The sequence below is a fragment of the Erythrolamprus reginae genome, chromosome 2, assembly GCF_031021105.1.
Source record: "Erythrolamprus reginae isolate rEryReg1 chromosome 2, rEryReg1.hap1, whole genome shotgun sequence".
NCBI lineage: Eukaryota > Metazoa > Chordata > Lepidosauria > Squamata > Dipsadidae > Erythrolamprus > Erythrolamprus reginae.
In genome coordinates this window covers 227,208,522-227,280,610 of record NC_091951.1, presented here as the reverse complement: position 1 = coordinate 227,280,610, position 72,089 = coordinate 227,208,522, and the positions used below count along the sequence as shown (strand labels likewise).

Sequence of the window (72,089 nt, the reverse complement as noted above, 5' to 3'; positions counted from 1 at the left end):
CCAGATTGGGAAGATACAATTTAAGATTTTTAACAGAATGGTTTCCAACTGTTTTGCCGTGCTCTATGGTATGAGTCTCCCGAAAATTCAAGGGTACAAATTTTAGACACACCCACACTTGAAAGTTCAAAAACAATGTTCTTTATCACAAAAATTCAAAAGAAACAAAGCACCCTTTTTGTATTGCAAAGAGCACTCGTCCCAAAATAACCTGGTAGTCTGTACAATCCCCTTAATCAGTCCTTAAGTACTTAGCTAGCAGCTGTGAAGGAACGTCACAGCCCTCCTTCTCTCACAAAGTGAGACCCCCACACTTTGCTCTGCTTTGGTTTCAAAGTTGTGAAAAATCAACAAACAAAGTCTGGAAACAGCAAGGCACGGTCCTGAAGAAACAATGATCAGATAATCTTCCACAACGGCCAAGCCAGCACGCTGCTATTTATATCAGCAGTTCTAATTGCTGGAGCCCCACCCAAACACAGGTGGCCTCTCTTATCTCCTGTAATATTTCTTCAATTGGTCTCTTCGATGCATAATTCTGAGTATGTGTGGGTCTAACACTTCCTCATCCGAATCGACCGAAGATAATAGAGATTGGCTTCCTGGGCTGTGTGCCAAGCCCCCCTCTTCCAAGTCACCCCCACCTTCCTCTTCGTCCGAGGAAACTGCACTACCTGACTCTGTCGGCAATAAAACAGGCCTATGACATGTTGATGTTTCCCCTGCATCCACCTCCACATTCCTTGGGGCAGGAGCTGAGCCAGAGCCAACCACAACACCAACTAAGCAAAAATTATATTTGAAGAATGGCCAAGGCAGCAGCTCTGTAGTTTCAGCCATGATGGAATAGCCCTGCTTCTTTTTTGGCAATTTGAAAGAATTCAGACTGGCACAGGCTGGAAAAATCACATGGTTTTGGATCAAAGATGGATTCCCATTCCTGCTGCTACAGCCTACCGGTGCACTGTGTGCACAGCTTCTGTTCTGCAGGCATGCGCGGGCATGCATCCCAGTGTGGTTTCGCTTCTGCGCATGAGCAGGAAGCAAAATCTTAACGAGGGGATGTGGGCACGTGCATGCAATTTCAGCAGTTTATTTGCTTCCGCGCATGCACAGAAGCCAAAAAATCTAAAATCTCACGTGCACATCCCCTTGTGAGTTTTTATTTCCTGCGCATGCACAGAAGCAAAAACATGGTGGGATACTTACACACACACACAGGAGAACAGAAGCTGCATGCACAGCGCAACGTTCACTACCAGTGTGCCATCCTCATCCATACCGGTAGCAGCCCAATACTGTTTTGGATACTTCCCTATCCAAACCCACCCACCCAACCCCCCCAAAAAAACACAGGAAAACAAATGTTGGAAGATTTCCCAAGTCATGAAATTTCAGCACTGGCTGTGAATTGGGCAGCTGTTACTCCATGCAGGTTTGAATGAATCCAACTGGGAATGGCTATGCTGGTTTTTCTATGGGACCAAAGAAGCTGTAAACATAAATAGCTCAAACAACAGCTTTACCACTTGATGTGAATTGTCAAACCAAAATATACAGAGTTCTGAATCTCCATTTTGCAGATGCCCCACCCCTCAAAGGAGATGTCTCATCCATTCATCTTTCTTGTGTATTTATTGAGTTTCTCAGGTCAGCGTCCCAATTAACATCCTAAAAATAAATCAGAATCCAAACCTTGGTCTTCTTCCAAGTTCCAATTTATTAACAGAGCCATGTTGCATACGAACTGTGGTCAACCCGATACTAACTTTTATTTATTTATTCATTCATTCATTCATTCATTCATTCATTCATTCGATTTTTATGCCACCCTTCTCCTTAGATTCAGGGCGACTTACAACATGTTAGCAATAGCACTTTTTAACAGAGCTAGGCTATTGCCCCCACAATCCGGGTCCTCATTTTACGCACCTCAGAAGGATGGAAGGCTGAGTCAACCTTGAGCCGGTGATAAGATTTGAACCGCTGACCTTCAGATCTACAAGTCAGCTTCAGTGGCCTGCAGTACAGCACTCTACCTCTGCGCCACCCCGGCTCTTCTAGTTCTAGTTTCTAGTTTCCTCTAGTTCTCCACCAAAGTGAAGGTCCATTCCTTGTCCCCACACCCCCAAGTTCATCACATGAACCACCCAGGTTCTCTCAACATCCACGATAATTAATAATTTAATTTATTATTAATAATAATAATAATAATAATAATAATAATAATAATAATAATTTATTAGATTTGTATGCCGCCCCTCTCCGAGGATTCCTCCCATACACTCCTGGCTGGTGCTGAACAAAAGATGACCTTGAATCTCTGGAAGGAATTTTTGTGGCTAGTGGTTTTCCTTCTCATGCAATCACCTTCCCCCAATTCCCACAGTACTATTCTACTTGTGGCAGGCCAAAGTCTCCAACTCAAAACGATGGCTTCGGCCTGAAAGATAATTTCTGTCAGCTGTAACTTGTTTCCCTAATTTTATTCTGAAGCTTTATTCCAACAATGTAAATTTGCTGACTCTTAGACTAATTTTGGTGCCAAGTATTTCACCCCAGTACTGCTCCCTTTTAACCCCCCCCCCCCAGTTGCAGAATATCCTCACTTTCCACATGCATAGCCTTTGCTCAGGGCTAATAGCAGCCAATCTTACTTCGATTCACTTAATTTTACTTAATTTTACTTTAAAACATAAAACGTATCAAGAAAGACTTAATGAACTCAATCTGTATAGTCTGGAGGACAGAAGGAAAAGGGGGGACATGATCGAAACATTTAAATATGTTAAAGGGTTAAATAAGGTCCAGGAAGGAAGTGTTTTTAATAGGAAAGTGAACACAAGAACAAGGGGACACAATCTGAAGTTAGTTGGGGGAAAGATCAAAAGCAACATGAGAAAATATTATTTTACTGAAAGAGTAGTAGATCCTTGGAACAAACTTCCAGCAGATGTGGTAGATAAATCCACACTAACTGAATTTAAACATGCCTGGGATAAACATATATCCATCCTAAGATAAAATACAGAAAAGAGCATAAGGGCAGACTAGATGGACCATGAGGTCTTTTTCTGCCATCAGACTTCTATGTTTCTATGATTCTTTAACCTCTTCTGCTTTCTAGATTTTTTTTTTATTGTTCATGCAATTCCTTCAACATTCTTTCCAATTTGTCAATGTCCCTTTTGAACTGAAGCATGGAACCGGGTTATGTTCAGTTGCACAATGAAGCGTTTATTAAACATAGTGTTGTGAATTTGGCTGCTTGATCCCTGTTTAATGGATGCTCAGGGCCCTTAACAAAAGAATTTTAATGCTTGTTTAATGACTCTGGATGGTCCCATGATGAACCGTTCACCTGCTGGGTAGAATCACAGATGTGCGCTCTGCAGGGTACCTATGAAAGAAACAGCAGTGGTGAAGCTTTGAAAAAATAGGTGGAGAAATGTTGTAGGAAAAAGAGGGGAAATAAGAAAATATAAATCCTAGTTGGATTAAAATAAAATTGCTAGTGTGAAAATTTTGGAATTGTGTGCCTGGGAAAATAAGAAATATGTTAGAATATTAAGCATTTCGCCTAGAGTGATTGAGCTTCTATAAATATTATGATAAACCATATTATGGCTTGGTTTGTTTAATCTTAATGTGTTCTGTGCGTCAACCATTATAGTGCAGAGCTGGTTTTCTATTGGTTCAGATTGATTCTATAGAACAATAGTAACTTAGTGGTCAGGGTCGCTGGAACCGGCAGAGACTCAAGCCTGCCACACCCCTGAGCTGGTTCTCTTGGCACCATAGGTGGTGCCGTCTTGGTTTTTGCTTCTCCGCATGCACAGGGGTGTTTTTTTGTACTGTGGATGTGTGTGTTTGTGCAGCACGTGAGCGAGCCAGCAGTAAAGCAAAATGGAACCCACCCCTGGCTTAGTGTGGCTAGAACATTTTTATGACATAGTATTAGAACATTGTATTTTAGTGTTTATACTTTCATCAAGGATCAGAAACCATGTCTCTATTTTACTTTAAGATTAGTCGGTTGTCTTACAGAACTTGCAAGTTGTTTACCCAGGGAAGTGAGATAAGGTGGACATCCCAGGGACAGATAAGGTGCACATTCCAAGGATTCTCTTTACATAATTATTGTCAGAAAACTTAAGGGAACCTGGCAAGGAAGGAAATTACTTATATGGAATGATGTGAAGGGGGAAATGAATTACTTAATAGGGAGTGTTTTTGTACAGGAGTGGTTCATTATAATATATATAAACAATGCTGGATAGAGAGGACCTAACAGCTTAAGATTAAAATTTTGTGGATTTGGGGAAGAAACCACAAAGTCTAGTAGTGAATTCCAGGCATTGACCACTCTGTTGCTGAAGTTGTATGCAGAAAATACGACTTTTGTGCAGTCAAGTTTGCAGTGGTTTACATTAAGTTTGTATCTATTGTGTGCTTGTGTATTGTTGTGATTGAAGCTGAAGTAGTCATTGACAGGCAGTTGATTTTATGAATTACATTTAGATCTGTTTGAAGATGATGTAGTTCTAAGTTGTCTAAGCCCAAGATTTCAAGTCTGGTGGCATAAGGTATTCTGTTGCTCGCAGAGGAGTGGAAGATTCTTCTTGTGAAATAGTTTTGGACTCTCTCAATTGTATTAATGTCCAAAATACAGGGTGTGTTCCAGACAGGTGAGCTGTATTTGAGAATTGGTCTAGCGAATGTTTTGTATGCTCTAGTTAGCAGTGTAATATTGCCAGAGAAGAAGCTATGCAAGATTAAATGGACAACTCTTATTGCATTTTTGGCAATGTTGTTACAATGGGCTCTGGCACTTAAGTCATTAGATATGAGTACTCCAAGGTCCTTAAGAGAGTGAGGGTCGTCTACAAGGTTGTGTCCTCCAAGTTTGTATTTTGTATTCTGATTCTTTTTGCCAATGTGTAAGACAGAGCATTTATTGATTGAGATTTGAAGTTGCCAGTTATCAGACCATTATGATACATGGTCTAATTCTTTTTGAAGGGTAGAAGTGTTGTCGGTGGTGTTGAATAGCAAAGAGAATGCAGTTACTTATAATATGATCACTAAGGTCATTTATGCAAAGAATGAATATTGATGGTCATAGAACGCTGCCTTGAGAGACAAGAACTCAATTATCCAATCATGAAGGGGACCAGAGATGCCATAAGATTTTAGTTTTCAAAGTAGTTTGCCATGTACTACTGAATCAAAGGCTTTACAAAAGTCTATGTAAATGGCATCTATTGATTTACCTTGATCGAGTGGTGAAATTCATGTGTTTTTGCAGCGTAGGAGTTGCAGGTTAGTGGATATTTTTTTTCTGAAACCAAATTGTTTGTTAGAGAGTAGGTTGTTGGTTTCTAGGTGAAGGGTGATGGATTGATTCATGATTGATTCCATGTCTTTGCAGGTGCCACAACATAAATTTCATAAATATAAATTACATAAATTGTAATTTTCAATGTTACTCAGGCCGTAAGCAAAGTTTTCTGAGATTGGTGTCATTTCTGCTAATAGAGTTTATAGTATGGATGAATTTATGTTTGATGCATTCATCCTTGCAAACTACGCTACAGAGTTGGGGGGCCAACGAACTGTCTCTATACTTGAACTCGGGACCATCTCTAGAAACTTCAAAGATGTTTTCGGGGTAGATTTTTGGTTCTATAATTTTGCGATCAGGTTCATCGATGACATGCAGCCCAAATAAGATAATGTTATTACGTTTCTGTTCACGGTCAAGGGTGTCTTTGATGAGTAAGGATATATTGTTTGGATGGTTGGTAGATGTATGTAGTTGTGCATATGATTGAGGTAGTGACTATTGTATTGGAATATGATTTTGAACAATTGCATTTTCATTAATCTGTGCTGTAATTCTTCTTGGGTGAAGAATAAAGAGCTTAATTCATGCATCTACCTGTTTCCTTAATCCCAGACCAGAAATGAATTTGGTAAGTAATAAAATATCCCAGCAGTGTCATGCGCAGGTTCTACAGTGGTGTTCAAAACATAGTTTACAAATCAAGACAGAGAGTTGTGTGTGAATGCAGCAATGTTGCTTATCTTATGATAGACTCTTTTAAAATGTAGAGAGGGAGGAAGAATGAGGTAGAATATAGGAAATCATGTCCCTGCCCTCTCTGGCTAGTAACTGGACAAAAGCCTCTCCATTATCATAGATTCCAAGTCAGCTTTCAAAGGAATTAAAAAGCTTTATCATTCTAAAAACCTTTCTAATGTGTAGCATCCTCTTGTTCAGGATGCTAATGACTTATGGATGAGCTACCCATTACAAAGTCTTTTATGGTAGATACACTTTAAAAATAGTAGGATCTGAAAGCCACTAGCTGTAGCTACCCAATATCATGTTTTGCTTCCAATCTGATACTTTGGTGTAATCATTTAATGCAATTTTTATTCCAAAAGATCAAATGGGGCCTGAAATTAGTTTTATTTGGGTATCTGCAATTTCAGTAACTATAGAATACTGTACAAACATTAACAGTCATTAAAAAGCTCTGGCCACAGCAAGAAACGGTTAAGTAATTTCCATCATAAAATTGGGCAGAAAAAGAGACCATCAATCCCTCTTAGAAAAGAGAACAAATCAATTGTAATTTCTTTTGACTCAAGCAACTCTTTTTCCGGAGACAAATTCCCTCCAGACCACAATGTTGACTCTTCTGCAATGGATTGGATATTGTAGCTGTTGTTGGGAACTTTTGCTTTGTTTATGATGGCGTCTATTTAAATCTTCCACTGCTTTTTATTGTGTTCTTCAGAGCCTTGCTAGATTTTGTGGCATATCCTCATTTTAGCCATCGTCCATCCACTGCAGGATGAAGGCCTTTCCCACGCATTTCCAACCAATTTGATTGTCAGCTTTCTTTTTGCCAGCTGGGCCTGCAAAACTTAGTGATGTCATCGATCAATCTTATTTTATGCCTGTTTCGTGGATGCTTTTTATCAATGGCATTCTATGACCCTGGTTCGCCTCCCATCAATTCTTCTTTTTCGTGACCAGCCCATTTCCATTAAATTATTTTACTCTCTTGATAGTATTTGTTTCTTCTCTAATCCATATGCAAGTCTTCTTACACTGCTCAAAAGATAAAGGGAACACTTTATAATATAACTCCAAGTAAATCAAACTTCCGTGTAGTCAAACTGTCCACTTAGGAAGCAGCGCTGATTGACAATCAATTTCACATGCTGTTGTGGACATTCAACTTTGTACAGAACAAAGTATTCAATGAGAATATTTCATTCATTCAGATCTAGGATGTGTTGTTTGTTCCCTTTATTTTTTTGAGCAGTGTATATTGTCTTGTAATGTCAAGCATGTATCTTTCCATTCAGTGAAAGGCTACCAAAATGTTTACTACCACACTGTGGGCGTGGCTTATGCAGGACACCCTGCATTTTCTTTCAACATCTTTCAGTGTAAATTGGGTGCTCTGGGGTGGAGCTCCATTTTCGCTACTCCACTGCATCCTTCCCCCTCCATCTGGGCAGCAGCCCACCCCTGTTTCCATTGCTCTTTGCACCACACTTAACTTTTGTATTGATTGTGAGTTAGTGTTCGTGTTTCACTGGCATATGTTAAATCAGGTAGCCCATACTGATCAAAAACATTTAGCTTCAGGCATAAGGGGAGGCTGTGCTTCAAAATTATACTTAATTTGACGAATGTCTGCCAATCACTTTTAATACACCATTCAATTTCTTTTATCGTATCTTATTCCATTGAGATCTGTTGGCCAAGATATATGTAGTACCTTGTTTTTCTTGTAGTTTTTCTTCAGATATATTTTTTTTCTTTCTTTGGTGAATTCATTAAAAATAGCCTGGCTCCTTTTCAGGTTTATTTTTAAGCAAAAATAGTTTTCCTGTGTTGTGCAGCTTTTGTAGCTCTTCTGAGTTTTGTAAGAAGCGAACATCATCTGCAAATCTTAATTGATCTAAATAGGCACCATTGATTTTTATTCAATCTTTTGCCCAATTTATTTTGCAAAATACTTCTTCAAGGCAGGCTGAGAAAAAGATACATTATATTGTGTCAGCTTGTCATGCATCTCTTCAATGTTTCTTTCCACTTTAAGATCATTAAGGCAAATTGTTGCCATTTTTTTTTTAATATATTGAGTGTAGTAAGTTTATGTAAGCAGTGTCTAAGCCTTTGTTGAGCAATGCCTTAATTATTGCTTGCTGGAATGCTGAGTCAAACACTTTTTGGTAGTCAATGAAAGCCATGCACAGAAGTATGGTGTACTTGTGCCTTTCAATGACTTGCTGAACAAGCTGGATGTGATCCATTGTGCTGTAGCCACTGTCTCTTCCTTTGGCTATTTTATTTATTTATTTATTTATTTATTCATTCATTCATTCATTCATTCATTCATTCATTCATTCATTTATTTATTTATTTATTTGTCAAACAATTATAGGGTGATAATTTGTACATATTAAACATTAGATAAGTAATGATAAAAAGTAGACAATAGGACAGGGATGGTAGGCACAATGGTGCGCTTATGCACGCCCCTTACAGACCTCTTAGAAAGGGGGAGAGGTCGATTGTAGATAGTCTAAGGTTAAAGGTTTTGGGCTTAGGAGTAGAAACCACAGAATCAGGTAGTACATTCCAGCCGTTGATTACTCTGTTGCTGAAGTTATATTTTTTGCAGTCACGTTTGGAGCGGTTGACATTTAGTTTAAATCGATTTTCGTGCTCGTGTGTTGTTGCGGTTGAAGGTGAAGTAGTTGTTAACAGGTAGGACATTTTGGTATATGATTTTATGAACTATAATTAAGTCGGAACGGAGACAATGGAGTTGTAAGTTGTCTAAAGCAAGAATTTCAATTCTGGTGGGGTAAGGTATTTTGTTGTGAGAATTCTATGCATCATTTAATGTTTCCAATATTCTTTTTGCTATTATCTTGGTGAAAACCTTGTAGATGACTGAAAGAGGCTTATTGGCCGATAGTTCTTTAAATCATCTTGGGTCCCTTTCCTGTGCACAAGAATCACTTCAGCATTTTTCCATGCATCGCGGAGTTTTCTTCTCTGAGGCATTTTGAATATAGTTTTTCCAGTATCTTGTGCTAGTAAACTGTAATCACCACCAGCTTTCAAAATTTCGACTGTAACATAGTCATTTACTGGAGCTTTGTCTTTTTTTTAAAAAAATAATTTTTATTGAATTTTTTAAAATGTAAGACAGACAAAACTAACAACATTTAACATATATAGGAGCTACCATTGCTCCTTATTATAGAAGTCTTCCTAATACAGAAATAAAAAATATTCTATTTTAGATCAATACAGAAAAATAAACTTATTGATGAAATATCTGTTTGCATACAATACTAATATGCAAAGAAAAATAAACCTAAAATTTCAAACATTTTCTATTGATTATATAATTGTGATTAAGTAGTTAAACTTAATTAATAAAAATAATGTTATTCATTGAATTTCACTGTGAGTTGTATTCAAAAATATACATTTTACTGTTTCATGCTTTGTTTTATTATCTTCAATAAGCTTTTTTTTCAAATTCCACCATTTATACACTTTTCCCCAAATTTTATAAAATTCAGATTCCACTTGATTATTTAACCTTCTCGTCATCATATCCTTTGTCATTTTTAATTGATTTTATGGCACTTTATACTTCCTCCACTAGAATATCTGGCATTTTTTTCTTTTGTGGAGGTTGTTACTTTTGAGTGATCGTGATCTTTGTTTAGCTTTGAATAGAATTTTCAATTATTTCTAACATTTCCAGTCTTGTTCTACACAGGGAGCCATCTTCCTCTTTTAATGCAAAAACCTTCTTTCTTAGGTTTATACGCTTGCATTTTATTTACCGGTAATTGGACTTGTATGCCACCACTCTCCCTGGACTCGGGGCGTCTCACAACATATACCAAAATACATAACAATAGTTTGCCCAATTAATATACTAAAACAATTCTTAGATTTCTAATTTAAAAACATCCATTCACATTCATACAATAATCATGCTAACAACATCTTGTTGGACAGGGGAAGGTCTAATGTCCCCAGGCCTGACGGCAAAGATATGTTTTAGACTCTTTTGGAAGGCAAGGAGGGTGGGGGCAGTGCGAATCTCCAGGGGGAGCTGATTCCAGAGGGCAGGGCCCCCCACAGAGAAGGCTCTTCCCCTAGGTCCCGCCAGCCGACATTGTTTTGTCGATGGGACCCTAAGGAGACCAACTCTGTGGGACTTCAACGGTCACTGGGATTCGTGCGGCAGAAGGTGGGTTCGGAGATAGTCTGGTCCTATGCCATGTAGGGCTTTATAGGTCATAACCAAGACTTTGAATTGTGTCCGGAAACCGATCGACAGCCAATGCAATCCGCGGAGTGATGACGAGATATGGGCATGTCTTGGAAGGCCCATAACCGCTCGCGTGGCTGCATTTTGGATGATTTGAAGTTTCCAAACACTCTTCAAGGGTAGCCCCATGTAGAGAGCATTGCAGTAGTCGAATTTTGTTTTTGTTTTTTCAATTGGCTTTTTCACAAGCTTCACATTAAACTGATGTGTTTCTTCTTGGATATGTTTTCTTATGGTCTTGCAAAGTTCAGTGTTTTATTTTTATTTATTTATTTATTTTGTCCAATGCACAATACATATTGAAGAGGATAGACATGAGTTATTATATATAAAGAAAGGATATAAAAGTCCAATACACAATGAGGGTTTTAGTGGGTATATATCAATATACACATAGTAAAATACATGATGAAGGTTATAGAGGAGATACTCATAGTAAAATATATCTAAGAAATAATAGAAAAGAAGATATAGGAATAGAATATATCAATGAAAGAATAGAAGAAGAGATATAGGAATAGAGGAAAGGTATATAGGAGATATAGGAGAGCAATAGGACAGGGGACGGAAGGCACTCTAGTGCACTTGTACTCGCCCCTTACTGACCTCTTAGGAATCTTGATAGGTCAACCGTAGATAATCTAAGGGTAAAGTGTTGGGGGTTTGGGGATGACACTATGGAGTCCGGTAATGAGTTCCACGCTTCGACAACTCGGTTACTGAAGTCATATTTTTTACTGTCAAGTTTGGAGCGGTTAATATTAAGTTTAAATCTGTTGTGTGCTCTTGTGTTGTTGTGGTTGAAGCTGAAGTAGTCACCGACAGGCAGGACGTTGCAGCATATGCTCTTGTGGGTAATACTTAGATCTTGTTTAAGGCGTCTTAGTTCTAAACTTTCTAGGCCCAGGATTGAAAGTCTAGTCTCATAGGGTATTCTATTTCGAGTGGAGGAGTGAAGGGCTCTTCTGGTGAAGTATCTTTGGACATTTTCAAGGGTGTTAATGTCTGAGATGCGATATGGGTTCCAAACAGATGAGCTGTATTCGAGGATGGGTCTGGCAAAAGTTTTGTAAGCTCTGGTAAGTAGTGTGAGATTGCCAGAGCAGAAGCTACGTAGGATTAGGTTTACAACTCTTGAAGCCTTCTTGGCTATAATGTTGCAGTGGGCTTTGGCACTTAAATCTTTTGTTATTAGTATACCAAGGTCTTTAACCGAGTGGGGATTATCTGTGATAATTTGATTATTCAGTTCATATTTGGAGTTCAGGTTCTTCTTCCCAATGTGTAGGACAGAGCATTTGCTAGTTGAGATTTGGAGTTGCCATGTGTTAGACCACTCAGAAACAGTGTCAAGGTCTTTTTGGAGAGTAGTTGTGTTATCGGTGGTGTTGAAGAGTTTTACATCATCGGCAAAGAGGACACAGTTGCTTGTGATGTAATCGCAAAGGTCATTGATGTAGAGAATGAAGAGCGTTGGTCCCAGTACACTACCTTGGGGAACACCGCTTTTAACTGGGACGGGGGTGGATATGGTGCTTCCTATTTTGACCACTTGTTGTCTGTTTGATAGGAATGCTGTAATCCAGCTGTGGAGGGATCCTGAGATGCCATAGGATTTGAGTTTTAGGAGTAGTTTGTCATGGACCACTGAATCAAAGGCTTTGCAGAAGTCAATATAAATTGCATCTGTAGATTTCCCTTGATCTAGATGAGTTGTCCATATATTTTTGCAGTGGAGGAGCTGCAGGTTGCAGGATAGTTTTTTTCTGAAACCAAATTGTTTATTAGAGAGCAAATTATTAGTTTCTAAATGGAGAGTAATTGATTTGTTTATAATTGATTCCATGACTTTGCATGGGACGCAGCATAGTGAAATTGGTCTGTAGTTATCTACAAGAGAGGGGTCTCCTTTTTTGAAGATGGGGATGACCATTGCTTTCGACCATAGCTTAGGAAGTGTGCTGGTTCTGAAGGATTTTTCAAAAATTATGCTTAGTGGTTCAGCTATGGCAGAAGAGAGCTTTTTTAGAAAGTATGCACATAGACCATCTGGTCCAACTGATAGAGAAGGTTTAAGGTCACGTAATGCTTTTTCAACTTGGTCTTCAGTGAAGTCTACTTGGGTTAAATCATTGAGGGAGTTTGAGGTGCGATTGATGAAATTGGGGGATGAGCCATTGCTGTTAACAAAGACAGAGCCAAAGAAAGAGTTGAAGAGGTTGGCTTTGGATGAATCATCATGGTATTCTTTGTTGTTGGGTCCTTTGAGAGGTGGGATTGGTCTAGAGTCTTTGAGTTTATTGTTGACAAAGTTGTAGAAAGCTCTATTAGATTTGGTGCGTAGGAGGTTTTCCTCTTGTTTGCTGTAGTAGTTAAGGCATTCTGCTTTTATTTGATTGCAAATGCTTTTATATCGGCTTTTGAAGTTGGAAACTTGTCCTTTTTTGTTTTTCCTCCAGAGAGATTTTTTTCTTGTTTGTAATTTTCTTATTGAGATGGGGAGGTTATTTTTTTTGTTTATGGTACATGTTAGAGGTACATGAAGTCTGATGATAATTTTCATTTCGAGTAGGAATGTGTTGTAGAGGTCATCAGTAGTGTAGCGTTCAGAGAATAGAGTTTTCCAGTTTAATGTTGAGAGGTGGGCTTCAATGAGTTCGTAGTTCGCTTTTTTGAAATTGAATTTTGGTGTTGTATTATTTTGGTGGTTCATAGTGTGGCTTAAGTTGAGACTGAAGTTTATCATGCTGTTTATCATGCTGTTTATCATGTACATGAAGTTTATCATGTACTCCAGTTTATTATTTTTCATTAAATCAATAGTTTCATCAGAGAAAGTGTTCTTCCGTCAGTGCTATAGATGCAGCAAATTCAAAGAATTTGTTCATTTTGTTCTGTAATGTTCATTTTTTCCAAGTGTTACAATTTGATTTGATAGATTAATCTCGAAATCGTTGTTCTCATATGTGGCATATGAATGATAAGTGAATAAATAAATACATCCAAACTTTATTGTGGGTTTAGGACAGTGAAAAGCTACAAAAAATTTTACTAGCTTACTGTGGGGTGGCTTATTGTGTGCATGTGGCGTGATAGTCATGTGACTGGATAGGCGTGGCTTGCTGGCCATGTGACCATGTGGGAGTGGCTTTACAACCATGTGATTGGGGGTGGCTTAAAGGTCATGTGAGTGGGTATGAGTGGCTTACCGACCAAGGTACATTTTTAAATAGGTGCTTGGACTTTTTTTCAGTTGATTAAGTCACATTATTTGAATAGCCACAAAAAGGACAAATGATAGATAGCATTCTTTGTTGAGGAGCACAGTAACATTTTAAGGTTTTGTACTGAGCCCAAAAGATTCAGTATGATAACAGATTAGGCAAGTAGCTCAATTTTCTTTAATTGCTATAAAAGTTCAGTTCTGGATAATGATTAAAATGATTAAAGCATTTATGGGTTAAAACATGCTATTTAATTATTTCCTATTTTAAAAGTGATTAAGGATCATACTATGGTATTAGAGAAGGAAGGACAATAAAAAACTATTAGGTATTTATTAGTGCTGTAATAATAATAATAATAATAATAATAATAATAATAATAATAATAATAATAAACTTACTACCCCCACTGCGCACCCCCTGTAGAGGCAGCAGCTCATCACTGATTTAGGCGAGTATCAAATAAAATAACCATTATCTGCAGCAATAGACATCCAATTACAGTGATACCTTGTCTTACAAACTTAATTGGTTCCGGGACGAGGTTCTTAAGGTGAAAAGTTTGTAAGATGAAACAATGTTTCCCATAGGAATCAATGGAAAAGCGATTAATGCGTGCAAGCCCAAAATTCACCCCTTTTGCCAGGTGGGGTTTCCCATGGAGGGGAGCCTCAGGGGGAATCCCAGCAGCGCAAAAACAGGTGCTTCGCTGGCAACGGAAGTCCGGAGGCGGGGCATCCCAGTGGCAGCGGTGGGTTTGTAAGGTGAAAATAGTTTGTAAGAAGAGGCAAAAAAATCTTAAACCGTGGGTTTGTATCTCGAAAAGTTTGTAAGATGAGGTATCACTGTATTTTAATCCAGATATATCAAAGTTACTCACGCTTTTTCCTTAGAAGTCATCTTATTACCACTCACCTTTACAAATAGCACACAAAATTTGGCAACCAATAGGTGATTTTAGAGTTTCAACTTGCCAACAGTTAATTTGGTGTAGTGGTTATGGCATTAGGCTAGAAATCAGGAGATCTGTAAGATCTAATCCTACCTTAGGCATGAAGTCAGCGGAGTGATTTTGGGCCATTCATGTTTTCTTAGCCCTAGGAAAGATGCAATGGCAAAATACTCCTGAAAATCTCGCCAAGAAAACTGCAGGGATTTGTACAGGCAGTGGCCAGGAATCAACTGGAAGGCACACACAAGAAAGCTGTTCATTTAAATAAAATCCATTTGAATACCCAGGAAAAAAAGTTTCCTAACAGTGAGGGCTGACTGCTAAGCATTCCTTCTATGGAATAAAACAGAAAAGAGGTATGATCTTTTGAATGGACAATTTATTTATAGAGGAGAAGGCTTGCATCCCTAATTCAAATGAATCTTCCTGGTGACCTGTGATGGATTCCTGGGCGTCTGGCATTAGTGCTTATAAGTAGCACATAGCAATTTAATAACTTGCTCAATAGCTCCAGCATCATTTCCATCTGTTCCCATTACAATTGGACAGAGTCAAGTTGCTGGTTCAGAAAATCAAATTCTGATTGGCACATTGGCAGGGATCATGCCATCAGTTTTAGTTAACAGAATTTTTCTGCTTCATTGACTCTATTTGCAAAGTTATGTCCCTAAACAGGAAGCACAACCAACCCCTTTAATAATAAGCAGGATTTAATATCATCCTGGCATTGGGGTTGTCACGACTGGCATTAAAGCCAAATAGAGTAGTGATGAAAGTGTATTTGTGGCATCCCAAACAATGACAGATACTTGTTGCCCTTTATCTTCATTTTAGTTTATGTTTTAGTTTATTACGTTTAGGGCTGAAACAGACCTCCAATGTCTATATGACTCAATAAGATGATACTATATAGGAAATGGGTTGGTTAATGTTCTGTCGGGCTCTATGGTAGACTCCTCCCAAAAATTCACAGGTACAAATTTGAGACACACACATGTTTGAAAATTCAAAACAATGTTCTTTATAATGAAAATTCACTTAAACTAAGCCCTCTTTTGGTATAGCAAAGAGCACTCGTCTCCAAACAAACTGGTAATTTGTACAAGTCCCTTATCAGTTCTGTGATACTTAGCTTGCAGCTGTGAGGTAATTCACAGTCCTTCTTCTTTCACAAATGAAACACACTTTGCTCTGGTCTAGTTTCAAAGCAGGGAAAAATCAGCACACAAAAGGTCAAAGTCAGTAAAGCAGTCACGAAACACAACGATCAGATAATCCTCCACAATGGCCAAACCCACAGGCTGCTATTTATAGCAGCCTCACTAATTACCACAGCCCCACACAACCACAGGTGGCCTCATTTTCTTTGATAATAATCTCTCAGTTGTTGTTGCCCATGCATCGCTCTCCGCATGCGTCGCTGTATCATTAACTCTTGTTCTGAATCCAAGGAGGAGCTAGATAATTGATCTCCTTCTGAGCTATCTGCCACACTCTCCTCCTCCCTGTCACTCATGTCTTCTTGGTCAGAGGAGCCTTCATCAGCAGATTCCACCGGGGGCGGGGGGCAAAACAGGCCTGCAGCATGTGGATGTCTCCCCCACATCCACAGTCCTTGGGGCAGGAGCTGGGCCAGAGCTAACCACAACAGTTAATAATAGTCATGATTAATCTTTAGAATGTTGAGGAACATCATGTTTCTTCTACTATAGCTTCAATTCTATTTTTATTTTATTTTCTAATTAATGTAATTAAAATTATTTCTGATTGCTAACTTGAGTAATCAAATTTATGGCACTGCTTTTAATGTCCCTTTTGATTGTGGAGTGTGAAGGGTTTTCTTAAGTTCTGGTCAAGTATCTATTAATTGGGCAACCTGCTATGTTAAATCATAAATAAATTGATACATCAAATACAGTAGGCTTTGTTATAAAACTGATTGATAAGAACATGCAAATGAAAATGTTAAATATGAATTTCTGAAGGTTATTCCCCCCACCCTTAACCCTTTAAAACATATTTCTTGTTACAGAAATACAATATTTTCCTACTCTTGTGTATTTAATAGTAGTACCCATTAACTTCTATTTTTGTAAAAATAATTAGCTTACAAGATAATTCCAAAACGTCTGGGGAATTCCTGAAAGCTTGGCATTTTAACAAATCAGCCATCATTAAAGATAAACCACATTTACATACCATTCAGAAGAAACAATAAAAAAAAGCTAAGAAGGAAACAAAAAGACCAGAATATATCCGCCACAGCAGCCTATATGTAGATAAGCAGGGATTAACTCAAGACAAACATTCAAGCAGAAAACATACCCACGTCAAGGAATTATCAATGAGAAAACAACACCCCCACCAATACGGATAGGGCAAGCTAATGTGTATATAAACAGGGAGCAAACCCCACACTCGCTACCACTGATGATGTTACCTGGTCAGCCAGTGAAAATCTGCAAGCACACAACCATGCTCAAAGAGCACTCAGGGCTGCATAGTATTCCTTACACATGATATGTGTTGTGGTTAGCTCTGGCCCAGCTCCTGCCCCAAGGAATGTGCAGGTGGATGTGGGGGAGATATCCACATGCCGCAGGCCTGTTTTGCTCCCAATGGAATCTGCCGATGAAGCCTCCTCTGACCAAGGCAGCATGAGTGACAGGGAAGAGGGGAGTTTGGCAGACAGGCCAGGAGGCCACCTGTGGTTGGGTGGGACTCCAGTAATTAGGGCTGCTGCTATAAATAGCAGCGTGTGGGTTTGGTCGTTGTGAAAGAGTATCTGATTGCAGTTCTTCAGGAATCCTGGGTTGCTGGTTTCTGGATTTTGCTTATTGATTTTTCACGCCTTTGAAAACAAAGCAGAGCAACGTGTGTGTATGTGTGTGTGTGTGTGTGCGTGTGTGTCTCACTTCATTGGAAGAAGAAGGGGTTTGAAGTTTCTTCACAGCTGTTAGCTAAGTACTTAATGACTGCTTAAGGTTAATGGTACAGACTACCCGGTTGTTTTGGGACGAGTGCTCTTTGCAATACAAAAAGAATGCTAAGTTTATTTTGAATTTTGTGATAAAGAACATTGTTTTGAATTTTCAAACGTGTGTGTGTCTGAAATTTGTACCCTTGAATTTTTGGGAGGCTCCTACCAGAGAGCCCGGCAGAACAATATGGAACTTTGAAAATGATCTTCAGTATCATCATTTGTTTACATTGTCCTGTTCTATACAGTAGACTTAGATAGAATCTATATGGTTAGATTATCTCCAAAGATTAGCAGGCTAGAACCAATATACCCATACATAAATAAAGTTATTTCAGACACTCAAGGCTACCAACAGCCAAATGACTTATCTGGGTTTAATTCTGAGAACTTGCTATACAGAACAAGGGGGCACAATCTGAGGTTAGATGGGGGAAAGATCAGAAGCAATGTGAGAAAATATTATTTTGCTGAAAGAGTAGTAGATGCTTGGAACAAACTTCCAGCAGACGTAGTTGGTAAATCCACAGTAACTGAATTTAAACATGCCTTGGATATAAACATAGATCCATCCTAAGATAAAATACAGGAAATAGTATAAGGGCAGAGTAGATGGACCATGAGGTCTTTTTCTGCCGTCAATCTTCTATGTTTTTAAAATACAGTATAAGATCTTCTTGAAGACCACTGGCTGAGTTTCTCCAGATGATGCAATTTTAATTTTATCTCTTGCACGTGGCATTAGCAAATCATGATGCTGCATTTATGAGTTATTTAGAGTTTTAGTTTCGTGTTTCATAATACATTTCAATCTGATTGTATTAAATCAATAAAAGGTTTTTTGATACGATGCCAAACCCATTCTTGCTGCAGCTTCATTAATAGCATATTGAGTAAGAACAACGTTTTCCAACTTCTGAATACGCCAGCAAACATGTTTGCTCTGGAACAATTCTGAACAGGGCCAGCAGAGAACCATCACTGATAAAGAGTGAGAGATATGCCACACACCGAGAGAGCTCTCGTGAAATTGAGCCCCAGCTGCTTTACTGTAATTCCTATTTACAGAATTTTTGTTTTTTAAAAAAAACAGAGTGCAAAGATTATTAGAGAAAAGACCAATTTAAATGTGTCATCTTTCAGATGTGCTGCAAACTGACACTTTAAAGAGTTGTAATCTTATCACGTGTGGGGGCACCATATTCAGAAATTTTGGACTGGCTGGGCTGTCATGAGAAACCAGATTCACTCCTATTTCCTTCACATATATTTTCTTTATGGCACTGTTTTAGAACAATGCAGATATATCTCCCCTCTGAAGCAATCTTCAATAGGGAGTACAGTGTGGGCAGTAATGGGCAGCCAAAATTTTTACTGCCACACTGTGGGTGTGGCTTATTTTGTGGGCATGGCTTGATGGTCATGTGACTGGGCAGGAGTGGCTTGCCGGCCATGTGACCAGGTGGGAGTGGCTTGAATGGTCATCATTAAGTCCTCGACTTACAACTTCACCAGTGTCTCTCTTTGGGGTGACAATTTGCTTCGTGTTTCCCACGCTCTCTTTCCTGGGTCGCCCCCTGCTTCAGGCTGGGTAGCTAGGCGAATGGGTGCCGATCAGCTGTTGAGAAAATGGGCCACCTGCAACTCCTGCCGGTGCTGGTCTCCCTGCCGTTTTCCGAGGAGGAGCAGGAGCTCACATTAGAGAACCATCTTTCAGCTGTGGCGAGGGGGACGTTTGCCCAGGTTCACCTGGTGCACCAGTTGCGGCCCTATTTGGACCGGGAGTCACTGCTCACAGTCACTCATGCCCTCATCACCTCGAGGTTCGACTACTGTAATGCTCTCTACATGGGGCTACCTTTGAAAAGTGTTGGGAAACTCCAGATCGTGCAGAATGTAGCTGCAAGAGCTATCATGGGCTTCCCTAGGTTCGCCCATGTTACTCCAACACTCCGCAGTCTGCATTGGTTGCCGACCGGTTTCCGATCACAATTCAAAGTGTTGGTTATGACCTATAAAGCCCTTCATGGCATCGGACCAGAATATCTCCGGGACCGCCTTCTGCCGCACGAATCCCAGCGACTATTTACGTCCCACAGAGTTGGCCTTCTCCAGGTCCCGTCGACTAAACAATGTCGTTTGGCAGGACCCAGGGAAAGAGCCTTCTCTGTGGCGGCCCCGACCCTATGGAACCAACTCCCCCCAGATATCAGAGTTGCCCCCACCCTCCTTGCCTTTCGTAAGCTCTTAAAAACACACCTCTGTCGTCAGGCATGGGGGAATTGAAATATTCCCTTCCCCTAGGCTTATAAAATTTATGTATGGTATGACTGTATGTATGACTGATCTCTTAAATTAAGGTTTTTAGATTTTTTAATATTAGATTTGTTTACGTTGTCTTTTTACTGTTGTTAGCCACCTCGAGTCTGCGGAGAGGGGCGGCATACAAACAAACAAGCAAACAAACAAATAAACAAACAAACAAACAAACAAGAGGATGGGAGTGGGGGATAGTCAGCTGGAGCTGGGCACACAGCTTCATTTCTGCCGGTGGAACTGCGTTCCACCCCGTCCTGCCTACTGGCCACCCTTGTGTGTGTGGAATCCTGACCAAATCTTGCAGACGTTTTCTGTTTTGAAAAAGGTAATCAAAAGCATTCGAAACTTGCTCAATTTTGTTTACTTATTTCTGATTTTGTCAGCAATAGTTGGGAGTGAGCAAAAATATTTTATTGACTCACAAACATAATTGCCCCTACTGAACGATTGGTTTATTATTAAAAGGTTTGGGATTGCAAGATATCATGACCTGATCTTTGGAATAAGGCCATGGAGTGAATTAATGAAAAAATGACGGTAGGAAGTTGGATATATTTGATGCTATCTTTTATTCCCTGTGGATTCTGGAAAAAACAGCAATATAAAATTTGTGGCATAGATTGTATTTGAACAGTTGTAATCCAATACATTTAGAATGTAGCAGATTGTGGGGAAGGCGATTTTGTGGGCCCGACTCCCACATGATTTCAAAATTTTATTTATTTATTTATTTATTAGATTTGTATGCCGCCCCTCTCCACAGACTCGGGGTGGCTAACAACAGTAAAAAGACAATGTAAACAAATCTAATATTAAAAGTAATTTTAAAAAACCCAATTTAAAGAACCAATCATACATACATCCGCCTCGAGTCTGCGGAGAGGGGCGGCATACAAATTCAATAAATAATAATAAATAATACAAACATACCATGCATAAATTTTATAAGCCTAGGGGGAAGGGAATATCTCAATTCCCCCATGCCTGACGACAGAGGTGGGTTTTAAGAAGCTTACGAAAGGCAAGGAGGGTGGGGGCAACTCTGATATCCGGGGGGAGTTGGTTCCAGAGGGTCGGGGCCACCATAGAGAAGGCTCTTCCCCTGGGTCCCACCAAACAGCATTGTTTAGTCAACGGGACCCGGAGAAGGCCAACTCTGTGGGACCTAACTGGTCACTGGGATTCGTGCAGCAGAAGACGGTCCCGGAGATATTCTGGTCCGATTCCATGAAAGGCTTTATAGGTCATAACCAACACTTTGAATTGTGACTGGAAACCGATCGGCAACCAATGCAGACTGTGAAGTGTTGGTGTGACATGGACATATTTAGGAAAGCCCATGATAGCTCTCGCAGCTGCATTCTGCACGATCTGTAGTTTCCGAACATTCTGCAAAGGTAGCCCCATGTAGAGAGCATTACAGTAGTCGAGCCTCAAGGTGATGAGGGCATGAGTGACTGTGAGCAGTGACTCCCGGTCCAAATAGGGCCTCAACTGGTGCACCAGGTGGACCTGGGAAAATGCCCCCTTCGCCACAGTTGAAAGATGTTTCTCTAATGTGAGCTTCTCTTTAGCAAGTAATTGGTAGACTGACAAAGGAACTGTCTTTCAGAAAACCAATCCTTTAAAAATACCAGCTTTTTCTCTCTATATCCAGCCATCCTAGACCAGAGGTAATGCGATTACTAGGAATAAAAGCACAAACACTGAATATTTGGAATAAATCCCTGTTAGTGTCTTAGCACCATATTTAATTGTCGATGCATTACATTGTAATTGCAGGCCTATTTAGCAAATAGGTAGGCTTGCAAGTCAGAGCATAAAGGATATCTCAACCTGTTTTGCTGGAAGATTTGAAAAAGCAGGACTCTTCGGCTGTACACACTGTCTTCCAGAAGGTATTAACATTAGCTCTGCATTAGCTCTCTGGCAAGCTTTGGGATGGAAATGTTTTGAAAGAACTGGACTCTCTCCCTTTTTACTCAGCATCCTTAATGGGCTTGGAAAGTATCAGGTTGAGGCCATGGCTTGACTTGTGCAGGATGTATACTGTTTCAAACTTCACCTGCAGAAGCCCCTGAATCAATGGGTTTGTATCCGTGGTGAATTTGGAAAGATGCATAAACCCATGTCTGATTTCTTGCTCCTGGTGATATTCAGAATAGCATGGCTTAACCTGCCTTGCATACCTGAAACCCCAATTGGATACTAGAACAGAAGCAGGATAGGAAATGGCAGTAGGGACAACATTGTACTTTTATAATTTTCTTTTATTTTTACTTACTTACTTACTTACTTACTTACTTACTTACTTACTTACTTACTTACTTACTTACTTAGTCTAGTATGTATTTGTAATATACCATATTTTTGAGTATAAGATGTACTTTTTTCCTCCCTAAAAGAAGCTGATAAATTCGGTGCGTCTTATACTCTGAATATACTCCCCCACCCCAATCCTAACTTCCCAGCTCTTATCTTGCAGGTTCTTTCATTGTTTCTCTCTGCAAAGAATGTTTTGCAAGCCCCAAGTCTTAGCAGGATTTTTTTTCATTGCTCTAACTTGCTCTGAATAAGTTTCTTTCCAGGCCTAACAAGGTGCTAACGATGTTCTCAGCTCTTACTAGCTTGCAAGCTCTTTCATTGTTACTCTCTGCAAAGAGTGTTTTCCACGCCATAAGTCTTTGCAGGGTTTGTTTTTTTCATTGATCTAACTTGCTCCCAATGTTTCTTTCCAGGTGCTAATGATGTTCCCAGCTCTTACTGGCTTGCAAGCTCTTTCATTGTTAGTCTTTCCAAATAAGGTTTTTTTCAAAGCCCTAACCAGGGGATTAGCCGAAGCTGACCAGACTAAGGACGCTAGCCTGATGAATACAGTATCTGGTAAGCAGATTCTTTTCCCTGTTTTCCTCTCCAAAAACTAAGGTTTACTTATACTTCAGTGTGTCTTATACTCTGAAAAATATGGTACCTAGATTGTTTATATACAAAAGATGTGTACTGTACTGATAAGAGGGAACATTAAACAGGGACAGTAGACATGCTGGTGTGCTTAAGCATGCCCCTTACTGACCTCTTAGGAATCAGGTGAAGTCAACAGTGGACAGTGTAAGGGTAAAGTTTTGGGAGTTTGGTGGTGAAACCACAGAGTCAGTTAGTGAGTTCCAGGCATTAACTACTTTGTTGCTAAAGTATTTTCTACAATCAAGTTTTGGGCAGTTCACTTTGAATTTGTATCTATTGTGTGCTGGTATATTGTTGTGGTTCAAGCTGAAGTAGTGGTTGACAGGAAGAACGTAGCAGATAATTTTATGAGCTATGTTTAGGTCATGCCGAAAGCGACGTAGTTCTAAGCTTTCTAAGCCCAGGATTTCAAGTCTGGTTGTGTAAGATATACTGTTGCGAGTAGAGGAGTGGAGGACTCTTCTAGTAAAGTATCTCTGGACACTTTCTAATGTATTTATGTCCAATATGTGGTATGCAATATGTGATATGCGGTGTGAGTTCCATTTTCTGCCAGTTCAAGGATAGAAAGCATTTTAACTGAGCTTGGGACTCTCTGGATCTCTGAACTGCCTATTAATCTGTTTTTCATTGCCTTCCATGCGGTAGGTATTTGTAAGGTGAAACATAGAATTGTGTTGTTGTTTTTTTGTGTTGTGTTCTTTTTTGTGTTGTTTTTGAAACATAGAATTATGGCTGGATGCTTCATTGTTGCTCTTACAGACAACAAAGATTATTGCTCATTTCCACAAATATCTTCCATTCTTGGTGACACCCAATGGGAATATTTGTTGTAAGGATTCTGTATACAGTATTTCTTTCTTGGAGTGCTGAAGAAATATAATAAATTACCGTATATATGCACATCTCTGTTCAACAGTTCTATTATGCTCCTGGGCAGTGTGACTTTGTTTTCCTGGTAAAGTGTAATCAAACTGTATGGGGGGACATAGGGACATGCCACACTGTATTAAATATAGCAATTTGTAGTAGCACATACATCAACATTCATTCATTCATTCATTCATTCATTCATTCATTCGTTTATTTATTTATTTATTGGATTTGTATGCCGCCCCTCTCCGGAGACTTGGAGCGGCTTTTGCAACAATTTTGGCTGCTTCTGCAAGCTCAAATTAACACTGATGATTGCTTGCTTTGGATCAGCCACTGGCAGTAGTTTCTCTGCCAATTTGCCAAATTCATCATCACTCAAGGGTGTGGGATTTGTTAATTGGCAAACTGCTGCTGTTTACACTGATGAAAGATGCTGGAGATCGGATTTCTTTATATCCAGTTCTAACACATTTAATGTCTGAAAACAACTGGTGATGATGTCACCAAGTTTAGGTAATGAAACATCTGCAAAAACCACCACCACAAGTTCAAAGAGTACCAAGGACACCTCATTTCAACCCTTTTTGAATGTTCTCCTTTTCTGAACATCTCTCCCTCTTTCATCTATGCATATTCCCTTGCACGTCTATGATTCTGTATGTCTGCATTCACACATACTTTACCCAATTCATGCATCAAACAATTTGATCTCTTATTCACAAATGGTGAGTATATTAGTCTTTCCTGGATTGAAGGTACACTCACCCAGGTAACATTAGGTATTTTGCTGCTTTGAAGGTCTTCTTGTACTTTAAATTTAAATGTGCTTTAGGGAGTCGATCAAGCACAACCAGCATTGCTTAAGCAGGTTTCAGTGAGGTTGTGAGAATGGTGTCCTCTTCTGAAGGTCATGGCACTCTACTTACAGGTCGCCCGCAGAATCCCTTGTGGACTTCCTTGCAGGAAGTTGTCCCTTGACAATCTCATGGCTTTATTTTGCCTGGAGAAACTGTTAGCTTGGGCATCATGCTGGGCTGTGAGTTTTTGCCCCTGGATCATCCCTGCTGTTTTATGGAGGCATGTTAATCTGCCATATTTTCATGGCATTAATTTCTTTCTAAGATGTCAAATGCAACACACTGTTTCCTGCCATGAACCTGCTTGGGGGTGCCTGCAGTATACTAACTTGGGAATATTTTTTATTGCACACATTAAATTCTGCTGCTCTGACTTCTGATAACAAGAATGTAGCAAAAACAACCCTTTAAAAAGCAAAGTATATTTTTTTAGCTCATTCTTTCAGTTTAACATCATCCTTACTACGGCTATAAAAAGCTATAAGCCAGCACTCTTACCTATTTTTCACTATTCCAGCTGAGCCTTGTGCTTGCCAGGAGGCATTTAATTACACCACATCCATGATTTATTAGAAATTAACTTTCATCTCTCTTTTTTCATACACTGAACCTTTTATTTTTGCACTCTGAAACTGATTTGCCTCAGGAAATGTGACTGGGTTTATCAGGGGTTTATAAACTAGAAAACCTTTTATATTTTTTCCCAAACTGTTGCAGAGATATATTACTAATACATGACAAATGCTTGCAGGTCTGATTCACATTTAATAGAAAAAACACATTTTTGTTAAATGAATCACCCTGCATGGGATCCAGGTTTTATGCACTAGCTACAGTTTGTTGTGGCATCTGGGTGGATGGACACAGCAAGCATATAGTGAAAGGTCTGGAATACTAACGATAGTATGGAAGTCCGCATGTTCCCTATCCAACTTGTACATTTTAGCTGATGAAAAGTAATATACCAACATTTAGGTAAATTTTTGAATAAGAGAAGCAGTGTTTGTAAACGAATAATAATGCCCTTCCTGAATGCAGTATAATTATTGTGAAAGTTTAAGGAATGAATTAATTAGTCTTTTGCATCAACCTTTGCTAAAGATGGTATTAAAACAATTACTGGAGGAAACAGGATTACTGAAGAGAGAAAAGGATTAGTAAAGATAAATGACTAGGCAAGATCCATTGATTAATGTAGCTAAGGAAGGACTATGATTCAATCACTCACAACAGAAGTCTGATGAAAATTAAGAGCTTTATGGACCACATGGTATGGGATTTCTTCTATACCATCCGCCCCAAAGATTTTGTCATTGGAATAATTAAGGCTGACCTGATGGAAGACCTGAAATCCAGCATGCCCCCTTCCTTGCTTTGTTACCATAAGAAAGTACATAAATAACAAACACCCATAATGTTGAATTCTATAAATCCTCAACCATCAGGAGATAGAGCAGAATTAAACTTTTGTTGAGTTCCAAGGTTGGAATGGAGCATGTTCATCAATAATAGATAGGTAGGTAGGTGTTCTGCCGGGCTCTCTGGTAGAAGCATCCCGAAAATTCACAGGTACAAATTTCAGACACACACACGTTTGAAAATTCAAAACAATATCCTTTATCACAAAATTCAAAAGAAACAAAACACCCTTTTTGTATTGCAAAGAGCACTCTTCCCCAAAACAACCTTGTTGGCTGTACAAGTCCCTTAATCAGTCCTTAAGTACTTAGCTAGTAGCTGTGAAGAAATGTCACAGCCCTCCTTCTTCCCACGAAGTGAAATATACACACAATTTACTCTGCTTTGGTGTCAAAGGCATGAAAAATCCACAAAGTTCAGACACAGCGAGGCACGATCCTGAAGAACTGCGATCAGATAATCTTCCACAACAGCCAAACTAGCACGCTGCCATTTATAGCAGCAGTTCTAATTACTGGAGCCCCACCCAAACACAGGTGGCCTCTCTTATCTTCTGTAATATTTCCTCAATTGGTCTCTTCGATGCATAAGTTTGCGTGGGTCTAACACTTTGTCATCCGAATCGACTGAAGATAATGGTGATTGGCTTCCTGGGCTGTGTGCCAAGCCCCCTTCTTCCAAGTCACCCCCACCTTCTTCGTCCGAGGAAACTGCACTCCCTGACTCTGCCGGCAATAAAACAGGCCTAGGACATGTTGACGTTTCCCCTGCCTCCACCTCCACATTCCCTGCGGCAGGAGGTGGGCTAGAGCCAACCACAACAGTAGGTATGTAGATAGGTAGGCAGGCAGGTAGACTGACAGACTGATTTGCTGACTGACAGATAGACAGCGTTGTGGTTATTTTATTCAGGGCTTGATCAAGTTATCCTACTAAGAGGACAAAAAAAAAGTTGAATCTTCCCATTCCATGTGCAGCAGCCCTAGTGGGGGACCAATATCATCTCCTTCTAATATACAGAATTTTCTGCACATGCAGAAAGCCAGTTAATAAGATGCAGGTTAATTTACATTGGGCAGAATCCAGTAATAAGATCTTACTGTGTCCTGAATCTGCTATTAGAAAAGACAACCTCATTCTGACTAGCAACAGAAGCCTGTCCCAATTATACAAGTGTTGGTACTACTCTGTTACCAATGTTAATTATCTTTTTATAGAATGACAAATACTGTTATCTTGCCTGGTTAAAACATCCATTTTCAAAGAAGGCATTTGTTAATGTACTACCCTAACATTGTTTTTAAATTCCTCACTGAAATATGGAATATGGAAATATAAAAAGGCCTTAAACAAGCTGGAGCAATGATATCAGCAAGTATTGGGGGCTGAATTGGCAAAAGAAAGCTCACAACTGTATTAGTTCGAAACATGCAGAAGAGGTCTTCATCCTGCAGTAGATAGGCAATGGCTAAAACGATGATGATTTCAGAATAGTTTATTAGGTTTATTTTTTTCTTATGTAAGAATAACTTGTATCAATATCACAACTACCGTATATTAAAAGACCATTTATATGTAACATATATTGTAATTCATATTTTAAAATGTAATCCAATGCAATAGATCAGAGGTATCAAACCCTGTGATAAATTGCTAAACTGGATGTGGGCGTGGCCAGCACATGACACATCTGACCACGGGTGGGCAGCAGGCAGGACAGGGTGGAATGCAGTTCCACCAGCAGAAATGTAGCTGTGTGCCCACTCCAGTTGACCGGTGGCAGTTATTTCCGGGATTACCGGTCTTCGCTGGGCTCTCCTTTTCCCCCCTGCTGCTGTGTCTGCGTTCCTTGCTTTTTTCCTCTTTCCTCCTTCCTGGCCTTGGATGAGCTTCCCTCTCTCCTGCCTGGCTCCCCTCCAGCCTCCCAAAGCCAGGAAGGAGGAAAGAGGAAAAAAGCAAGGAACGCAGACACAGCAACAGCAGGGGGAAAAAAAGAAGAGCTGAGCTGAGCCACGCCAAAGTGGTCTGGGCTGCGGTCTTTTTCCCCTTGCAAAGCCCTCACTCCGCCCACAGATGAGATGAAAAGGCATAGTGTGGCAATAATAACCATGTAACTCTCCCTCGGCTATCTGATATTTTTAAATCCCCCCCATCTTATCCTCCTCCTCGGAAAGCGGCAAGGAAACCTGCACTGGCAGGAGTTGCAGGGGGCCCAATTCCTCCCCCCTCTTTTCTCAACAGTTGATCAGCACCCGTTCGCCTAGCTACCCAGCCTGACTGGGGGCGATCCAGGAAGGAGAGTGCAGGAAACGCGAAGCAAATTGTCACCCCAGCGAGCGACACTGGTGAGGTTGTAAGTTGAGGACTTAACAGTTCACTTGAACAATGATGACCGTTCAAGCCACTCCCACCTGGTCACATGGCCTGCAAGCCACTCCTACCCAGTCACATGACCATCAAGCTACACCCACAAAATAAGCCACACCCACAGTGTGGCAGTAAAAAAAATTGGCAGCCCATTACTGCATCTGACCTGCAATAGATCTAACCTAACCAACAGATCAATGGTGTGAATTAGTACAGAGTAGTTTCTGATGGCTGATTTTAATCACATCCAATTAGATATCTTAATGTAGCCCGATTGGAAAAATCTTCTTGTTTATAGTTTTGGATCTGGTATGGTTCCCCTCTCAAAAGAGGGCAATAACATGGAGATATCCCAGGATTTAGACACAATTTTGAATGATATCCTTTAATAAAACTATCTTTATACGAACCATGAGGTTGCAAATGTGATAAAATGTGTGATGTGGCACCATGATGCAAAGTTCAGTCTTTTGTATTTGTGCCCCAACATTGTTCTCCTCGGGAATCTAAGTTGTTTGGTGTGTAATGTATTTGCCCTTCCTTGTTCCACTTCTGCAAGTGCCCATAGTATGTTAGAGTAATGAGAGGAGTATGTTAGCCTTTCTAGAGACTCCTTTCTAGAGCAGACATATGCGGACTCAGTTATTGATATTATACTACTGAAAGTGCAAATGCTGAGTATCTTCCCCTGAATAAATGCGATGAGATTAGTCCAGTGCTTCCCAAACCTGAGTAAATTATTTAAAATTGGGTAAAAGTGATTTTTCTTTGGATAATGAATTCGCTAATGGTTTTTCAGAGCAGGAGGCTCCAACCTTGGCAACTTTAAGACTTGTGGACTTCAACTCCCAGAATTCCTCAGCCACCAAAGCTAGCTGAGGAATTCTGGGAGCTGAAATCTACAAGTCTTAAAGTTGCCAAGGTTGTAAATCCCTGTTTCCAAGTAAATGGTTTGAACCTAGGTCAAGCAGTCAGTGCAAAATATTATTTGTAGGAAAAAAGAACCATCTGGAGTCTTTCTGGTTAACAACTCACAGCAACTATCCTATATTAGCCAGGGAGGCTGAGATGCAATTAGTGTTCCCTCGATTTCTGCGGGGGATGAGACCGCCTGCGAAAGTCGAATTTCCGCGAAGTAGAGATGCAGAAGTAAATATACCATTTTTGGCTATGGACAGTATCACAAGCCTTCCCTTAACACTTTAAACCCCTAAATTACCATTTCCCATTCCCTTAACAACCATTTACTCACCATTATTACTGGTACTCACCATTGAATAAGACACTTAGTGATCCTGATATTTATAAACATAATTATTTATTAACAATAATTATTTTTTTTGTTATTTATTTGCAAAAATTATTAGTTTGGCAATGACATATGATGTCATCGGGTGGGAAAAAACGTGGGATAGGAAAAAAAACCACGAAGTATTTTTTAATTAATATTTTTTTAAAAACCGTGGTATAGGCTATTTGCGAAGTTCGAACCCGCGAAAATCGAGGGAACACTGACTTGCTGTTTCCAAGTACCTATATATATGAAGTAAGATTTTCCATTCAGACTTTCATAAAGAGCACATAGCAAAACTGTTTGCTGAATCCTGGTTTTGGGTAATGAAGGAAAATGTTTTAGAAGGACTGTCCTTCTCTATTTGCTTGTCTTTTCTTACAATTATTACAATTAGAGTATTTGTATCTACTTTCTCATTGAATGATCACACCACTTTTTAGTGGAAATAGGCAGAGCGCATGTTATTAATTGTATGTGCATAATTTTAAATGCTGTGGCGAGGGGGGTGTTTGCCCAGGTTCGCCTGGTGCACCAGTTGTGGCCCTATCTGGACCGGGACTCACTGCTCACAGTCACTCATGCCCTCATCACCTCGAGGTTCGACTACTGTAATGCTCTCTACTTGGGACTACCTTTGAAAAGTGTTTGGAAACTTCAGATCGTGCAGAATGCAGCTGTGAGAGCAATCATGGGCTTCCCCAGGTATGCCCATGTTACACCAACACTCCGCAGTCTGCTTTGGTTGCTGATCAATTTCTGGTCACAATTCAAAGTGTTGGTTATGACCTATAAAGCCCTTCATGGCATCGGACCAGAATATCTCCGGGACCACCTTCTGCCGCACAAATCCCAGCGACCAGTTAGGTCCCACAGAGTTGGCCTTCTCCGGGTCCCGTCGACTAAACAATGTCGCTTGGCAGGACCCAGAAGAGCCTTCTCTGTGGCGTCCCCAACCCTCTGGAACCAGCTCCCCCCAGAGATTAGAACTGCCCCCACCCTCCTTGCCTTTCGTAAAGTTCTTAAGACCCATCTCTGCCGTCAGGCATGGGGGAACTGAGACATCTCCCCCAGGCCTATACAGTTTATACATGGTATGTTTGTGTGTATGTTTGCTTTTAATAATGGGGTTTTTAGTGTTTTTTAAATTATTAGATTTGTTCTTATATTTTCTTTGTTATTGTTGTGAGCCGCCCCGAGTCTACGGAGAGGGGCGGCATACAAATCTAATAAATAATAATAATAATAATAATAATAATAATAATAATAATAATAATAATAAATTAATATGCAGATGCTCGCTGGCAACTGACAAATGGTTAGTGTAGTCCATTGGTGGTATATAAAAAAGTAGGCTATCTTCATACATTAGGCTAAGCTTGTTTAGAATTTTTGTGACTTGGGATTATTCAAATCTTCCCAACCAGTTCAATGTATAAATAAAAAAATGAGTTCCATTGATCCCCAATTGAAGAATGTTATGCAAACACATCCAATGTATTGTGTGAACTCAGGAAATTGCATTAATAATGTCAACCTTGGGCTCATTAACCTTGGATTAGAAATTTGTGCAACACATAGCTGCAGGGTTCATTGATCTCAGTTTTTTGATGTTGCAGATGCAGATGGGATCCTAATTCTTAGAAGGCAAACTAATGTTCTGCCTTCATTATTAGGACCTATGACCCCTCAGTCATGGGCAAAACACTAACTTGTGATGCCACAAAGGCTACGGGATGTAATTGCAAAGTAGGGTAAAAGTGCATTGCCACATTACGCCTGAAAAGATGTGAAATTAAATTATCTAATTGTGAATTTGACAAAATGACTTCAGGGACTTTTTTGGAAATCCTGGGCCACCTACCCTGCACCGGCAGGGAGAGTACAAGGAGGGAGAAGAGGAATTTGCGCCGTTTGCTTCAGCTTTGGCGCCATGCAGGATTGTATTTGCTGGAAATAAGGTGAGTCACGAACCCAGCCAGAGGGAATGATGTTGAAATGCCATTCCGAGCTTCTAAGAAAGAGGTAGGTGACTTTCTGCAGGCTGTGCGCAATCCTAAATAAGGTCTCAGGTCAGGAAGCGGTGCAATCCATCAAAAAAAGGAAATAGAAACATAGAAGATTGACGGCAGAAAAAGACCTCATGGTCCATCTAGTCTGCCCTTATACTATTTCCTGTATTTTATCTTAGGATGGATATATGTTTATCCCAGGCATGTTTAAATTCAGTGACTGTAGATTTACCAACCACGTCTGCTGGAAGTTTGTTCCAAGCATCTACTACTCTTTCAGTAAAATAATATTTTCTCACGTTAATTCTGATCTCTCCCCCAACTAACCTCAGATTATGCCCCCTTGTTCTTGTGTTCACTTTCCTATTAAAAACACTTCCCTCCTGAACCTTATTTAACCCTTTAACCTATTTAAATGTTTCGATCATGTCCCCCCTTTCCCTTCTGTCCTCCAGACTATACATTCATTAAGTCTCAGTAGAGGTGAGGCTGCTGGACAGGAGCAGTATTTTTCTCCCAGACAAACAACCCATCTCACTCCCACCCGGGATTTTAGAGGCCTTCATTTCCTCTTCAATCACCTTAAGCCTATTGCAGAGCTTCTACTCTCAAGCAGGGTAGGTTAGCCTAGTTCTGAAGTGGCTCCACACGTAAGGTAAACCACCTCACATCTGAGTGAATTTGCCCTCTTTCCCCCTCAAGAAAGACCTCCTAACGACAGCTCTCCTTACGCCCCCGCAGGTTGGTTGGCAGATGCGGCGCGGCTCCTCGCCCGCGACAACAAAAGGGACGTGAGGGAAAGCAAGCCGCCTTCTGCCCTGACGCGCCCTTTTTCTTCCTGAATCCAAGGGCGGCTCCGGGTTGGGAGGCCGGCAGGCAGGCAGGGCGTCACGTGCCGGCAGGCGGCGCTACGGCTGCTCCGCGGCAGCTATGCTGCTGCCGCCGTCGCCGCCTCCGACGCCTCAGTCCCAGTTTTAGGGCATCCACCGGCGTCGCCTCGCGCTGGGGAGCGGCCGCCCCGGGAGGAAGGATGCTCCGGCGGGTCCGCCGGCGGCGGCGGCGGCGCAGGAGACGGGACTCGTCGGGGGCCGCGCGCCTTTTGTAGCCGAAGCCTCCGCCTTCTTCTTCTTCTTCTCCATGGCGAGCGGGGCGGCGAAACCCCCCGCCAGGTTTGAGCGGCGTGGCCCGGCTTGGAGGAGGAGGAGACGGACGGAGGCGGCCGGGCTCGAGGGCGGCCGGGCCCGTTTCGACTCCCGCCGGCTCGCTGCACCTTAAAGGGAAGCGCTTACAGCAGTTAGCGCCATGGCCGAGATGGAGCGTCCGGAGGAGGCGGCCCGGCTCTGGCGAGACGACGCCCTGCGCGCCAGGAAGCTGCAGAGCAACCTCCAGCAAATGGAGCTCGAGCTGAGCGGCCCGGAGACACCGCCGAAGCTGAAATCCTCGCCGCTGCAGCAACAACAGCCGCCTCCGACCTCGCCGCTGGAGGCGTTGAATCTGAGCGGCCGCGGCCTGGATGAGCTGCCGGAGGGCTTGTGCGCTGCCGTGGGCGGCAGCCTGAGCGTCCTGTCGTTGCGGAGGAACCGACTAGCTCATCTGCCCTCGGCCGCCGCCCTTCGGCACCTGGGCCGCTTGGCCGAACTGGACCTCAGCCACAACCGCTTGCGCTGCCTGCGCGACGACGGCCAGGCGCTGGCTCTCCTGCGCGGGCTGCGTAAGCTCAACCTCAGCCACAACCAGCTGGGAGCCGAAGGGACGCTGCCCGGCGGCCTGGGCGAACTGCAGCAGCTGGAGGAGCTGGACCTGAGCTTCAACCGCCTGAGCCACCTGCCTGCTGAGGCCCTGGCCCACCTGCGACAGCTCCGCACCCTGGACGTGGACCACAATCAGCTCTCGGCCTTCCCTCGAGCCCTGCTGGAGCTGGACACCCTGGAAGAGCTGGATTGCTCGGGCAACCGGCTCTTGCAATCCCTTCCAGAGGGCATCACGGCTCTTCGGCACCTGAAAATCCTCTGGCTCAGCGGCACCGGCTTGGCGGCCTTGCCCGAGGGCTTGTGCCATCTGGGCACCCTTGAGAGTCTCATGCTGGATGGGAACCGCCTGAGCGTCCTGCCTGCTGGTTTTGGCGGCCTGCAGCGTCTCAAAATGCTGAACCTCTCGTCCAACTTGCTGGCTGATTTCCCGGCCGCTGTGCTGGCCCTTCCTGGCTTGGAGGAGCTCTACCTCAGTCGCAACCAGCTTACCCTGCTGCCCGCTGGGCTTTGCCAGCTTTGCCAACTCCGCACGCTTTGGCTGGACAACAATCGCATCCGCTACCTGCCCGATTCCATAGTCAAGCTTCATCAGCTGGAGGAACTGGTCCTTCAGGGAAATCAGATCGCCATCCTTCCAGAGGGGTTTGGCCAGCTCAGCCGCGTGAGTCTCTGGAAAATCAAAGACAACCCTTTGATCCAGCCCCCCTATGAGGTCTGTATGAAAGGCATCCCTTACATAGCTGCCTATCAGAAGGAACTGGCTCACTCTCAGCCTGCCCTTAAGCCCCGTCTCAAACTAGTCCTCATGGGCCTGAAAAATGCAGGCAAAACTCTGCTTAGGAAGTGCCTCATGGAGGAAGAGGAAGAGGAGCAGGCAGAGCTGTCTTTCGGTTCAGTTAATAAAAATTTTGAAAGAACCCAAAGCAGGGGGTGCTTCATACAACCCCTGAGAGATATGCCCCAACCCCTGCCTCCAAAAGCACAGCCCAACCACTGTCCCATTGTGGAACAGCCTGAGGCTTTCCCTTTGTCTGTCTCGCCTCTGAAATGTTCCTGCTTAGGATATAACCCCACTGAGAAGAGGGATGTGTTTAGTCAGTCCCCCAAAGTTATTAGTCAGACCCAGGCGGGAGGCTCGGCTGCTGAGCAGCAGGATGATATCCCATTGCCTCCCTCAATTAAAATACATAGAGAAACCTGCTTGGGGAATTATCCCTTGAGGCCTCCAGGCTCACACGTAACAGGGTTGCCAGGCAGCAGCAAAGGTATTGAAGTGGCAGACTGGACAGCAGATGTGGAGAGAAGCCTAACCTTCATTGTATATGAGCTGGCAGGAGACCCAAGTTACGATGTGATCCAACCGTTCTTCCTCTCCCCTGGAGCCCTCTATGTGTTGGCAGTAAATCTGAGCACTTACATGCCACAGTGTTTTTATCCTTCTGTGGGACACTTCCTTCACTGGCTGGGGGCAAAGGTGCCTCACGCTGTGGTGTGTATGGTGGGAACCCATGCAGACTTGTGTCCTGAGCGGGAGGTGGAGGAAAAATGTTTAGACATCCACCGCCAAATTGCCTGGCAGGAGAAATGTGACTATGAAGGCCTCCAGGTTTTGGCCCGACAGGTAGATGAAGCTCTGGGGCAGGATTTTGATTTGCGCTGCTCTAGCCCCCATATTGCTTTCTATGGGGTGTCGGACAAGAATCTCCGGCGCAAGAAAGCTCAGTTCCAATACCTGCTCAACCACCGTCCACAAATCCTCTCCCCAGTTTTACCTATTAGCTGCTGGGATTGTGTCCAGGTCCGCCGATTGCGAGAGAAGCTCCTTTCGGTGGCGGAGCACAGAGACATCTTTCCAAATTTGCACCGGGTTCTGCCAAGATCCTGGCAGGTGCTGGAGGAGCTGCACTTCCAACCCCAAGCTCAACAGCTGTGGCTAAGCTGGTGGGACTCTGCTCGACTTGGCCTGCAGGCAGGGCTGACAGAAGACCGACTCCAAAGTGCACTTTCCTACTTGCACGAGAGCGGCAAACTGCTGTACTTCGAGGAGCACCAGACCCTGCGAGAATATGTTTTCCACAACCTGCCCAGGCTCATCGACATTCTCAATGTCTTCTGCCAACACGATGCCTCAGTATTGCTCCAGAAACTGCTCAGCGGCACCCACATGGATGAGATGAAGGCCGCACAGCTCCACCACTATGTGGAAGGATATCTGCTTCACGGCCTTCTCCCTGCCCACGTTATCCACCTGCTTCTCAAGCCCCACATCCAGAGCAGAGAGGACTTGCAGCTTCTGCTGGAATTGCTGGAAAAAATGGGACTCTGTTACGGGGTTAACAAGCCCAAATCAAAACCCTTGAACGGGGCTACAGCATGGTACAAGTTCCCCTGCTATGTGAAGAACGAGATGCCTCATGCCGAGGCATGGATTAACGGTACTTCCCTGGGTGGGCAGTCTTTTGGCGCAGAACAGCTGCAGATTGAGTACAACTTTCCTTTTATTTTCCCCCCTGGATTGTTTGCTCGCTACAGTGTGCAGATTAACAGCCACGTGGTTCAGCGGTCAGACGGAAAGTATCAGATCTATGCGTACAGAGGGAAAGTGCCAGTAGTTATAAGTTACAGGCCTGCCAAAGGCACCCAACAACCAGATACACTGTCTATTGCTAGCCATGCATCTCTACCAAATATATGGACAGCTTGGCAAGCCATAACCCCATTGGTGGAAGAACTAAATGTACTGCTTCAAGAATGGCCAGGCTTATACTATAGTGTGCATGTCCTCTGTTCCAAGTGCCTTAAAAGAGGGTCACCCCACCCACATACCTTTCCAGGTAAGAAACTAAAGCTGATTGTCCAGATAATGTCTCCTTTGCATTGAGTTGAGTTTCCTGGTTGGTATATGGGCACAGCCAACTTGTTTTTTTTCTTAATGGGATGAAGCTGTCTCACCACTTTCTTTTTCTGGGGATGTTTTTGAATTTCCAAGTCTAATCTACAGTCTAGGGATTTCCTGGTTATTTTCCACCTAATTAACTCCCATTCTGTTTAGCTTTTGGGCATTCAACCTATTACGTGCTGCCAAAATTTAAATATGCACAGTGTTTTAAATAAAGATTACAGTTTGCCAAACAGGTGCAGGTAGTTGCCTGTAAAAAGGTAGATGCAGGGAGCCATTTCACCATGTTCCTGCATGAATTATTTGGTTAAAATCCCGCCTAGCCAGATTATGTAGTGGATCACATTCTAACAGTCCGATTGCTGCCAAAAGAAAACAAAATATCCAAAGGCAGGTTTGATGCTCTGTATAGGCAAATTGATTTAATCTAGATGAGAAATTTCAGCACTTCCCAGTGCTCAATACAACTGGTCCTCAGTTATGACCAATTGAACCCAAAATTTATGTTGTTAAAGCTGTGCCCCATTTTCCTATCTTTTTTGCCATGGTTGTTTAACGAATTTCTACAATTGTTAAGTGAATCATGTGGCCATTAAGTGAATCTAGCTTTCCCCATTGACTTTGCTTGCCAGAAACTCCCTAGGAAGGTTGCAAGTATCAATCCCAGGACCTTGGGATGCTCCAACCATCATAAATACATGTTGGTTGCCAAACACCCTAAGTTTGATCACCCGTGACTATGAAGATGCTGCAGTGAACACGAGTGGGAACTGATCATAAGACATTTTTAGTGCCATTGTAACTGAACAGTCATTAAATGAAAGGTGGTAAACCGAGGACTCCCTGCAAATTCTAGAAATATAATGAAAGTCCTTTGTATTACTTGACATAATGGCATGTAGGGATATTTTACTACATACCTGTAGTAGTTATATATTTGTCCACAGTGGAAAAGGTAAAAATGAAGAGTGGGTTGGTTGGTTATTGGTTTTTTTGGTGCACTATAACTTGGCATCTACAATATTATCAACTGTCAAATGGAACTACAGTATGTAATAGAATATGTAAATGGGTATCTGTATCTTTCCCCAAAATAATCCTGAAATAGTTTTGATAATTTTTCCTAATTGACGTATTGATATTGCTCTTGTACATTATTACTTAGTAAGTAATCATTAATTTACTCTTTCTTGTTGAGTGGACACTGTAGCACTGTGAGAAGGTTCTAAACTCTAAATTCTAAATTTAAATTCTAAATTCAGGTAGAATGCAACCTGAATGCTGCTTTATTTTGCTCTGTGGGTATTTATTTCTGTGCATTATTCACATTTTGATTGCTGCTGAATCCATATCCTTTTTTCAGGTGTTTCTGCAAATTGTTTATGGGTATGTATTGTACTGAATCATTGTATGAAACCAGCCAATTTAATTAACTCAGGAAACAGCAATTAAGTATACCGGTTCCCTCCCCCTTCCCAGTTCTATATGTGTGTGTACATGTTGTTACCATACATCTTAATAGGCCTATAATATTTATGTCACCCAAGCCTTGTGCAATGGGCATCAATTGGAAATTTCTTCTATTCCCCAATATTTCTTTTGATGTGTTTATGCCTAAAACAATTTTTTTATATATTTCTACCACGTGGCTTGTATTGTTTCCAGTATCAACATGTGATTGACTCCCCACTTAATTTCTCTATGTGGAAATGGATGGGTGTGTGTGCTTGCTGTTTTTGCCTTAGGCGGTCATAAGTTGTACAGGCCTGATGAGTAATATGCAAAATAATTCTGAATATTTCTGAACACTCATAAAGCAAACAGCCTCAAAATGTTAAAAAAATATATCTTAATTGGTTTTCAAAGAGTGTAACGGAAGCAAACAATATATCATCAGGACTTTCATGTAAATTGCTTGTTAAGGGGAAAATTAAAACAAGTGAAAGTGAGCCTATTTTTTCCTTCTGGAAATTTGATCATATCTTGAAAGAGTTTGCTGAACACGCTCGATACAGGGTTTCTTTATGATATACTAACATAGTCATTAGATTTCTATCTAGCCTTTCATTCAGTATCTCAAGTATCATATATATCAGTGTTTCCCAACCTTGGCAACTTGAAGATATCTGGACTTCAACTCCCAGAATTCCCCAGCCAGCATTCGCTGGCTGGGGAATTCTGGGAGTTGAAGTCCAAATATCTTCAAGTTGCCAAGGTTGGGAAACACTGATACAGTATATAGTATTCTCTCCTCTTGTTTTTCTCTCAATAAAAACCATGAAGTTCTCGCCTCTCCTAATCCAGCATTTCCATCACTGCCAAAATGGTTCTTGTTATGCAAAATCTATTTCTGTATACTTCTAACACTTTGCATGATTTTCCTAAGCCAATGATTTTGATGTTTATTCATTTAACAGGGTTTTTGTATTGCTCCAGTCTCTGTATATTGGCAATTTGCACTAAGAAGTCTCTGTCCATAAACTAAAAGCAGACCAGTGGCTCCCCAAGAGCCAGACATAATTATTTTAAGTGCATTGTAGCACAAGATAAAGTGCACCAGGTATACCTTAGGGAGTGGTGGCGAACATATGGCATGCTTGCCGGAAGTGACACACAGAGCCATTTCTCTGGGCACGCCGGCCATTCCCTGTTGCTCTTCCAAGTTCCAGCGCGCACATGCGCATCGGCCAACTGGACTTTGTGGGAGTACCGGAAACTGGAAGTGCAGCTCCCTGGCACACAGGCACATGCTGGGAAGCTGAGGTTCCGGTTTCCAGCACACGCATGCACACTGGAAACCAGAAGACCAGGTGTCCGTCTTCCAGTTGCCAGTACATGCATGCTGGGGAACTCCTCCTCTGGTTTCCTATGCTCCCCCATGCGCGCATGCTCCCATTTCAGCACTCGATGCCGAAAAGGTTCATCAACACGGAATGGTGTCTTTGACAGTGTGGGAATCACTACAGAGAAAGATAGCTTTTCTCTTCTTTCCTATCATGGGGATGAAATCTTAAAGAAGGCCTGTATAGTCTTACTACATAATACTGTATATGACATTTATAGGCAGTAGTATAGACTTGCAGTTAGTAAGAGGCAGTTCACACATCATGCTCATCTTAGGCACACGGTTCAGCATGGAATGTTTCTGCCCAAGCATTCTAATTTCCATTCCATGACTACCAAAAAAGTCATCATTGCTGATTTGGGTCTGGCATATACAGTGGTACATCATGATACGAACCCCTCGTCTTACGAACAACCTGAGATACGAACCCGGGGTTCAGAAATTTTTTGCCTCTTCTTACGAACTTTTTCCTTCTTACGAACCCGCCACTGCCGAGAAGCCCCGCCGCCCGGCTGTCACCTTTTAAAACAGCCGGGGGGCTTTTCAGCATCCTCCTGAACCTGAACGCCAAACCCGAACTTCCGGGTTCGGCGTTTGGGAGGCCGCCGAGAAGCCCCCCGGCTGTTTTAAAAGACAACGGCCGGGCGGCTAGGCTTCTTGGCGGCCTCCCGAGCGCCGAACCCAGAAGTTTGGCAAAAGTTCGGGTTCGCGAGGCCGCTGAGAAGCCCCGCCACCCGGCTGTCACCTTTTAAAACAGCCGGGGGGCTTCTCAGCGTCCTCCTGAACCCGAACGCCAAACCTGGCTGTTTTAAAAGCCCCCCGGCTGTTTTAAAAGGTAACAGCCGGGCGGCGGGGCTTCTCGGCGGCCTCCCGAACGCCAAAAACGGAAGTTTGGGTTTGGCGTTCGGATTCAGGAGGACGCTGAGAAGCCCCCCGGCTGTTTCAAAAGATGACAGCCGGGTGGCGGCGTTTTTTTTGCGTTGTTTTTTTTCCCGTTGCACAGATTAATTGATCTTACATTGTTTCCTATGGGAAACAATGTTTTGTCTTACGAACTTTTCATCTTATGAACCTCTCCCGGAACCAATTAGGTTCGTAAGACGAGGTATTACTGTACCGGCAATTGATCAGAGTAGAAACCCATAGAGAAATCTAAGGCAAATTCTGATACCATTTCCTGGTTGAGGCTGGTATGCATTATACATTCAGATAGCATGCCATGGCCAAATACTTGCAATCCATACCTTTGGGAAGGGGGGAGTAATATGTATGTGTGAATGTATAAAAGCACAATATACCACTTATAATGCCATTGCCTTATACTAGGCAGCACCAGCCACAATATTAAAGCTCTTTGCTCTGCCCAGCCAGGTGATGTCACACACTTTGGAGTTCTCAGCCGTGTCCAAGATTACATTATCTTGTAGGCCTTAAAGCAGTGATGGCGAACCTTTTTTCCCTTGGATGCTGAAAGTGCGCTATCACGTATGTGCGAGTTTTCACATCCATGATTCAATGCTTGGAGAGGGCGAAACAGCTTCTCCCCCCTCTCGGAGGCCCTCTGCAGGCCAGAAATGGCCTGTTCCCCAACTTCTGGTGGGCTCAGTAGGCTCATGTTTTGCCTTCCCCAGGCTCCAAAGGCTTCTCTGGAGCCAGGGAAGGGTAAAAATGCCCTCTCCCATCCCCCCCCCGAGACTCTGGAAGCCAAAAATACCCTCCCGGAGCCTCTGTGCGAGCCAAAATTCAGCTGGCCGGCACACACATGCATGTTGGAGCTGAGCTAAGGCAACTGCTCGAGTGCCAGCAGATGTGGCTCTGCGTGCCACCTGTGGCACCCATGCCATAGGCTCTCATCACTGCCTTAAAGGGAGCCACTGAGGCCTGAATTATCCCTTTTCAAGCTTAACTTCTTCCAGAATCTGAGAAATGATTGTGAAGACCTCTGAACATAAATTAAGAAAGACTATATGAGTCATTGTTCTGAAGAATTGCAAAATGCTAAGTCTATCCCAGCTTTTAATTGTTTGAGTAGGAGAGACAATCAACCTTCTCTTTCTTCCCCCATACCCGAGACATGACATAGCATGGTGATGACTCTAAACTTTAAGCACAGTATGACAAACTGATTTTCTGATAATGGATTGTCTTGAATGTATTGCTTTTACATCATGATTGGTACTTTTTTTATTTGTAATGGAGGCTTGAGTCAGAACACCAAGAGTATTTTTGGGAAACAGCACATAATATGCTGGCAAAAAGTCAAGACAAACAGCTGATTTTAATAAGCAATGTGTTTAGAAGGGCTTTCTTTTAGACCATTCAAGTACTTGAGAATGTGTTTAATTAAGATGGAGAAGAAAAGAATTGAACAGAATTTGCTTTGTTCAAATGGTAGATTTTTTACCTTGCTAGAAATGTTCTTATACAGTGATACTTTATCATTGCTGTTCTTGTATGTGCTTTTAGTAAATAACTCTGTAGTTTAAAATTTAAAATTTGCTTTTGGTAATCTTTGAATTTTTTTATTGTACACAATGCCTGGATACTAGAACCATCTGGATCTATAAATGTAGATATTTTTTCATGAGAATATTTATTTATTTATCTATTTATCTATTTATTTATTTATCTATCTATCTATCTATCTATCTATCTATCTATCTATCTATCTGTCTATCTGTCTATCTGTCTATTTATTTATTTATTTGATTTTTATGCCACCCTTCTGCTTAGATTCAGGGTGGCTTACAACATGTCAGCAATAACACTTTTTAACAGAGCCAGCATATTGCCCTCACAATCCGCGTTCTCATTTTACCCACCTCAGAAGGATGGAAGGCTGAGTCAACCTTGAGCCGGTGATGAGATTTGAACCACTGACCTACAGATCTACAGTCAGCTTCAGTGGCTTGTAGTACAGCACTCTACCTGCTGCGCCACCCCGGCTCATTTAATATTTCACATTTCTTCATTTGGTACCTGTGTACATATAAGAACATATGGCTTATTCATGACAAGATAAGCCTTTTCATTGAAAAGCAACAGAATGTATGGTTCTTTTCACTCATGGGTAAAGGTGGAATACTGAATATAGACTTCTTGGGTTTGACATGGCCTAATGGAGGGGTGTGGGTGGTTGGTGTATGTATTAAATTTATATGCCACCCATTTCAGTAGCCAAAGATACGGTTAGTTTTTCATTGAATAGGCATTTTTTTCCTATGACCATGTTGATAAAGAAACATTCAAAGGAGCATCCCAAAGTTGAGATCATCACATGTCAAAGCATTCTGAGGTATTATCATATTTGAGGTCTTCAGGATAATTTTTACCTATTATTTTTAAGCCATAATTCAAAGGGGCTACTTTTGAAAAGTGTTCGGAAACTTCAGATCGTGCAGAATGCAGCTGCGAGAGCAATCATGGGCTTTTCCAAATATGCCCATGTTACACCAACACTCCGCAGTCTGCATTGGTTGCCGATCAGTTTCCGATCACAATTCAAAGTGTTGGTTATGACCTATAAAGCCCTTCATGGCACCGGACCAGATTGTCTCCGGGACCGCCTTCTGCTGCATGAATCCCAGCGACCAGTTAGGTCCCACAGAGTGGGTCTTCTCCGGATCCCATCAACTAAACAATGCCGCTTGGCGGGACCCAGGGGAAGAGCCTTCTCTGTGGTGGCTCCGGCCCTCTTGAACCAATTTCCCCCAGAGATTAGAATTGCCCCCACCCTCCTTGCCTTTCGTAAGCTACTTAAAACCCACCTCTGCCGTCAGGCATGGGGGAACTGAGATACTCTTTCCCCCTAGGCCGTTACAATTTTATGCATGATATGTCTGTATGTCTGTTTGGGTTTTATTATAATGGGTTTTTAATTGTTTTTAGTATTGGATTATTATTATATGCTGTCTTATTATTGCTGTTAGGCGCCCCGAGTCTTCGGAGAGGGGCGGCATACAAATCCAATGAATGAATGAATGAATGAATGAATGAATGAATGAATGAATGAATGAATGAATAAATAAAATAAAATAAATAAAATAAAATAAAATAAAAAGTCTTTTCCCTAGAATACAAAATATTTGATGGTGCAGTAAAGCGATGTGCTGTCTATATATAGCATCTCAATATTTCATTTGCATCTCTTCTTAATGCCCTGAAATTGTTCACTTAAAATTCAGCAGTGAAGTGGCTATAAGATTGTAAGAGCAAACATCTGAATGACTTATTTCCCAAAGCTTCCTGCTTTCCAAACTTCATTTTTACACACCTTGAAAGTCCAAAATAAAACCCAGAGAAAATTTGACCATCCCTTTCGGGACATCAGTAGATGATCCCTTGAGAGGCTTAAAGTACAATCTCTGAACCTATAGAGGATGCCCTTCTCTGCTCTAGTGCAGTGGTCACCAACTAGTGGCCCATGAGAAAATTTTGGTGGTCTGCACAAAAATTATTTGCATTTTTTATATTGCACTTAATCGGGGTCCTCAAACTACAGCCCCCGGGACAGATATGTGCAATGAATGTTTGTGTTTCTGCAGAGTGTCTCCCCCTTCACAATCTTTTTTGTGTAGGTCGGAGGAGGACAGAAATTCTGACTTGGGGGTCTACTTTGGCCTCCTGGTGTGGGGCTTTGGACGAAGGCTGGTCATTAGGCAGATCATATTAGTTGTCCGTGGGCTTTAGAATTATGGATTTAGTGGTCACTGAGATCTGAAAGATTGGTGATCCCTGCTCTAGCATATAAGGTGAATTATTAAAAGAAGCAAGGAGCATAGCTATCCTGAAAAAGTAATTACTCTCTTATCTCATCTGTCATCCATATTAAGTGAGGAGAAAGGAGTTTAGTTGAGTGGTTCTGAAAAGGTCTTGCGAAATGTGTGATGGTTATTATGTTATACTTCCAGCTGTCAGATCTCTAACAGTCATTCAGCACCTCATTTATTGGTAAGTTCATTAGGGTGGAGACTCTTTGATCTCCTTGCTAACTGCTAACATATCAAAAGTACATAACAGTATACATCTCAGAAATCCAATTAATATGACTAAAAGAACTTAAAGAACTTATTCCAGGAGGGAAGTGTTTTTAATAGGAAAGTGGAACACAAGAACAAGGGGGCACAATCTGAAGTTAGTTGGGGGAAAGATCAAAAGCAACATGAGAAAATATTATTTTACTGAAAGAGTAGTAGATCCTTGGAACAAATTTCCAGCAGACGTGGTTGGTAAATCCACAGTAACTGAAATTAAACATCCCTGGGATAAACATCTATCCATCCTAAGATAAAATACAAAAAATAGTATAAGGGCAGACTAGATGGATCATGAGGTCTTTTTCTGCCGTCAGTCTTCTATGTTGCTATGTTTGTAATATTTTGCAACCACTATTCACTTTCACAGGCTCCAAGTGACGCTCATTAAGCTAATTTAGCTTGGCGTCATTGGGAATTCTTTTTAACTGCTGGTTACCGTAAATGATTTATTCTGAAAGCTCATCCTTATATCTCCCTATCCTGGCATTTGAGATGGGGATCCAGTGAAATTTTTTCATGCATAATATTTTGGGTTGTGCATAGGAAGAATGAGGGAGATTGGGTACTTTTAAGGCTTCAATTGACCTCTCCTATCTGCCTACTCTGTGCCTCCATGACTATTTCTCCTTTGGCTGGAGGGACCAAACTCTCCCCTGTAATCGAGTTTTCAGGATCAAGGAAATGTCTGAGTGAGCGCCTCTTTAAATCTCTGTTGATTACTGGTGACTGCCTGGTCCGCATTCCTATACTTTTCTTGGCAAGATTTTGAAAATGGCTTTCCACTGCCTCCTTCCTAAGGCTGAAAGACAGGGACTGACCCAAATTCACCCAGCTGTGTTTCGTGTCAAAGGTGGTTTCTAGCCTGATGCCTTAATCACTACACCATCACTTGAGTTTCAGCATCTCCAAGGGAATAATAGCCTCATGGAAAACTTTCTGCAGTCATTACTCCAGGGGTGAATGCTACAGGTTCGGCCTAGTTCGACGGAACCAGAGGTAACAAATGCTTCCTGTTCACAGAACCAGTAGTAAAAAATGCTTTTAAAAAGTAAAAGGCTCTGACTATTGGGAGCATAGCTGATTGTCACAACTGATGAATCTTTTCTTTTTTACTTTTTAAAAAGCATTTTTATACCTGTTCACTGTAACTGGTAGTAAAAAAATGCTTTAAAAAGCTGAGGGAATTTTTTTTTTTTAAATGTAAAGTATTTTTTGCTACCTATTCGCCCGAACTGTGACTCTGTGAGGTTCCTGCTTGTTCCAGGGGCCATTTTGTGTGAAGTCCAGTTGCTTCTGCATTGTGTAGGAGTCAGTTGTGTAGGAGTCAGTTGTGCAGCTTTTGTGTTGTTTGTGTGTGAAGTGTGAAAGTTGGTTTTTGAGCTCTGTGAAGTTCCTGCCTGTTGTTGCAGGGACCATTTTGTGTGCTTTTCCATTGTGTGGGTCAGTTATGTGGCTTTTTTGTGTTGTTCATGTGTGACGTGTGAAAGTTGGTTTTTTAACTCATGACCATAACCATCAAGCCACACCCACAGAACTGGTAGGGAAAATTTTTAGATTTCACCAATGCATTATTCCCACCGGTAAGCCATGTTGCAACCCAGCACCTACCATCACAGTGATCTTCCCCTAGTAACTTCTTTTGCCTGCCTCATTCTTCCTTTTCCTTTCTGCCTCCCTGTCCCCAATCCACCTTTACCTCCCTAGTTTTTTCTCACTTTCCTGCCCCTTCCCTTCTTTCTATGTTTATTATCATATGTCACTGACACTCCCAACAGTAGCAGCTGGAGCTACCTTCACATTTGAAAGAATCTGGGGTTGGACTGGATAGGAAAAAGAATGGGGGAATAGAAAATTCTGTCTTCTTTGGCTCTGGAAAAATAAATAGCATAAAAGTGCAATCTCCAGCCACAAAATAAAAATTTGCCTCTCTGAAGGGTTCTGTGTTACCAACATATCAAAACTAGCCTACAAAATCATCGCGCAGTATCAATATTATTCAAATTGTGTGTTGTCACATGGTTTTGTACAAGATTGTTTAAAATGATATTTTGTACTAAAGTGTTATGGTAAGCCATACTGGAATCTGTTAGGTCTATTAGTAAGCTTTAGGATCAGAAGACTGGAAAGTGTTTGACCAGTTTAACCTTCGTTCTGTTGAACTAATTTCCACAGGTAGGTATATTTTACCTGCAGATGAAGGTACAACTTGTCTCTGAATCAAACACAGCTCTTAATGATTTCATGAATATAACCAAACCTGTAGGTTAGATTGAAAAGTAGAAAAAAAACCCAACTTGGAAGACGAGAAAAGCAAAAACACATCCATACTGTTGCTATGAAAACCATATACAGTGTTCCCTCGATTTTCGTGGGGGATGCGTTCCGAGACCGCCCGCGAAAGTCGAATTTCCGCGAAGTAGAGATGCGGAAGTAAATACACTATTTTTGGCTATGAACAGTACCACAAGCCTTTCCTTAACACTTTAAACCCCTAAAGTGCAATTTCCCATTCCCTTAGCAACCATTTAGATCATTACTCACCATGTTTATTTATTAAAGTTTATTAAAAAAAATATTTATAAAAGGCAGATGAAAGTTTGGCGATGACATATGACGTCATCGGGCAGGAAAAACGGTATAGGGGGAAAAACCGCAAAGTATTTTTTAATTAATATTTTTGAAAAAACATGGTATAGACTTTTCGTGAAGTTCGAACCCGCGAAAACCGAGGGAACGCTGTATAGCCTGTCCAGGAAGTTGTTAGGAGTTGAGCTTAACTCAAAATGGACTTTCCTATTTTGTGCAAATACTGAAAAGCATTTCTGTTGCTTTATGTAAAGATGCAGTTCTGAAACACCAATGTCAATAATGTCTCTTGATTTTAATAGAGAAACATTATTGACATCAGTTGTGGTGTTTCAGAACCGGATCTTTACATAAAGCAACAGAAAAGACTTTCTGTTTTCTAACAGAAAAGCTACTGTGAAACTTTGCTTGGTTCCTGGAGTTTTAAATGATGAATTCAATCTTTATAAGGATCTCTATCTGTTATTCCTAATGAATAGGTCCATAAAGTTATACTTTATTGGTATTAAATTGTTCATCTGATCTCCAAAATGCAAGAATAGAGCTGTTTCACCCCAAGGCTAACAGTGAAATAGAGAAAATATTTTGCAGCTTATTGTGAAAGGGACTTTATAAAACAGAAAAAAAACATTCTGTAAAGGGTTTCACAAAGACAAATTGTACTTCAACAGAAATATATTAGATGGCTTGTTAATGATAAATTGATTAATACAAATTTTTGATAATGTGGATCTTGTCATCATAAAAATGGTACTTCAGTAACTATGATTCTTCTAGGAAATTTCCTCTAAAATGGTTCTCAGTTCTCAGGACCCTAATCTTCATTTCTTGAGGCAGGGGAGAAATGCTAAAAGCATTGTATAACATTATTTTACATTTTTCCCATGCAGATGTCTCAGAAGTAGATAACATGTTTCAACTAGCATATTTGAAATACAGTATTGAGAACTTATGGTGGGCACACTCACAAAATGGTTGCTGTGGGAGACCTTGTTTGCATCATAGAGAACAAGATGACTCATGAAAAGAAAGATTTACAAGAATGTGAACTATCCTAATGGGATCTTTGTAGAGTCAAAACACATTTCTTTAGCTAAATATGGTGTTTTTCTTTGCAGCATATCATCTTGTTTAATTTTAAAACATAACAATAATGGGTTTTTTTAGGAAAAAAAAGGTGGGAAGAGATTATAGCAGACCTGGGCAAGATGCGGCCTGAGGGCCGGATGCAGCCCACACACTGTCTGTGACCAGCCCGCGGAGGTCAGTCCAACTTTTCTAGATAAGAACCAGGTGTTCAAGATATAATATATAATATACAGTGATCCCCCGATTATCGCGAGGGTTCCGTTCCAAGACCCCTCGCGATAATCGATATTTCGGGATGTAGTGGTGCGGAAGTAAAAAACACCATCTGCGCATGCGCACCCCTTTTTCCATGGCCGCACATGCGCAGATGGTGGAGTTTGCGTGTGGGCGGCGGGGAAGACCGCCCAACAGCTGATCTGCTCCGCAGCGCGGCAGCAGCGAGGAGCCGAAGATGGGGTTTCCCCGTTGCCCAGGCAACAGGGAAACCCCATCTTTGGCTCCTCGCTGCTGCCGCGCTGCGGAGCAGATCAGCTGTTGGGCGGCCGAGGCAAAGGGGAAACCCCAAGATCGCTTGCCGCTTGCCCGTCACCCGCTCGGCCGCTCGCTTGCCGCTTGCCCGTTCGCCCGCCTGCCCGGCTGCTCGCTTGCCGCTTGCCCGTTCGCCCGCCCGCCCGGCTGCTCGCTTGCCGCTTGCCCGTTCGCCCGCCCGCCCGGCTGCTCGCTTGCCGCTTGCCCGTTCGCCCGCCCGCCCGGCTGCCCGCTTGCCGCTTGCTCGTTCGCCCGCCCGCCCGGCTGCTCGCTTGCCGCTCGAGAGCAAGAGGGGGAGAGATAGAGAAAGAGAGAGAAGGAAAGAAAGAGATGAGAGAGGGAGGAAGAGAGTGTGAGAGAGGAAGAAGCAAGATAGAGAAAGAGAGAGAGAAAGAAAGATGAGAAAGGAAGGGAATGACGTCATCGGGTGGAAAAATCGCGATATAGCGATTAGCAATGATCGAGAGCGCGAAACTCGGGGGATCACTGTATAATACATTTATAATAATTTATAATTATAATATAATTAACTCAGTTCTACCCAATAATATACAGTATTGGGTAGAACTGAGTTACCGGTAATTATATTAGTCCAGCCCTCTAAAACCATTCCAGTTTCTCATGCGGCCCTATGGCAAAATTAATTGCCCACCCCTGGATTATAGAGTGGCAGTAAAGAGGATGCCTGGGCTATGTTGGTATCTGCACACTTTGTCTTCCATTATTGTAAATCAGTATTATTATTTACCCACATTATTGTGAATGAGGTATGATTGATTACAGTATAGGTTAAGTATTTCTAAGAAATAATTTGAAGTTATTTTGATTTCTTTTCTGCAATTGTATAACGTCTGACATCACTAATCGTTTTGCCATTACCAGTAGATATATGGGTTTTGTAATTAAATTAATTTTAAAAGAAATTTGCTCCCTGTTGCTAAGCTTGTCTTGTGATATGCAAACAGAAACCACAGATTATAGATTGTGATCTGAGAAGATAATGGTAAATGATAAAGATTCCTGTGTTGCTGGGGAGAGGCAGATATGGTGGGGGCCACAGAGTTAGCCGTTCCAGGGGAACGAGAGACCGTTGCTTAATAACGGTCCCTTGTTCCGGCTCTGTGAGCCCAATCTTGGGTACTGGTGATGAGTGTAACTCTAGCCCTGGGCTCAGGTTGCTGCTGCTCAATGCCAGGTCGGTGGTAAATAAAGCTCTCCTCATCCGGGATCTGATCCTGGATGAGGAGGCCGACCTGGCTTGTATTACTGAAATCTGGCTGGGCCCGGAGGGAGGTGTCCCTCTCTCTGAAATTTGCCCAGCCGGGTTTCAGATATGGCATCAACCTCGACCCCAGGGAAGGGGGGGAGGAGTGGCTATTATAGCCAGGGAGAGCCTTTGCCTGCGTAGACTCATTGCTCCGGAAATTGCAGGTTGCGAGTCTCTCTTGCTGAAGTTGGACTTAGGGGTTCAGGTGGGCTTATTTCTCACATACCTGCCTCCCAGCTGCGTGTCAAAAGCCCTGCCTGTGCTACTCGAGGAGGTAGCCGGGTTGGCGGTGGAGTTCCCCGGACTCATTGTCCTGGGGGACTTCAACCTGCCGTCACTCGGCAAAACCTCTGGGCTGGCACAGGAGTTCATGGCCACCATGACAGCCATGGACCTGACTCAAGTAGTACAGGGTCCGACTCACGAGGGAGGGCACGCACCTGACATGGTATTCCTTTCCGAGCAATTGAGCAATGGTCTGAGACTAAGGGGCTTAGAAGCATTGCCTTTGTCATGGTCAGACCATTTTCTGCTACGGCTTGACTTCCTGGCTCCAATCCTTCCCCGCAGGGAGGCAGAACCAATGAAGATGTTCCGCCCCAGACGCCTGATGGACCCAGAGGGCTTTCAGACGGTGCTTGGGGTTATTCCAGAGGCACTCGTCCACAGCTCGGCGGAGTCCCTCGCTGAGGCCTGGAACGGCTGCGGCGGGGGCTCTTGACCGGGTTGCGCCTTTGCGACCTCTCCGCGGCGCTAGACCCCGTAGAGCCCCATGGTTCAACGAGGAGCTCCGGGAGTTGAAACGCCAAAAGAGACGTCTAGAGAAGCGATGGAGGAAGAGTAGGTCTGAATCTGATCGAACACTTGTAAGAGCTTTTATTAAGACTTACAAAGTGGCGCTCAAGGCGGCAAGATGCGCGTACCATGCCGCCTTGATTGCATCAGCGGAATCCCGCCCGGCTGCTCTGTTTAGGGTGACCCGCTCCCTTCTTAATCAGGGGGGAGTTGGGGAGCCCTTGCAGAGTAGTGCCGAGGAGTTTAACACGTTTTTTCGCTGATAAAGTCGCTCAGATCCGGGCTGACCTCGACTCCAATTGTAAAACAGAGTCGACTGACAACGAGTCAGTCGAGGTGACTGGGGCATGTACTTGTCCACCTGTCTGGGAAGAGTTTGATCTGGTGACACCTGATGAAGTGGACAAGGCCATCGGAGCTGTGAGTTCCGCCACCTGTTTACTGGATCCGTGTCCCTCCTGGTTGGTCTCGGCCGGCAGGGAGGTGACACGGAGCTGGGCCCAGGAGATTACCAACGCTTCCTTGGGGAGGGGAGTCTTTCCAACACTCTATAAAGAAGCGCTCGTGCGCCCCCTCCTCAAGAAGCCCTCCCTGGACCCAGCCGTACTTAATAACTATCGTCCAGTCTCCAACCTTCCCTTTATGGGGAAGGTTGTTGAGAAGGTGGTGGCACTCCAGCTCCAGCGGTCCTTGGAAGAAGCCGATTATCTAGGTCCCCGACAGTCAGGTTTCAGGCCCGGTTACAGCACGGAAACCGCTTTGGTCGCGTTGATGGATGACCTCTGGTGGGCCCGGGACAGGGGTTTATCCTCTGTCCTGGTGCTCCTCGATCTCTCAGCGGCTTTCGATACCATCGACCATGGTATCCTTCTGCGCCGGTTGGAGGGGTTGGGGGTGGGAGGCACTGTTCTCCAGTGGTTCTCCTCCTACCTCTCTGACCGGTCGCAGTCGGTGTTAGTGGGGTCGCAGTCGGTGTTAGAGGTCGGCTCCAAGGTCTCTCCCTTGTGGGGTGCCTCAGGGGTCGGTCCTCTCCCCCTTGCTATTTAACACCTACATGAAACCGCTGGGTGAGATCATCCAAGGACATGGGGTGAGGTATCATCAATATGCCGATGATATCCAGCTTTACATCTCCACCCCATGCCCAGTCAACGAAGCGGTGGAAGTGATGTGCCGGTGCCTGGAGGCTGTTGGGGCCTGGATGGGTGCCAACAGACTCAAACTCAACCCGGATAAGACGGAGTGGCTGTGGGTTCTGCCTCCCAAGGACAATTCCATCTGTCCGTCCATCACCCTGGGGGGGGGGACTATTGACCCCCTCAGAGAGGGTCCGCAACTTGGGCGTCCTCCTCGATCCACAGCTCACATTAGAAAACCATCTCTCAGCTGTGGCGAGAGGGGCGTTTGCCCAGGTTCGCCTGGTGCACCAGTTGCGGCCCTATCTGGACCAGGACTCATTGCTCACAGTCACTCATGCCCTCATCACCTCGAGGTTCGACTACTGTAATGCTCTCTACATGGGGCTACCTTTGAAAAGTATTCGGAAACTTCAGATCGTGCAGAATGCAGCTGCGAGAGCAGTCATGGGCTTACCTAGGTATGCCCATGTTTCACCATCACTCCGCAGTCTGCATTGGCTGCCGATCAATTTCCGGTCACAATTCAAAGTGTTGGTTATGACCTTTAAAGCCCTTCATGGCATCGGACCAGAATATCTCCGAGACCGCCTCCTGCCGCACGAATCCCAGCGACCGATTAGGGCCTTCTCCGGGTCCCGTCAACTAAACAATGCCGGTTGGCGGGTCCCAGGGGAAGAGCCTTCTCTGTGGCGGCACCGGCTCTCTGGAACCAACTCCCCCCGGAGATTAGAATTGCCCCTACTCTTCCTGCCTTCCGAAAACTCCTTAAGACCCACCTTTGCCGTCAGGCATGGGGAAACTAAACATCTCCCCTGGGCACGTTAATTTATATCTGGTATGCTTGTGTGTGTGTTTGCTATTACATGGGGTTCTTCTTAAATCGTTAAATATTTTAATTAATTGGATTGTTGTGACTGTTTTGCTTGTTGTGAGCCGCCCCGAGTCTTCGGAGAGGGGCGGCATACAAGTCCAACTAATAAATAAATAAATAATAAATAAATAAATGGTAAATTGTTTATTTTGATCAGTTTTTGAACAGTTATTAAGCCATCCATTAAGCCATTGATATCCTTACCATGAATAATGGAACACATTAACATCTTTACCAAAAAGCTTTTATGAAGAACTGTGACTGTTTAATAGTACAGTACTTCTCTGTTCCTTCCAAGCAAAATGCAGTGTCCTGAATAGTAACAAAAATGGTATTTCTGCAGGGATTTTTTGCAGAATAGGCAAAATAATTATGTTTTGGATTACATGTTCCATAATATTTCACCATTCTGGAGCTGATGAAAGCTGAAGTCCAAAATATATACACAATTTCCTGGCAGGCTGGTACAGATCTAATGGTGGGGTCCTTGGTGTTTGGTGCTCTCCGAGCTTGGTTGTTTCCTTGCAGACATTTTATTACCCAACTAGGTAACAATGGTAACAAGGGTACCAGATCTAATCATTCTTCCTAGTTAAGAAGATCCTTCTGTTAGAGGATACTTTGGAATGAGAAGGAACTGGGCATGGTTAGTTTAATAAAAAGAAGGACCTGGGGAGACATGATAGCAGTGTTCCAATATCTCAGGGGTTGCCACAAAGAAGAAGGAGTCAACCTATTCTCCAAAGCACCTGAAGGTAGAACAAGAAGCAATGGGTGGAAACTACACAAGGAGAGAAGTAACTTAGAACTAAGGAGAAATTTCCTAACAGAATAATTAATCCATGGAACAGCTTGTCTCCAGAAGTTGCGAATGCTCCAACACTGGAAGTTTTTAAGGAGATGCTAGATAACCATCTGTCTGAAGTAGTAGCCTAAGCAGGGGGTTGGACTAGAAGACCTCCAAAGTCCCTTCCAACTCTGTTGTTGTTGTTGTTATTGTTGCAGTTAATACTGACATATGTCATTTTTAATCTATGTATTTCACAAGTTATGTACAGTAGTCTTGGTTATCCATCCTTTGGTAATCTGACATTCTGGGTTATCCAACGTCGCAGCTGCTTGGGGGCATGGCTATGCCACCAGACACGCCCCCAAACAATGCCGCAGCAATGGGGAAGCTTCCCAAGGATGCCGAGAAGAGCCGGGCGGGGAAGGCAAGGGAAGCTGTTTTCGCCCTCCCCAGACATTGAATTATGGGTGTGGGCACTTGTGCATGCGCGATAGCGTACGCCCATGGTTTTGCGGCACCCGAGGAAAAAAAGGTTCGCCATCACTGGTCTATGGACTTAATAGAAATAGTAAGCCAAAACTAGCAAGTCAGAATTGAATGGTTGTCAGATTGAAAAATAGGAATTAAATAATTTACATATATTCTTGAAATCAGAAAACAAAATTACTTTTCAATTACTTTTGGACCATTTTTTACTCTTAAGTTTGTACTCCATATTTTAAATTTGAATTTGATTTATTCCATATACTGTATGTACACAGATAATGAATGGAGGCTTTTTTTTTAAAGTGGATAATTTACACAAAGTGACAATCTGTTACTTGTTTCAACCATGATTTATTAAATGGGGCCATAGTGACCTGGTTCACAGATGAAATTAAAGCATTAATTATGATTTATCAACTATACTGCTTAAGTTTGCACATTGGGATAGATCAGAAGCAGACAAACCACATTACAGTTTAGTGTGATGTGGTAGTAGCTGTACAGATGAGTTTCTCTAAACCAGAAGTCAGCCATATGTGCTTCTCATGTCAAAACCCCTATTTTTATCCCACTTTCAGCGCTCAGAATACTTGTACTGTTCTATACGGTATTTTGGAAGTTGTGCTTATTTCATTTGAAGCACTATATATTGCTCAGAAGTTGCATTATAGCATGCTAAGTGAACTGTCTGAAGAACCTGAACTGACAGTTAAGCATCTTCTCAAAATCTTGCCTTAAAATAATAAAGACCTGATTAATAAGCTTATTATGAGCAAAAATGCGATAGATGTAAACAGTATAAAAAGGAAACTTTCTCCTATTCTTTTTTTCCTTACTTCTCCATAAAAATAAAAAATACAGTGATACCTCGTCTTACGAACTTAATTGGTTCCAGGATGAGGTTTGTAAGGTGAAAAGTTTGTAAGATGAAACAATGTTTCCCATAGGAATCAATGGAAAAGTGATTAATGTGTGCAAACTCAAAACTCACCCCTTTTGCCAGCCGAAGCGCCCGTTTTTGGGCTGCTGGGATTCCTCTGAGGCTCCCCTCCATGGGAAACCCCACCTCCGCACCTCCGTGTCTTTGTGATGCTGCAGGGGAATCCTAGCAGGGGAATCCCAGCAGTGCAAAAATGGGCGCTTCGCTGGCAACAGAAGCCAGGAGGCAGGGCATCCCAGTGGTGACAGCTTGGGTTTGTAAGGTGAAAATAGTTTGGAAGAAGAGGCAAAAAAATCTTAAACCCCAGGTTTGTATCTTGAAAAGTTTGTATGATGAGGGGTTTGTAAGACGAGGTATTACTGTATACTGTAAAAGTAGATGCCAAGTCCAATTTAATCACAGCAGCATTAATTGTCAAACCTATGTGGAAAAATGGTAGGCAGATATGTAAAATATTGTAATAACTGGAAAATGTATGAATGTATAAATGTACAAGAAATTTTCTTCCCCTCTTTCACTAATGTTTCACCTGGGTAGAAATGGTGAGGAAAGAGATAAGAGGTGGTTATTTTAAACAGACTGTACTGAGTTCAACCTTCTACCTTTTTTTTTTGCCTTTCCAAATATTATTATTATTTTATTATTATTATTATTATTATTATTATTATTATTATTATTATTATTTATTAGATTTGTATGCCGCCCCTCTCCGTAGACTCGGGGCGGCTCACAGCAATGATAAAAACAATATATAGTAACAAATCTAATAGCTGGAATCTAAAATAACAGTAATACATTTTAAAAAGTCTAAAAAACAAGAAACCCCAATACAGTATATAAAAACATACATACAGTCATCATACACAAAAACTACATAGGCAGGGGGAGATGTTTCAGTTCCCCCACGCTTGATGGCAGAGGTTGGTTTTAAGGAGTTTACGAAAGGCAAGGAGGGTGGGGGCAGTTCTAATCTCTGGAGGGAGCTGATTCCAGAGGGTCAGAGCCGCCACAGAGAAGGCTCTTCCCCTGGGTCCCGCCAAACAACATTGTTTAGTTGACGGGACCTGGAGGAGACCAACTCTGTGGGACCTAACCGGTCGCTGGGATTCGTGCTTGCATAATTTTGAGTCATTTTTATTTTCTTTATACAGGTTAGAATAGGAATTATATATTACTGTATATAATCCCAGCTCATTTGAATTGCACTAGTAAGTTTTTAGTGCAATTTTTGATATGATAAACTACTTTACTCAGTGATCTTCTTTGTGATTATACAATGTAGTTAGGATAGGAATCAGTAGTGGGTTCTAAAACCCTTTGCTACTAGTTCACGCTCGCATGCGCAGAAGCGTCTTGGGCGGGTGGGCAGGGCCACCAGTTCTTAGAACCAAGCTGAACCCAGAGCAACCCACCACTGATATGAATGCTGGTTCTTCTCTTAATTTATAGTCAATTTGGAATATTGGTTGAAGTGACCGGTTTAGCTAAGAATGCCTGATCTTTGTGCAATCAAAAGTTGAGTCCTTCTCTAAAAAAAATCCCAATATTGTTGTCCTCTGTTCCTTTAGCTTGATAACTGCATTCCCTTTTCAGTTCATCTTCGGTGATAATGCATGTAGATGCTCCTGCTGAATGCAAGGAATTTAGGTAATAAATAATGCACTTCTAATAATACTTGACTCAACCATGAAAAATGCACCTGCACTTACAGGCACAAAAAAGTGCACAAATATATTGATTTGCTTTCCAAATGTTACTTGTTGGTTGATGTTGGAACTCAATATGGCAAAGATAATCTATAAAATTTCAAAGGAATATATTTTCTGTGGCAATCTTATTTTGCTAGTGTGGTTTTCTTAACATTCTAATTGTCACCTTTTTATTTGCATTGTGAAACTATTTCTACTGATTTCCACCTTGCTAAATGCAATAAGGTGTGGCAAAATTTTAGCATATTTTTAAAGGATTGCGAATTATCATTCATAGGAATGAATAAAATATATCTTTCCATATAAGAAGAATGCATGCTACTGGAAGGCAATATTCTATTGGCAGCGAAGGCAACTAGAATGAAGTTAAACACTTTTTCTTAAATATGTAGTAGTTTAGTATTAGTCCAGACTTATCTACCGGTAGAACCACCTTCTACCGCATGAATCCCAGCGGCCGATAAGGTCCCACAGAGTTGGCCTTCTCCGGGTCCCGTCGACCAAACAATGTCATTTGGCGGGCCCCAGGGGAAGAGCCTTCTCTGTAGCGGCCCCGGCCCTCTGGAACCAACTCCCCCCGGAGATTAGAACGGCCCCAACCCTCCTTGTCTTTCGCAAGTTACTCAAGACCCACCTGTATCGCCAGGCATGGGGGAACTAAGACATCTCCCCCAGGCTTTTTATATTTCATGTTTGGTATGTATGTGCTGTATGGTTTTTAATTGTTGGGGTTTTTATATATTTTTTATTATTAGATTTGTCCCATTGTTACACTGTTTCTTATTACTGTTTTGAGCCACCCCGAGTCTTCGGAGAGGGGCGGCATACAAATCTAATTAATAATAATAATATCTAACACATTAATGAGAACAGAACTATAATGAGTTCCCCTATGAGCTAATTGTTAAAAAGATATACAGTACAGTATTTGTCAATTCAGTTTTCTTCCTAAACCACAAGTGATTCAATTGATGAACATAAAAGGAATACAAAATCAAACCAGTGGGTGTTCCGTCTCAGAAAAAGAAAATACTGAGAACAAATTCAGTTGAAACAAGATGTAAAAGCTTGCTATAATAATAACATTATGTAAAGACAAGCTAGGGCAAGCACTAATGCGGTTCTCTAGGAACAGATTCCTTTGGAACTAAAACACTGAATGAATTACGTTGGATATTATGCAAGTGAGCTTCTGATTGTGCAATGGGATTTTGGCCTCCTCATGATGCCACCAGATGTTTCAGATAATTTCCCAACATTTCAAATCAGATTTGTAGAATGTGAAGTGCAGGAGAGGGAGAATCTAGACTGCTAGCAAATGTTCTGTGAACAACTAAACACAGTTGCAAGCAATCCCCTGAAGGTTTTTCTTCTTGACTTCAAAGAGCTGGCCTCCTGTGAAAGCTCCAAGGATCCCTAATGAACAATCATAGACTTTTTTTGAGGAATGATACTTGGGGTAAAGTATCTTATCCACAGGTTTAGTTCTAATATAATTTCACAATTAGCTTCATTTTCAAGAGAAAATAAAGTCTCTTATGGCCGGGAAGCCAAGATTTTAGTTCCATGTATCTGATCTTAGTGGAACTGCAGATGGTCTCAAAATGGCAACCCAAATTACCACCAAACCTCCCTTTTCAAGATCCTATAATACCTTAATTCAAGGTAGAGTAAAGATGACTAGATACTGCTGAGCGTCTTTGGAATGGAATTGGACGGATGACCTTCCTGACACCACAGAGTTTGCAGCAGATATTTTTTCTTTGTATCCATTTTTTTTCTTAATGGAGACAAATATCTGCTGCTAGTAGCTTAGTATTAAATTCTCGTAGTATTAGCGTAGTATTAATCTCAACCTTCTGAGGTGGATTTCAGCAGAAGAAACTGGAGAACTGGTAGCGGACATTTTGAGTAGTTTGGAGAACCAATAAATGCCACCTCTGATTGGCCCCGCCCCTATTTATTCTCTGCCTCCCGAGTCCCAGCTGATTGCGAGGAAATTGGGACTTTGCAGGAACTTTCCCCTGCCATGCCCACCAAGTCACGGCCACAGAACTGGTAGAAAAAAATTTTTAATCCCACCACTGCAACCCACTACTTGTCATGGTCATTAAAATACAGATAGCCCTCAATTTACAACAGTTCATTTATTATTATTTATTATTATTATTATTATTTATTAGATTTATATGCCACCTTTCTCCGAGGACTCGGGGTGGCTTACAATATTTAAAAAGGGTAGTATACATCAAGATACAATTAATTTAAATTAAAAATTACATTTAAAAACTAAAGAGCCTATTAAATACACACATATCCATTCAAACAACTGTACATTCATTGGCCAGGGGACAGAGTCTAATGACCCCAAGCTTGGCGGCATAAGTGAGTCTTCAGTGACTCTTACGAAAGGTGAGGAGGGTGGGGGCAATACGAATCTCCAGAGGGAGCAGATTCCAGAGGGCTGGAGCCCCCCCAGAGAAGGCTCTTCCCCTACGTCCCGCCAAGTGACATTGTCTAGTTGACGGGACCTATAGAAGGTCGACTCTGCGGGACCTAACCGGTTGCTGGGATTTATGCAGCAGGAGGCGATCCCATAAGTGATCTGGTCCCATGCCATGTAGGGCTTTATAGGTCATAACCAACACTTCGAATTGAGTCCAGAAACCAATGGGCAGCCAGTGCAGACCGTGGAGTATTGGAGAGATGTGGACAGGTCTGGGTAGTCCTATGACTGCTTGCGCAGCTGTATTCTGTATTCTGTTTCTGAACACTTTTCAAAGGTAGCCCCATGTAGAGAGCATTGTAGTAGTCGAACCTCGAGGTGATAAGGGCATGAGTGACTGTGAGTAGAGACTCCAGGTAGGGCCGCAACTGGTGCACCAGGCAAACCTGGGCAAACGCCTCCTTCGCCACAGCTGACAGATGTTCCAGGGTCAGTTGTGGATTGAGGAGGACACCCAAGTTGTGGATCCTCTCTGAGGGGGTCAAAAGTCCCCCCCAGGGTAATGGACAGACAGATAGAAGTGTCCTTGGGAGGCAAAACCCACAGCCATTCCACCTTGTCAGGGTTGAATTTGAGTCTGTTAGCACCCATCCAGACCCTAACAGCCTCCAGACACCAGCACATTACTTCCACTGCTTCACTGAGTGGACCCGGGGTGGAGATGTATAGCTTGAGTATCATCAGCATACTGATAGTAACTCACCCCGTGCCCTTGGATGATCTTACCCAGCGGTTTCAGATAGATATTAAACAGCGACTGTTATTTAGTGACTATTCAAAGCTACGGCAATGAAAAAAGTGACTTATGACAATTTTGCACATTTAAGTCCATTGTAACATCCCCATGGTCGCATGATTGAATGTTGATAACTGGTTCATATTTATGATGGTTGCAGTGCCCCAGAGTCATGTGACCATCTTTTGCTATCTTTTGACAAGCAAATTCAATGGGGAAGTCAGGTTCACTTAACAACTGCAATTATTCACTTAACAAATGGCAAGAAAGTAACAAAATGAGATAAAACTCACTTAACAGATTTCTCACATAGCAACATAAATTCTGGTCTCAATTGTCACAAGTCGACAACTACCTGTACTTAGATTTATTACATATATTTTTATTTAATGCCAGAGTTTGGAAATGCTATCTGAAAGTAAAAATTCTTAGCTTATGTGACAAATTTCTATGATAAGGTAGTGGGAGCTATGGCAGTACGGAAATAATTTTGACTATGCGGTCATAATAGCATCAGGACTAAATTTTAACCTTGCACTATTGTACTTACCTATGTTGTTCATGCATTATTGTGCATTTTTTGGACAATTATCCTTGGAGATTTTATTGTAATCTTGAGGTGTATTAGTTTTGTGCTGCAAAAGTGAAGAAAAGAGTAACAAAGATGATTTAGAGGACTAAACCACATGAATAACTATTGCAGGAACTAGATATGTCTACTCTAATGAAGTGAAGGACTAGGGGTGACATGGTAGCAGTCCTCAAATATCTAAGGGGCTGCCACAAAGAAGAGAAGTGGACATTCAAACACACATGCTGTTATAAAGTAAACAGAAACTCAGTTTATCCAAAATAAAGCTGTGCACACGCACTTTAAACTGAGCAAATTAGCTCACACGCAGATAACAGTCCTTGAAAACTGTGCGAGACAAAAACAAACAGAGCAGATAAGAGCAGCTGTGAGAGCGTCACCGCCCAACCTCTTCAAGTGAGTCCATAAGATTTACTTAGCTGTGAAATCCCAAAAGTCTGTGAAAATCCAGAAACAAAGCAACCACGACGTATCCTTCTCCAAACGGATAAACTCCCACATGCGCTCTCTGCAACGCTGGTAATTTATCAGCAACCTCATTAGCCTAATGGCCTCAGCCACACGTGTTCTCCCTTATCTCCGACGATACCTGCGCAGTTGGTCCCTTCTAGCCATGAGCCTGCGCATTCTGGCATCTATCCACCAATCCTCCGAGTCCGATGACCCACTAATGAGGTCATTAACTAATGGGCTGGCTGCATCCATCTCTCTATCTGATTCTTCTTCTTCCCCAGCGTCTCACCTTGGCAAGGAATCCTCACTGTCAGAAGCTGATGGCAGTAAGACAAGTCTCTGGGAACCTGAGGACTCTCCTAAGCCAACATCCAAATTCCCTGTTGCAGGAGCTGGCCCAGAGCCAACCACAACTATTATTACTATTATTATTATTATTATTTATTAGACTTGTATGCCACCGTTCTCCAAAGTCTCGGGGTAGCTATTACTATATAACTACTATTACCGAAGCAGCAGATGCCCCCTCTCTGAAATATTCCAATGGAATGGCAAAGGCTATCGTCACAGTCTATCCTCCATACTAACCCACCCAGGCTTCATGCTCTGGGGAATCCAGAGCATCATACCATGGTCTTTCGAGACTGAAGGATGCCAATGCAACTTTATTTATTGAAACCTTAGTCTTAGGGAATACATCTGCGTCTCTTCTGAATTTCAGTCTCTTATATTTCCTCATGCAAAAATGGACAACGAAGGAAAATATCTCTGGAGTTTACAAAGTTTTTAAGTAATGTAAAGGTAGAATGAATGATGCATGTTAACTTTCACCAAGGATATTTATAATTCTTTATCCATCTCATTTTATCAATATTGTCATTATATTATGTGATGTTTTATTATTCATCTTCAACTAGTCAATTACATTTCAGCTATGTATTCCTGTAACTGACTGGAAATTTACCACCTTTGTGAATCTAAACCAGAGGATAAATGCAAAGTTGTTACATTACCATACTCTATTCTCTTTATTTCAGGAGAATTGCTAAGTCAGCCCAGGCCAGAGGGAGTAACTGAGATCATCTGTCCGAAGAATGGTAACGAGCGAGTGAATGTGGCTTTGGTTTATCCCCCTACTCCAACAGTGATCAGCCCTTGTTCCAAGTGACTGCTGGAAGTCGCCTGCCTTGGCCCCTATTATAAGGACACATCAAATGCCCCTTAAACCCTTGCTAAGCATTTTTGGAGATGTACCACTCAGAGATGGATCTAATTATTTATGGGGCCTGAATATCACAGCTTGGGAAATAAAGGTATAGTGGGGTTGCTTCTTTTGCAAATGGGAAACACTACAGTTAAATCAAAGGTGGGGAGGATCAGAGTTTTATGAGAGTAACTTGATTTTCTTTTTTTTTCTTTTTTGAAATTTATACTTTATGGTACACAGTGTAGTACTGTATTTCTATACTTCCTGTGCTTTGGATTCTATCAACAATTTATAATCTGAGCAAATATTGGCTGCCTGGGGAGTGAATTCTTTGAGAGGAATTCACAGTCACCTATGAATATGTTAGAAGTGTCAGAGGAAGCAATTCCTGTTTGTATATGTATCTAGAGAATATTCGTGTAAAAAAATTGCAGAACTAAGCAGATGCTTCCCAATATCTTTCAAAGCATATTTAACCAGTTTACGTTAGGAAATGGGTATCCAACAGGCCATACATAGCATCCCAATGTAACATTTACAGTTCCAACTATTTTCAGATATTGTACCTTGGCACCAAAATGTTTGATAGGAAATTGTTTGTTTTTCAAAAATAAGAATGAAAATGGAAGCAGGACATTTCCAGAAACTGAGAACCCTTCCTATTTCTGTTCTCAACCTCCCACGGTCCCCTAGAACAGTGTTTTTCAACCAGTGTGCTGCGGCACACTAGTGTGCCGTGAGACATGGTCAGGTGTGCCGCGAAGCTCAGAGAGAGAAAGAAAACAAGAGAGAGAGAAAGCAAGAGAGAGAGAAAGCAAGAGAGAGAGAGAGAGAAAGAAAGAGAGAAAGAAAACAAGAGAAAGAAAGGAAGAAAGAGAGAGAAAGAAAGCAAGAGAGAGAGAATGAAAGAAAGCAAGAGAGAGAGAAAGAGAACAAGAGAGAGAAAGAAAGCAAGAGAGAAAAAGAGAACAAGAGAGAGAGAAAGAGGGAGGGAAGGTGGGAGAGAGAAAGACATAGAGGGAGGTAGAGAGAGAAAGAGAGAAAGAGAGAGAAAGAAAGAGAAAGAAAACAAGAGAGAAAGAAAGGAAGAAAGAGAGAGAGACAAAGAAAGCAAGAGAGAAAGAAAGAGAAAGAAAACAAGAAAGAAAGAAAGAGAGAGAGACAAAGAAAGCAAGAGAGAGAGAAAGAAAGAAAGAGAAAGAAAGAAAGAGAGAGAGAAAGAGAGAGAGAGAAAGAGAGGGAGGGAAGGTGAGAGAGAGAAAGACATAGATGGAGGGAGGGAGGGAGAAAGAGAGGAAGCAAGAGAGGAAGGAAGGAAGACAGAAAGAGGGATGGAGAGAGAGAAAAAAGAAGGGAGAAAAAGGGAGGAAGAGAGAAATAGAGCGGAAGGGAGGAAGAGCGAGAAAAAAAAATTGTCCAAACTTTTTTTTAGCCCCCCCCCCCCAACTCAATGTGCCCCAGGATTTTGTAAATGTAAAAAATGTGCCATGGCTCAAAAAAGGTTGAAAATCACTGCCGTAGAACAATATAGGATGTTACTGCAACTATACCGTCGTTTTGTCAAATTTTCAAGGATTTTCACCATCCTTATTTTGGGCTATTTTGCTACTGTTTCCACTCTTAAATACCTGGAGGGGGAGAGAAGAGGGGGAATTAACAATCAAACTTGTTATTTCCAAGTCATCAACATGTCTTTCAAAGATTTCCTGCAGCCCCCAAGAGGCCATAGTCATTATTTATTTATTTTATTTATTACTTAGATTTGTATGCCGCCCCTCTCCGAAGACTCGGGGCGGCTCACAACATGTAAAAACAAATCATAAGCAATCAGACAAATTTAAAATATTTAAATATTTAAAAAACCCCAAATGCTAACAGTCACACACACAGACATACCATGCATAAATTAAACATGCCCAGGGGGAGATGTTTCAGTTCCCCCATGCCTGACGGCAAAGGTGGGTTTTCAGGAGTTTACGGAAGGCAGGAAGAGTAGGGGCAGTTCTAATCTCCGGGGGGAGTTGGTTCCAGAGGGCCGGTGCCGCCACAGAGAAGGCTCTTCCCCTGGGGCCCGCCAACCGACATTGTTTAGTTGACGGGACCCGGAGAAGGCCCACTCTGTGGGACCTAATCGGTCGCTGGGATTCGTGCGGCAGGAGGCGGTCTCGGAGATATTCTGGTCCGATGCCATGAAGGGCTTTAAAGGTCATAACCAACACTTTGAATTGTGACCGGAAATTGATCGGCAACCAATGCAGACTGCGGAGTGATGGTGAAACATGGGCATACCTAGGTAGGCCCATGACTGCTCTCGCAGCTGCATTTTGCACGATCTGAAGTTTCCGAACACTTTTCAAAGGTAGCCCCATGTAGAGAGCATTACAGTAGTCGAACCTCGAGGTGATGAGGGCATGAGTGACTGTGAGCAATGAGTCCCGGTCCAGATAGGGCCGCAACTGGTGCACCAGGCGAACCTGGGCAAACGCCCCCCTCGCCACAGCTGAAAGATGTTGTTCTAATGTGAGCTGTGGATCGAGGAGGACGCCCAAGTTGCGGACCCTCTCTGAGGGGGTCAATAATTCCCCCCCCAGGGTGATGGACGGACAGATGGGATTGTCCTTGGGAGGCAGAACCCACAGCCACTCCGTCTTATCCGGGTTGAGCTTGAGTCTGTTGACACCCATCCAGGCCCCAACAGCCTCCAGGCACCGGCACATCACTTCCACCGCTTCGTTGACTGGGCATGGGGTGGAGATGTAAAGCTGGGTATCATCCGCATATTGATGATACCTCACCCCATGTCCTTGGATGATCTCGCCCAGCGGTTTCATGTAGATGTTGAATAGCAGGGGGGAGAGGACCGACCCCTGAGGCACCCCACAAGGGAGAAACCTAGGAGTCGACCTCTGACCCCCCACTAACACCGACTGCGACCGGCCAGAGAGGTAGGAGGAGAACCACTGAAGGACAGTGCCTCCCACTCCCAACCCCTCCAGCCGGTGCAGAAGGATACCATGGTCGATGGTATCGAAAGCCGCTGAGAGGTCAAGGAGCACCAGGACAGAGGATAAACCCCTGTCCCGGGCCCGCCAGAGATCATCCATCAACGCGACCAAAGCGGTTTCCGTGCTGTAACCGGCCCTGAAACCCGACTGCTGGGGACCTAGATAATCGGCTTCTTCCAAGGACCGCTGGAGCTGGAGTGCCACCACCTTCTCGACAACCTTCCCCATAAAGGGAAGGTTGGAGACTGGACGATAGTTGTTAAGTACGGCTGGGTCCAGGGAGGGCTTCTTGAGGAGGGGGCGCACAAGCGCTTCTTTATAGAGTGATGGAAAAACTCCCCTCCCCAAGGAAGCGTTGGTAATCTCCTGGGCCCAGCTCCATTAATTTTGACTTCTGACTGAGCACTCAAACGTTTGCCTCCCCTGTCTCCACTTATGCTGCCATTTCTATAGTGAACCAATGCTTTTTAAGCCAAACATTAACTTCTAAAATTTTTCTCTACTATCTGGAACAAATCTGACTACCAATATGAACAAAGTTTTTGCGGATAAGTATTTTAGGTTGTCTTGTTGCTATAATTATTGTAAAACAAATATTGAATGTTTAAAATGGACTGTATATACCTGAAAGGATGACTTTTTAAGTACAGCGGTACCTCGGTTAACGGATGCCTTGGTTAGCGTACTTTTCAGATAACAACCAAAGATTTTGGCAAAAAATTGCTTCAAATACCAAACAAAAATTCGGATACCGGAAATTTTTTTTGGTTATTATTCGAAATGTTACACCCATTGGCCCTCACTCCCGCCCCCCTCTCCTTACCTCTTTACCCCTTACCCCCCCCATTGTCCCTCACCCCCCCCTCTCTTTACCTCTTGCCTCTTTGCCTTCGTCCCCTTGCCAGGGGAACAGCAAAGCGTCGCTTCGGATATGACAAGGCAGGCGCTGAGTCTGCTAGTCCCGGCGGCAGCTTTTCTTTGAGACACCAGCGGCAGCTGTGGCGACAGCTTTTCGGAACAGGGGCGGTGGGGGCCTGGGCATGGCTATTATTTATTTATTTATTTATTTATTTTATTTATTTATTAGATTTGTATGCCGCCCCTCTCCATAGACACGGGGCGGCTAACAACAATAATGAAACAATACGAACAAATCTAATATTTAAGTTAATTTTAAAAAACCCAATTCAAGAAACCAATCATACACACAGACATACTGTGCATAAATTTTATAAGCCTAGGGGGAGGGGATATCTCAATTCCCCCATGCCTGACAACAGAGGTGGGTTTTAAGGAGCTTACGAAAGGCAAGGAGGTGGGGGCAACTCTGATCTCTGGGGGAAGTTGGTTCCAGAGGGTCAGGGCCGCCACAGAGAAGGCTCTTCCCCTGGGTCCCACCAGACGGCATTGTTTAGTCGACGGGACCCGGAGAAGACCCACTCTGTGGGACCTAACCGGTCGCTGGGATTCGTGCAGCAGAAGACGGTCCTGGAGATATTCTGGTCCGGTGGCATGAAGGGCTTTATAGGTCATAACCAACACTTTGAATTGTGACCGGAAACTGATCGGCAACCAATGCAGACTGCGAAGTGTTGGTGTGACATGGGCATATTTGGGGAAGCCCATGATTGCTCTCGCAGCTTCATTCTGCACGATCTGAAGTTTCCGAACACTCTTCAAAGGTAGCCCCATGTAGAGAGCATTACAGTAGTCGAACCTCGAGGTGATGAGGGCATGAGTGACTGTGAGCAGTGAGTTCCGGTCCAAATAGGGCCGCAACTGGTGCACCATAATGTCCCCTGCGCTGCTGTTCCTCAAAAGGAAGCTGCCGGAGCCATTACGCTCATGCCCAGGCCTCCATCGCTGTCCCCTAAAAGAAGCCGCCGCAGCAGCCGGTGTCCTCAAAGAGAAGCTGCTGCCGGGACCAGCAAACTCAGCGCCTGCCTCATCATAGCCAAAGCAACGCTTTGCATTTTCCATCCCTGTTTCCTCCCAGGAGATTCCCAGAGAGGCCCCACGGAGGCTTCTCCCTGCCTTTTCTGGTTACAGTTTCGGAGACTCAGGTTCGTAAGTGGAAAATGGTTCTTGAGAAGAGGCAAAAAAAATCTTGAACACCCGATTCTTATCTAAAAAAGTTCATAAATAGAGGCATTATTAAGTAGAGGTACCACTGTATTTGAAACCATAAGCATTGTGAACCTTGATACTTCAGTTCTGCCTTCTTCTACATACAGGTGAACGAGAGCAGGTGTGCTGAAGGCTGTGCATTGGGGTGGACACAAATCCTGCAGTCTCCATTAATTTATTCTTTTCACCGATTGGGGTTAGACTGATACGTTCAGAAGAAACAGAAAGCTTCGTTATCCTGATCTACTGTTGAATCTGAATACCCTGCAGTATGAAGGCTCTCACAAGAAGAACCAAGACCATCGTTCGCTGAGAACACTATTGACCTGTGTTTTGCACTTGTTTGGACTCACGAATGTAAGCTTTTTCTCAATGTATGTACCATTAGATGTACATGAAGAAATATCTAATGAAAAGGAATTGTTGTTAACTTTGGTGGTTTCTGTGCAGGTAGGTGTTGAATTTATCACGGGCAGCTTCAGTTGGCATCTCCGGCAGGCAAAAAGCCTAGCATCTCTCCACTTCTTCCATAGTCTTTAGAAGCCAAGACAGACTGTCAGAATGGTGCTGGGGAATTCCATTATGTCTGTGGGATATCTTTTTAGTTCTCCTGTGTGTTTTCACCCCAATTATGCCATCTATTAAATCATAGCACTAGCTATTGCTTGTGCACAAGGATAGCAGTGCAGCAAGAAATAGAGGAAGCTTAAATATATACACATATACACCTGTCCCTCAGTTATTGCTGAGATAATCTCGGGCAGAACTATATAAATTTAATGGAGCCACACTTACCAAGTACCAATAACCAGAGGCGGGCTGCTAAGGTGGAACGGTGACGTGTGCTCGTGCCCGTGACTGAGTGCTAGCGGAGTCCAGCGCAATCCTGCTACTGCACCTGGGCAGGGAGCGAAATCGCGCACGGACACGCAGGGGCGCCGTAGCAGCCCACTTCTGCCAATGACCTTCCTTTTCACCCACAAGTACAGTCGTCATGGTGACATATAAATAAATTCACTACATCATGGACTATTCACTGAAGAAGAAAAAACTCTTGGATAAATTGTTATCAGGGGGTTCAAGTCAGATTTTGGAGTTCACCCAGCCTGAGTTAAGTGCTACTAGCTGACTTCCTTTGGCTTGAACCAAAACAGCTAGGTTTATTTTCATACAACTACGGCCAAATAACCTAATGTAACCTTGCAAATAAATTTACACAAGGTAAACATCTGCAAAATTGTTCCTGTTGCTTTTACAGAAACAGCCTAAAAAGGAAGAACTGGGAAAACACAGAATGCATTCTTTTTTTTTCCAGTTTATAAAAGCATCTTTCTGTTCGGCTATAAACAGGCTTGTTCCCCACAGAGATAGTTCAGCAGAATGGAGAGGTTTGAAGCCTCACTGTGCAGGGTAGTTACTTGGAAAGACAAACATAACATGGTAGCCTCATATATAACTTCATATGTAGTCCTCCAAACCTCTTCTTACTTGCCATATACTTTTAAGATGTGGTAACTTTGAAATGAAAAGTAGGTGAACTCCTTCCATCTCACTGGTTTTCATCTGAACTTCTCCCCATTGTCAACCAATGAAAAATTCTACTGTAGTTATGGGTCTTGTCCTGTCCTGCTGGGTACAGATTAGTACTTTGAAACAAAAGATGTGCCTGATGGCCCAAGATTTTCTTCATTTTTCTTAATTTGTATTGAAGGATATTAGCATGCCACAAGATACTACTATTATTTATTCAGACATCTTTAATTCGTATGTTTCCCCAAGTTTGTTATTTCTTGTCTTCAGTTTGTTTCTGCTAGCATTGCAATTCCTTTTGGATTGGTTGGAAGTTAATTTGAAATCTGATTTTACCAAATTGCTATGGGGATGGCAGGAAAAGCAGAGTAGAATCTAGTATGCCAGAATTATAACATTGCAGAATCTGGGATTAGCTTTGTATCGATTATAAATTCTAAAAGCTCTTTAAGTCCCTTTCAGGAAAGGCTCGTTTGATGTGAGCAGCTCTTTTTGGAAATGTTCTTCCTTTCCCTCCATCCCTCCCACTTTTTATCTTTTCAGTTTCTTGGATTTTGTCTGGCATTTCCTGAAAAAGCACTGGCAATTAAGGAGACATTCTTTTGGTCATTCGACTCTCTTCCTTTGTTTAGAACATCCATCTGTTCACGGTCAAATTTTTAAGGAGCCTGCTTGAATTAGCCTTAATATTAGCTCCGCTCTTAAAAGGTTGCTGAGCTAAGTGAAAATTCAGGAAATTCCTGTCACTGAGATAGCATCCAGCCTAATTCGAATATATTATCTGCTTCCTTTCATTTCCATTTAATTTTAGAATTCATTTTGCCAGCAGCAAGTAAAATTGTACAGCAGGCTAGACTGCTGGACTGAGTTTAAAATAAGAAATAATTAACATTATACTCCCCTCCCATTTACCTGGAGTCATACTCAGGTTGGCAACTGGCATCATCACAGAATCAAAATAAATTTGAAAAGAGCTGAATAGGCTTTTCATTCCGCATACTTATTCACAAATTGTTACTTGGGATTAGAGTGATGCACTAATGAGGTCTAGTTGGAAGCATCCTAAAAAAGCAATTACAAAACTCAAACAGAAGCAAGAGGTCATCCAAAGTAATATCATTTCCTCATTCCAGAGATCAGGTTGATTTCCCAATACAAGATTTAAGGAACAGCCAAGAAAATTCTGTCCTAGATGTATTTATGAAAAAGTTGATCTGTTTCAATAATACAAAAATCAACCGTGAATTGACGTTAGAGGCTTGTCAGTTGAAACAAGAGATTAAATTGCTAATTGTTGGCCACACTGAAATTGGCAAGCCCAAATGTTTACTATATTTTCTGGACCATAAGATGCAAATTAGCTCTAAAGGAGGAAAACAAGAAAAAAAAGATATTCCTCTGCTTCCCGGCATCCATCTGGCTAATGTCCTAGCAGCAAACACTCTGGTCAGCTTCAGCACATTATCGCAGCCCCAGCATGAGCCTCATCAGAGCTCCGTCCACCACCAGTCAGCTGCTGGGGAACACTAGAACCTCCGCTGCTGAGCAGCTGATTGGCAATTGGATTTGCCTCCTGGAATATTGTATGCGCTGCTGCTGCCACCCTTCACTACTGACTGCTGTGAATGGGTGGCAGTGATAGACAGTAGTGGCAGCAATCCCACCACCTAGAAGAGCTGTCCGGTGCTGCAACAGCTCCTCTCCCCTGCCTCAATATTTGCTCTATAAGACGCACAGACATTTCCACCCACTTTGAGTTAGGGAGGGGAAGTACATCTTATAGCCAGAAAAATACGGTAACTTGATTTGTTTTCCTCAAATGATTGGATACGTTTGTTTTTCCAACAGTTACATTTGTTCACTGGTTTTATAAATAGCCACAGAATGAATACACTGGGTTTGGGACATACATGAAGAATACTATTATTATTATTATTATTATTCATACTGCATAGCCAACTTTACAAAGTTCGAAGTCCATTCTAGTTAGTAAATAAGCACCAACAAATCATCAGAATTGTAGCTGTCTGTTTGATAATTTGATTCCACATTTATAAACAACAGGTATGAAAGTTCTCAGTATTTTTAGCTTCCGTAAGCAAAAAAAACTATTTCAAGGTGTATAGGAATAGCCTCAAAAGACATTAACTTATGTTAACCTAGATATACAGTATCTGGCAAACAAGATAAATCTTATTTAAACAAGGAGAAAAGACTACTGAGCTTTTCTTTCTATTGTCCCATCATCAAGCTGATGTATTGCCCCTGCTCATTATCGTAACTATTATATTGAAACGGTATGCATATTGGGATAAGAAGAATACTGGAAACTGATTGTTGGCTTTTGAAAGGAGGTTTCAGTTCAGGGCAGGAGATCACAGGCTGCAGGTATCTTTAAGACTCTAAAACTGTCCCACTTATTTTCCCTTTCTCCCCCACCAACCCCCTGAAAAGTTTGCCCTGATTCTCATTCTGATGTTGTTTGAAAGGAAATATAGTTGTCACGTCCATTTTTATGGCTAGACTATCCAGTTTGTCTCAGTTTCCCCTTACCTATTGACAGGCCACCTGGATTGAAAGGGGAAGAGGAAATTTCCTAATAACCTGTGTTCTGTCGGGCTCTCTGGTAGAATCCTCCCAAAAATTCACAGGTACAAATTTCAGACAAACACGCGTTTGAAAATTCAAAACAATGTTCTTTATAATGAAAATTCACTTAAACCAAGCCCTCTTTTGGTATAGCCAAGAGCACTCGTCTCCAAACAAACTGGTAATTTGTACAAGTCCCTTATCAGTTCTGTGATACTTAGCTTGCAGCTGTGAGGCAATTCACAGTCCTTCTTTCACAAAGTGAAACACACTTTGCTCTGGTTTGGTTTCAAAGCGAGGAAAAATCAGCACACAAAAAGTCAAAGTCAGTAAAGCAGTCACGAAACACAACGATCAGATAATCCTCCACAATGGCCAAACCCACAGGCTGCTATTTATAGCAGCCTCACTAATTACCACAGCCCCACCCAACTACAGGTGGCCTCATTTTCTTTGATAATAATCTCTCAGTTGTTGTTGCCTATGCATCGCTCTCCGCATGCGTGGCTGTATCATTAACTCTTGTTCTGAATCCAAGGAGGAGCTAGATAATTGATCTCCTTCTGAGCTGTCTGCCACAGTCTCCTCCTCCCTGTCACTCATGGCTTCTTGGTCAGAGGAGCCTTCATCAGATTCCACCGGGGGGGGGGCAAAACAGGCCTGCAGCATGTGGATGTCTCCCCCACATCCACAGTCCTTGGGGCAGGAGCAGGGCCAGAGCTAACCACAACAACCTGTAGCCACTATTCAAACATTTGCAGAGTACCAAGTTGGAAATGGCTCTTTTAACACTGAATAGAGTGAAAAGGCACCTGAGACCTTTCTTCTATTATGATATCTGTCTACCATCTGCTGGCTGATGGTTAAGATTAACATGGCATCGCTAGAAAATCATCAGGCCACAGGTAGATGTAATATACTGTATTGTCTCTCACAAATTGAAAATACTACAGTATAATGA

The 72,089-nt window shown here is 42.3% G+C and overlaps 1 protein-coding gene across 2 annotated transcripts; it reads left to right on the top strand.

Moving 5' to 3' along the window:
- Window positions 1–32,515: 32,515 nt before the first annotated feature.
- Window positions 32,516–67,439, top strand: MFHAS1 (multifunctional ROCO family signaling regulator 1). 2 transcript variants are annotated; one of them, XM_070742141.1, is made up of 3 exons: window positions 32,516–36,237; window positions 61,708–61,983; window positions 67,117–67,439. In XM_070742141.1, exons 1-2 carry the CDS (start codon window positions 32,955–32,957, stop codon window positions 61,836–61,838), a joined length of 3,414 nt encoding a protein of 1,137 aa, XP_070598242.1. In that variant the 5' UTR covers window positions 32,516–32,954; the 3' UTR covers window positions 61,839–61,983; window positions 67,117–67,439. The 2 variants fall into 2 exon arrangements, with proteins under 2 accessions (XP_070598242.1, XP_070598243.1); XM_070742142.1 differs by having other exon boundaries at window positions 32,518–36,237; window positions 61,708–61,767.
- The last annotated feature ends 4,650 nt before the right edge of the window (window positions 67,440–72,089 follow it).

Excerpts from the sequence above, each read along its gene's own strand:
- MFHAS1 (XM_070742141.1), top strand. The coding sequence starts at position 32,955 with ATGGCCGAGATGGAGCGTCCGGAGGAGGCGGCCCGGCTCTGGCGAGAC. Across the intron at positions 36,238-61,707 it reads CCACCCACATACCTTTCCAG|GAGAATTGCTAAGTCAGCCC; the intron begins GTAAGAAACTAA and ends TCTTTATTTCAG.